The 60,587-nt window shown below is 39.7% G+C and overlaps 1 protein-coding gene across 5 annotated transcripts; it reads right to left on the bottom strand.

The window, feature by feature from the left end:
• Positions 1-316: 316 nt before the first annotated feature.
• On the bottom strand, positions 317-33,410 carry BACH1 (BTB domain and CNC homolog 1). Of its 5 annotated transcripts, none has more exons than XM_082337738.1 (6): positions 33,259-33,410; positions 21,826-21,893; positions 19,418-19,715; positions 14,238-15,629; positions 12,282-12,488; positions 317-7,103 (listed from the first exon to the last, which is right to left on the bottom strand). In XM_082337738.1, the coding sequence occupies exons 3-6, from the start codon at positions 19,655-19,657 to the stop codon at positions 6,642-6,644; spliced, it is 2,301 nt and encodes a 766-aa protein (XP_082193864.1). In that variant the 5' UTR covers positions 19,658-19,715; positions 21,826-21,893; positions 33,259-33,410; the 3' UTR covers positions 317-6,641. The 5 variants fall into 5 exon arrangements, with proteins under 5 accessions (XP_082193864.1, XP_082193867.1, XP_082193865.1 ...); XM_082337741.1 differs by lacking the exon at positions 33,259-33,410 and adding an exon at positions 32,880-32,986; XM_082337739.1 differs by lacking the exon at positions 33,259-33,410 and adding an exon at positions 32,716-32,843.
• Between the last annotated feature and the right edge of the window lie 27,177 nt (positions 33,411-60,587).

Consider the following 60,587-nt stretch of genomic DNA (forward strand, 5'->3'; position numbering starts at 1 on the left):
TAGTTTCAAGAAGAAAACAGATTGCACAGTTCAAATTCTAGAATAAGCCACTGGATACTCAGCATTTGCAGGACAAAAGCGATCCCGGCTTCTTAAAGGACGGGTGCTCAGGAGAGGTGCACAGACACATTTGCGTGCTCGCATTCTAGCTCAGTGAGCAAGACCTCCGTAAGCAGTCCTAGGTTAGACTTAGCCCAAGTTGGCTGCCCTTCTCCCCCCCCCCCCCCCCCCCCCAAATAAATTGATCTTTTTGATGAAAAAGTATCCGTTCACATCATGGGCATAAATAAAAGAAAAAGCAACAGTACATTAGAACTCTCAAAAATCAGGTTTTATTTAACAGTATGAAATAAGAGATCTGGGAATCCAAATTACACATGTAGGACCCTCACTAGCCCTTATTTTCATGGCGGGTATTGGCAACTTGGAGGAAAAAAAAGTTACAGAAATAACTTCTCATCCCAAATTCTTCAGGCATTGAGGTTCTTCTGTTCTCAAGGAGGCTCTTCATGAAATTATATACTTTTGCAGAAAGCTGAGTTTTAAGAGAGTGAAAATTGTGATAAGTTTCCATGAAAACAAAATTGGAAACCTGTTTTCCTTTTAAGAAAATAACGGAAAAGTCTTTTTTTGATGTGGAAATCCTGTAAATGACAGACTTCTGTCTTCCAGAATCTGGCACTTCCTGGTTTTGTTTCCTTTGGTGGTTTTTTGTTTTGGTTTGCTGTTTCTTTTTTTTTTTTTTTTTTTTAATTAAAAAACTGAGAGAACAAGCAAAGAAGTTCCTCGTTTAATTTGGTTCTGACTGAAATCCCAAAAGCAGATGACACTTTTCTGATGTCCTCTATAGGCATTACAAATATGTTCATTTTGACCTTCTACTTTTGGAACATCATGAAATCACTGAGAAGTCAGTTTTTCATTAGCAAAAAATTTGCAAGTTACAAGAAGTTTTAAATTACTACTAGAACCTATAAAAACTTGTGGATTGTTTTCATCTGTATCCTCATTTTTTTATACCTCTATATACATACAGAAAGCTGGAAGCTCTTCCCTGGCTGTAGCACTCAGAAAAATCTTCTCACCAGCTGACAGGGGAAAGAAACCACTGCATGCGCACAACAGTTTTATCTGATAACTGCAGTTAAAGACCATCTACAAGCAAATATTCAGCTTCCAGTTAACTTTATAAACATAACCTCCAGGCTTCCTAGAGAATATGGACCATGGAATGTGGTTTTTCTCTGCTTGACGTTGCCAGAATGAAGTATTGTATGAGCTGCCCCGCTCCTCAGTTTCCTCTCAAATGCAGAGCCACACGCAGTCGGGAAAACGATGCCACATCCATTAACTCCTATATGGATGTCACAGCTTAAAGAACACTCCAGGTACTCCATGATGTGGGCCAATCCAGCTGACCAGCATTTCTAATGAGTTCAGGGAATTTATTATTATTATTCTTTTTGTATATATATATATGTATATATATATATTTACTGCTCAGTACATTAGCTGGCAATAACATCTTTAAGTGAGGCCATAATGGCAATACATTATAGAATAAGTACACATAATATTTAGACAATATAACCCACCACCACACAGATTTATGCTCATAGTCTAGAGCTGTTTTTACCCTCCCGCAGCCACGCTAGCCCTGCTCATAGCCCAGAATGCCTGTCCATCTAATGAAGTGTTTTGGAGGCAGCAAGTCAAAACACTGTCCTAAAACTAAAATGAGATTATAGTTTATCTTGTACTTTGCAAATCCTGTTATTGGGTTATCTCACATCCCTTAAGCAAAATCTCTTTGGAATAGGGACTATTTGGACACATGCCTAAAATACCTAGCATATAAGAAAGCTTTTTTTTTTTTTTTTTAAAATATCCTTAGAAAGCTACACTGTATTCTGAATGAGCATTACTATAAATATTTTTTCTTCTACTTTTCTTCAAAACAGTGGAGAAGGGATAGAAAAGCAAAAAAATACCTTCTCTAAACTAGAAAAAAAAATTGGGTTCTATCATATGTTCCTGAAAAGTTCTACTGTGAATCTTTCCTGGCTCAGCAAGAAAATAAGCACTTTTCATTCTTTATTTTTAAACCTACAACATGGCAAAACATTTCCCAGCAAATGCCATTACCTGCACCTTCACACACCACCTTGTTCCCAACAGAAATGTTTGTTTAAACATCCTGTTCATTTCTAAAGCTTCAGTCTCTGAGGTGAACACCGCTTTCCCTGCCCCATCCCAGTTATCTAAAGGTGGGAAAAAAAGTGACTGCTAGTGTCCACAGTCTGTCAGATTAATATTTGCAATTCAAAAACCTTTAAAATAATAATAATAAAGCTTAAGTGCAGTGTATACAAATTTAAGAGGCCTGGAGAACATAATACATGCTTAAATAGGCTTTTACAATATTCATATTCGTGAAGTCTCTCTTATTCAAACCTCTGCTAACACAGCTCATTTTCCTTTCTTTTTTTCCTTTAGTTCTGTCCATAAAAATTCAACTGGCAGTAAGTCTTAATGCACCAATATTAAAATTCTCCTTTATACACGCTGGTGAATTGCAGCTGTGTGCTTTTGAGGCTTCTTCCTTTGAAGAACACAAACAAAACAAAGAAGAAATCAAGATGCAAACAATAGAATATCAAACAGGCATAAGGGTCCAGCTTGTCCAGCTTCTACTTCAGTGCCTAAAAGGGACAACATTCACTTTGCTCTGTAAAGGTCAACTATTTTGTTTACGCTCAAACCTTTGTCAGAAGTTTGTTCAAAAACTGCTTCAGTTAAAGCAGGTGCTTTTACCGTCTCTTCAGCTTTTGGAGAAATTTTGCTATTTCCCTTGAAACAAATTTCACTTAGCTCCATCATTCCCAGATGAAAACCCAGAGCTCACATAAAGGGTGCCAATTATCAGCAGTTCCTCATTTCTTACTTCCTAAAAAAGACCCAGAGGCAGAACTAATTGTACAGTACTGATTTCTGGCATATGTACCTTTTAGCTTTCATTGCCGTTGTTTCTTGCTGAATATTAAGAGGAGTTTTGAATGTATCACAGACTCTTGCATCAAGATTTTAAGTTTCCTCAAAGAGGGACCACACTAACATTCTTGTGCAAGCAAACATCTTGCTTCTTAAAGTCAAGAAATGCACAACACACTAACTAAATCCAAGTGACCACGAATTCCAAGGACAAAACTTAACAGGACCCAACAGATTTACACTTACAAAGATATTTCTTGAGAAGCTTAATAAATTTATGTATCACTACAACTTCCCCATGATAAACCTCATTCTCATGCTCTGATCTATACCATGCACGTAATCATCACCTCCAAATTTTTTCTAGACCCAACAAACCCACAATATCCCATTAATCAGCCATTTACCTCTTCTCTCCATTAAAATAAAATTTTTTTAAAAATTTAAAAATAAGTATGAAAGTTCCCCAGAAAAGAAAACTCACTCAAACAGAACAGTACACAAAAAAGTCAAATAAACTTACAGGAAATTTATTCCAACTAAGTAATATTTGCTACTGTGTGTATTATTCAGGAACTTATAAACTATATAGACTACTTTGCTACTGTTTTCAGAAGTGCTTTAGTAGTACTACATAGGTGAATAATGCACCAGTAAAGACTTTCACTGCAAAAGATTTGTACAAAAAAGAAAAGCCTTTGTAGAAAGGATAGTGGTTTTTATTGTAGTCTTAGAAAATATTGAATTATGAAAGATACAAAATCAACTGTTGCAACTATCTGTTTATTTTACAATCTGTATGCCATCATACTCTTATGGCTTTAAGATAGTCTGTCCAAAGTATTTTAAAACATGCTTTAACAAAGTATTTTACAATTTCAAAATCGAGTATTTCTTTACTGAAAAAAAACAACCAAGCTCCAAAACATTTACCTGAGAATTCTGTATCATAAAATTGTCATTCATTCTTAACTTTTGCAAGTTGATGATATAGGCTATAGAAGTCAACATGCAACTTGTAGGTCTACCATATTAAATAAATATTTTAAAAATTATTTAGATGCAGCTGGTTAGGCAAAAACCCACCCTCAAACTTCATCAAGTTCATCATATGTTTAAAAACATGACATGAATTTTATCATATGTCAATGACAGCCATGATTTCTGCACTGGAAGCCCTGCACCGTTTGCTGGGTGGAATTCAGACCCTGGCTGATGACCAGACTGCAGCAGTGGAGCACAACTCTTTGGTGGATGTTCCGGCCTCTGAACTTGGTAATCGCTGACCTTGTTTTCCAACATCCATAGCCAAGTGTGTCAGGGGTTTGGGCCACTGGATATGTTTAAGTTCCCAGCCAGTCATTCTCTACATATGTGCTCCACCCCTTTATAACAAACATTTAACCCAAGGAATTCCATTTCAGAGTATGTGTACTATTAGGACAATGCTTTAATGTCATTATCCACGTCATTTCAGAGTATCACCAGTCTTAAAAGTGATAGTATGTATGGACATTAGAGAGGTTTAGGGCTTTGTTTTATTTGTTGTTGCTTGTTGGTTTGCTTTTTAAATAAAATGGAGACTTAGGAGCAAAACACTGCCCAGGGTGGCAGCACAGGAGGGAGGCAGGATTAAATTAACCAGGCATATACAGATGCTGGCAAAAAAAAAACCAAAAAAAAAACCAAAAACAAAAAAACCAACCCAGAGACCTTCATGAGTAATACATATACAGGAACAACATATATAAATGATAGTCATTTAAAAGAATTTCAATTATCTGAAAATATATCCAAAGCAGTAGAACTCTCACGATGTCTGCCATATAGTATTTATTTCTGAATTTCAATTACTGCAAGCACTGTGATTTATACAAGCTATGCTCCATTAACATAAATTTTCCCCTTAAAAAAGTAATGATATATGATGAAAATCCAAGGATATCACTGAGATTTGAATCAACTTTCAATCCCATAGGTGAGGTAGTGTAGTCACTTGTATTACGTGCTGGTTATGAGAAGTACTGTTGAAATCTGTCAAATTTTTAATTTTTGCTTTAAATAAGTGGCTTAATAGTCTTAATATATTTATTAATGCTATGTTACCTATAAGGGGGCTGGGGGAGGGAAGGAAAAAAAAAAAAAAAAAAAAGAGCCTTGCCAAGAACAAGTTTTGTCTCACTGCAAGATAAAACTGCAAAGCAGTATTTACAATAGTCCTTTGCTTAGTTGCTGCCTACTGTACATGCACACAAAGACACAAAAAGCTAATATACATTCTGAGGTAGGAAATGAAGAATTCCACTGGCTTGTACAAGATTCTTCGTGTTTTGTAAACCAGCGAAACCAAAGTTTTCTGTGGTGAGGTTCAATACTTAGTTCTGGCGTGAGAATAACATCTAAATAACAAAGCATCATTGGTACACAATATGCATCTACTGCCATGTAAAAAATCTAAAAAATGGGGATTATTTTTAGTAGCTGAATTTCTCCTTCACAAAGTAAATAAAGGAAATCTCTCCAGCTCATTTCCTTATTATACTTTCTGTATGTTTATACTTATGACACAAGCCATTGAAAATGTATTACAGGTTTAGCCATAAAAGTATCCTGAAGACTAAAATTCTGAAATAGATCTGTACTGGTCCCAGTGATCAGAGAGCAAATACATTTGTAGATTATTTAAGGCAATTAGGCACTGCAGTTGAAGAATCTGGTGCCTGAATACCTTAAAAAAAAAAACAAATCTGTCCTTAAACTTTCACAATACTTTGATTCCAACTTACCACAAAACAGCAGTGAGCTTGAAGGTGCTAAGACAGTAAGTCACAATACAGCAATGAATTTTAACAAGCACATGGGATTCGGATGCCAGAGGATGCAATGCACACTAATCAAAGAATTGCATCAGTTTCAACCTTCTGCCTTTCCCAGTATGTTGTTATTCCTCCCACAAAATTTAGAGAAGAGAATAGTATGCTGCAGCACCTCCACTGTTCCAGTTGTCTTAACTACGTACTGGAGAGCTAAGACAAAAGCATATATTCAATAAAAGCTGGCTCTGATACAGGGATGTGAACAGCAGGAAGTAATGAGCTGTTCCAGAGTGCACTTGCCAGAATCTCCTCATATTGTCATATTATCCTAATCCATCTACAAAATAAACATTTACAGACCTATGTATGCTTCACAAGGTTTGTCTACCAGGAAAAAAGAAATCTTAAAGAGATAAGAATTCCAGGTATAGAAGTTATTGTGCATAAACACCTCTTAGGAGGCTTTTCTTGAGATGCAGAGTGGCATTAGGTACTGTGGCATAAATCAGAGTGAAGGCTGCTCTATACCTGAATGAAAGCTTCCTCACAAATAAACATCTGTGCACAGAGTTTATACCTTCCAACAACTTTCTGAACTCTCCTTGGCATCACCACACAGAAAAAGCTCCAAGGCTGACATATATGAATTACACTCCAGAACTACACAGAGGAAACCCAAAGCTTGCCAAGTAATATAACAACCATGTAATTGTCAATGTAGTTTCAAAAGATAAAGTTTCATCTTTTCTTTCACTTATTAAGTTACTTTACAATAATGCTCAATCTCGCTTTTAGTTGCAATGTTGAGAGGCTGGCAATAGGCAGAGAACAGATTTACTCATCTGTAGTGCATTTGTCAGTCATTTGCTGACAGAAGTCTGTGATACCACCGCTCTGTCCGCACTGTTCCACAAGCGAAGTTTTCTCCAATGTTCTTACAGAAACTGGATGCAGTTCTTGTACTTGATCATATGTTGCATCACACACACTTTGCACACACGGATAACAAGAACTCTGCTCATTTGTAGATGTAACACCTGAAAGACCATCTGCTAATTCTATACACGCTGGCATCGCAAGCTCACTATCAGATGGAGCTGTTCGTTCTCTCTCCGGGAATAAAAATGAAAGCGGACAATCTGAGGAAGAATATTTTGCAAGTATTTGTATTTGCTCGTGACTCAAAGCTGCTTCCTTACACACCTGCTGGCAAAGTCCAGTCAGATTCTGCTTTGTCTCACCCAGAGTTGACAAAATGTGGTTTCTTTCCTTTAGCAAGTTCTCCTTCTCATTTTGCTGCAAAAAGAAAAATAGCCTTTTAGTCTACATTTTAAAACAAAAACTATGGTTTATGTTCCTATCAAAACTAAAACAAGACTGTTAATAATCTGGTCTGCTGAAACAGAAGTAATTTGGCAATAAGAAGGTAAACAGCAACACAATCAAATGCCTATCAAAAGGACAATCGTAATCTCTCTTCAAGCATCATCAACTCAGCTATTTGAAGTAATTTTGCAGACATACAACTTTTTCAGAACTCGTGCTGGCAGCCAAAAGAGTAATTTATAGTTATTAAATAAATGAAATCTGGCTTCACTTACTATAAATGTTCCTGAAACACAAATTCTACAGACTAACACATTTAAACCATTACCACTGGGTCAACAAAACATTAAGCAGAGCAGTCTTCAGAGAGGCTTGTATTTTAAAAGTTAGATGTTGAAAACCAGACATCACATTTTCACTACTGATACTACTCTGCTAGATGAAAATAAATTCAATTCTCAAAAAGCGCCAAGTCCACTGTAGAACAAACAATGGAGTTAAGAAGAGTTTCTAAAGTAAATAGAAAGTATAGGAAAGTTAAAGAAATAAAACATGCTAAAATTGTAAACAAAGTATTTTCTCTGGAAATGCAGCAATCCGGTTTCTTTCAAAGCACTGACAAGAACACTACAAGTTAAAGAATTTAAAGTAGAGTGACAGAGGACAGTCAGATTAGTGAACTGGAGAGACAAGAACAGGGGTGCCACTAGGTAGGTAACCTACTATTGAAACAGAATATTGGCTGAATGATTGAGTTTTATTCACACAGCTAACATGCTTAAGAGAGGCAGATACCCCTCAGACATTAAATAAGACCGTCCTTGCTCTGAAGAGCTTACAATCTAGCTACACAATGCACAAGGATTCTCCAAACACAGGGCAGCAAAAGGGATGGCAGTTCACTAATGAATATCAAGTAGAAAAAAGAACCATTCATTAAAAATTGGCCTTTTTTTTTTTTGGGCCTTTACTTCAGTGTCATGAATTTTTCTGAGTCTTCTGATACAACTGTCTGAAAATGAAAGGACATCGATAACTGAGGGGTCTAATGATGGAAACAAGCAACATCTGGAATAAAGAAAAATGAGGAAACAGCAAAGGAGGACAGGAAACAAGCAAGACCACAATGAAGCAGCTGAAAGAAAAGGACAAAAAAACCCCCAAAACAAACGTGCCACACATTTTGAGTTCTATAATTAATTAACCAAAAGAAGAGGCAGAGTTTTGAAGACATACAAAGCTTTAAATAGGTTTTAAGAAATAAATTTTAATCATAGGGACTGTGTGTTATCGCTATTGCTATGTCAATTCAGTCTTAGAAAGTTTAATTATTTCAGTCCTCCTCACACCCCCTTTTGCAGGAGAAACTCATACTGCAACCTCTACAACTTCTTTTTGAAAGAATTGACTAACTTTAAGTGGCATTTTGCAAGAGAAGCAGTTGTTGCCAGTCCTTTTTGCGTAAAATGATTAGAAAGAGTGCTTTGCTAATAAACTTCTACTTGTCAGCATACTGGGAAGCAGCTGTTATCAGATCGCCTAATCTGAAATCACTTTATGTACATTTAGGGTGTATAGAGGCACTCAGCTGTGTATTATGGACTGATGAAGTTATCTGTACTGCTGTTTAACACAAACTTCAACATTCAGAAATTGTTATTCCAGTGTAAGTTCCCCGCTCCCATCTGAAGCTGTTGACAGATTAATACATTTAAATATTATTATTTTATTTTAGCAGCATTATACTAATACTGCAAAGTAATGCCAGCTAGTTTTGAGGTCATAGTAATCATCAAACTGAGAGGTCTTTTAATTCTTCTGGTGAAGAATCTATTTAGTTCACACACTTCTCCCTGCTATAGTATATACAACAAGATCTCAATTACATTTCTTGGATCACAGTTTATAGTATGTCACTCACTGACACATCCTCCTCCTGAGCTACAGAATCTTCAGGGAAGTAGGGTTTCTTGAGGCCAGTTGTCCTTTACTCTGCTCCCCCTCACAAGTACCCTCAGTTTAAAGCTTTGAAGTAAGAAAGTACAAGGAATGTGTATATACACAGGTGCTCTGAAAGAGCTGTTTCTAACAGGCTAACATCTCCTTGAATGGCTTACATGTACTCTCAAATATGGAACATTAGTGAACAACAAGAACACACAGGCTCACCTGAAAGATCAATAAGCAAAGACTATATGGGCATCAAAAATGACATTATCAGTACAGAAGATCAAGAGAAATGACTAAACTTATTCTCCCAGATAACAGTTAGATTCAATACCAAACAGCATTTTTCTTCAATATAAGTAGAGCTTAATGGAAGTCTTCCAATATTACAGAATCACTTGGGTGGGGAGATACCTCAGGCAGTCTGTAGTCCAACCTCCTGCTCAAAACAAAGTCAGCTCTGGGTGAGATCAGGTTGCTCATAGCTTTGCTCAGTCATGTCACGAAAACCTCCAAGGACAGAGCATGCACAACCTCTCTGGGTAACTTGCTCCATTGCCTGCCTGTCCCCACTGGAAAAAAGTGTTTCTTTATATCCAGTTGAAACATCCCATTTTAGTTTATGACGACGTCTCTTGTTCTCCTGCTGTGAAGTACTACTCCCTGGGAAGCCAAAGATCTTCCACTCCCAATGGTTACGTGATCTTGAGGACTTCCCCACAGATATGGGCAGGTGGGTATCAGGTCTCCCCACAGCCATCTCATCTCCAAGCAGAAGCCCTGTTTCTTCTGCCTCTCATCACAGGAGAAGTACTCCAGGCCTGACCATCCCAGTGGCCTGCTCCTAACCTTGCTCCAGTTTGTCAATGTACTTCTGGCACTAGGAGGGGTCAAAACTGGGCAAAAGATTCAGTCTTACATGTGCTAAGTATAGGAGTACAATCACTGCCCTCAAACCACTGGCTGTGTTCCTGTTAATACAGCCCAGGACCCTGATGGCCTTTTTTTCAGCCTGGACGTGCTGCTGACCCATGCTCAGCTTTCTGTCTGCCCAGACCCCCAAGGTCCTTTTCAGCAAAGCTACTCCCCAGCCAGTCGGTCTGCAGCCTCTTCTCATGCAGGGGGTTAGTCTGTCCCAGATATAGGACTTTCCCAAGAAACACACCACAAATCTTTTAATCTGAGAGAACAAAAACCTGATAAGCAGCAACGAATAGAAATTAATACAAGACAACATGCTGCACATACTGGAAGCCAGGATGAGGACTTTAACCAAACAATATTTCCTAACAGGCTATAGTAGAGAGTATTATCTACTAGTCAAGAGTTTTCAAAGTGTAGCTACACCATATTACCCTCTCTCAAAGCCACATTACAGAGGATACCATGAGAAGATCAATGACTAACAAGTCTGAGAAACAACCAATCCAGAGAAGGAGGAACGAGGCAGGAGTCATCATACATGAAGCAACCTGGATGTACCACACAATGCCCTTCACAGATGTCTCTTTTCTTCCACCCATCTGGAAATTATGCCTAGACGGATCTTAAAGTTTCTGTATTCGTGCACAACTTACACAAGTTTGATGGTGCATAACATCAGTGGCTGTCAGACATGCTCAACAGCTCCAAACACGGACTTTTCAGCAAGTTCTGAAGACGCTTACTTGCACAGTTGGAAAAAATAAGCGACTGGAACATGTTTGTGCCTAGAGCGTGATTCATAACTCAGACCTCACCACACAGTTCTCAACACTCATTGTCTAGACCTTTACACAGTGGTATCTGCCAAAGAGCAGACATTCAGTCTGTTCTAGCACAAGGCCACAGAAGAAAGGATATTACACTATGACTATCAGTTACTTAGCCAACTGCAGGTCTAATCTTGCAGCTGAATCTCTAATTTTCCCCCCACCAAGTGTTGCACAACATTGACAAAGTTACATAACAAACAGAAATGACAATATGACAACAAAAACAGGCAGAAAGTTCTGAACTGTCAGAAATGCAACTTCTCTCTTTAGTCAGACTAATACAACTGTTATTAACATGATCACCTGATTTCCCTTCCTCCCAGAGTGTCTTCTTCATTCAGCACACTGAATGACTTGCTCTGTCAACTCACCAGGGCCGTATGGCACTGCAGGCCTTCCTTCAAAATCTGTCTCCTTTGTTGCAGAAGTGCATATAGTGAAGATGATGGACCGCTTCAGGAAAATAAGTTGCTAGCCCACGGCACTTTGCTCTAATTTTATTTTCCTTTTCACTCTCAAGTCATAAGGAGAAGGGTGCAAGATGACTGCACATGTTCCTAGCTAATGCAGATATGAAATTCATGTACCTAAACACAAAGTCTAAAACGCTCCATAAAAAAGAATTAAAAGTACAGTAACCCTGAACGACTGAACTATTTAGTGCACATGGTACGATCAACTATGAAACTGAGATGAGAGGGTCAGAAACAGAGACCAGAAAAAAGCCACTCACACTTATTTCCTTGCCAGCAGAACTTCAGATTATACACACTTCTTTTAAGTTACATATTTATCTTTTTACTGACTTTTAAGAAGGAGAAATTATATTAACAGATGGTTGCAGAGAAATCTGGATGCATTAATTCCTCAGCCACAATCCTGACACAACTGCTAAAAAGGCAAGCAGCTTCCTGAGTTCTGCTGTATCTTCCGCCTTTCTGCAAGGGTCTCATTTTTAAGATTCAAGACTCAGGAAACAGTTCACCAGCCCATGTTGATATGTTACAAGAACAATACTTACATAACTAACAATTGCATAACTGTAAAGTTGATCATGAGCAATACCACGAGCTGAAGAACAAAAGCACAAAGAAAGAAAGGAGAAAGAGGTAGAAAAAAAAAAGTAAGAGTGGGATGATGGTTTGGGAGCCATTCTGTAAAGTTAAGCTCAATCCTGATGGGCTTCAGAAACACCATTCACCAAAAATTATGCTGTGATGCACTTTTACTTGAATGGAAACAAGTCCACAGAAGGAAAAAAGCATGTACTTTAGAGTAAAGCACAGAAAACCTAGAACTGCTATCGAGAAGTCATCTAAGACTGGTAAGTTTTCTAAGCTTGAGTGGAAAAAGTAGAAAGCCACCTCACTCTCAAACTACTGCCAGATGTCCAGTCAAGATGTTTAGAGAAAGACTCAAGTCAACAGTAATGAATATTTATACATACCAGTTTTTCAATTTCAGATTCAAGATTTTGTATGCAGTCAAGTTTTCTCTTACGACATCGCTGTGCTGCAATTCTATTTTTACTTCGTCTTCGGATATCATGAATACAGTCCAATTGTTCAGGAGTTAATTTGTGCATTTTCAGAAATGATTGGAAGTCATTTCTGGAAAGTGAGATAATCCTTTGTGCATTAAATGGCAGTTTTACCTAAAATGTAAGACACAGTTGTAAATCAAAGGTGAAACTGATATACACAAACACCAACAGGCCAATTCAAGTTTTTATTTTAAGCATTCTTTACCACAAAACTCGTCTTTCTTCCTAAATCTCAAAGACAAGAGCGAGCTAATGTAGCCATCAGGTGAGGTGGATAAAACCCAGGGGTTTCAACTACATGAGTTCAAGCACAGGCGAAATAACTGAGTACTTTGCATATTTACACTAGATGCTCAAAAGCATATTCAGAGTAGGATGAAATCTGTGTGTGCAGCAAATAATTATGTGATACACTCTAGGAAAATAAGTTATGGTTAGGTGGTGCTCAAAACAGGTGTCAAGAATCACTAATACAGTCTAAAGTTTTCCCTATGCTGCTATTAAGATTGTATCCTGCATACATTTTTATACCTATAGTTTTCTGCAGGAAAACTTCATCTGAAACAGGCATTTACTTAAAATAGAGAAGTTACAATATTTGTCTTGTAATTCTTAATGCTGGAGGAGAGAACCAAGCTCTTGCTACTGTCTGTACACCTGAGCTACAGAAGCAGGAGCATCCGAAACATACATAGATCACAAAGTCCCAATTAATACTGAAAAAAATCTTTACCTTTACAAAATAATTGCCACATTGTATGAAGTATCCAACTAAAGACACTTTGCTTTAATCCTTACATTTGAGTATATTAAGTAGCAGAATATGTTACCTTGCTGCGGTCAAAGATAGGAATTTAGTTTACAAAGCAAACAGAAAAACCCTTTCTGTGTTTGGCTACCACTGGTGACAAACAGGCAAAAAAAAGGACAGAGTACTGCCCTCAGCAATGATGCCATCTACTTCTTTGTCATGTAAAGATGAGGAATGTATTTAGCCAATTCTGGCCTTTTGTTTGGCCTGCCAATTTTCTGCATTGATGGTCGCTTTAGCTTACTTTAAGTCTCAGAAAGGCTCTGCATCTTGAAAAGAAAAATAACTAGTGCTTTAAAAACAACTGAATTTTCATGACATTAAATGACCCATCATACAGAGCGTCACACTGCAATTCTATGAACTGTGACAGAAATCCTTCTAGGTATATAGTAAAATCTTTTGAGATTAGACTTCTTATTTATGGCATCTGCCTAAAACACTACCAAAGCAATGACATAAAGGGAAGAAGCGCCAAATAATTTCTGCAGTTGGGAGGAACAAGCATAACCTCAGTTTTAGAGAAGGCGATACTATTCAAGCAGTCTTAAATACACAGCTACTGAAGCCAGCTTGAAAACTTAATTTTCATTTCACAATAAATCTGGAGTATCCTTTCTCTCCCACCTTCTCCCCACAACTCAAGAATAAAACCAAAGAAAAAAGTTCTATAAAACAAAGATTCCAAGAAGTTTGGAGTTTTCTTAAGTTTAACTGAAGTAGACAAAAAAAAAAATTCTAAAAAAAAGAACCCCCATGCCTTGGTTTAAGACTCACAACCTTTTCTGATAAAGTTGTTCCAGAAAAATATCTGAAGAGATCTAATACCTAAGCATCTACCACTTCAATATCCTACCAAAAAAAATACTTTGTAAGTCTCCCTGAATTAACAGTGATTTTCCATAGAAACCTTTGAATGGTTATTTGAAGTTTCATTTCCCAGATTTTTAAAACATCAACCACCCCCCAGCCCCAAGAAACTCAGAATTAGGTTTTTGAATAGGGCCTTAAGAGATAGGAAAGCAAAGGATACACCAGGATGTTCTTACCTCACATTCTTGTTCTCTTGCTGAACAGGATTCACTGTCTCCCTCGGTGTCAGTTTCTGAATCCTCTCCCAAACTTATCACGTAATTATAGGGACACTGTTCTTGTTGCTGTCCCTGAACATAATCTCCACTGCTTATTTCAGAGCTGTTGGAACATCCTTCAGTACTAAGGTTGCTTATAAAGGGGCAGTTGACAGAATTCAGTGTTGTAAAAGTTCGTTGAGAGCAAGGTTCAGGGCTTTCACTGATCCTGATACCCAGCCACGGACACTCTGACTTTTTCCCCGAATATACTGGCTCCAAGCACTCTTTTGGAACTGCAGGTGGTAAATGTATTTGACAGGCTTCTGTGCTGTAAATATCACTCCAGAACCCCTTTGCTAGATGTTCTGCTACCTCTCTCTCCACACTGCTTCGATCACCAGCTGACGTAACGTTAGTGGCTTCCCTAGTGCACAAATCGACCTTTGAGGGTGCATCATCTGGATTTTCAATTTTGTCATTCTCAACTCCAGTACCTGATACAGTTTTTTCAGCTAAGACTGTATTGTTTTGCATACTACTGAAATTCAAGTTACCATATTGCTCACAAGTATGTAAAAAAGACACAGAATTGAGTCCATGAGGTGCAGCAGAGTTTTGGGGGAAAGCAGCAAGATCCATTTTCTCCACAGGACACGGCACATTCTGAGTCACAGAATCTCTCTTTGACACTTCCTTTTTCTCAATGCCTTCCTCCCCTTCTTCCATTTTTACCTGAGTCTCTTCACATTTTGAGACCAGCTGCATAGGTACACACTCCTGAGCTTTTTGTATGCCATCATTATCAGATATTTCCTTCTCAAGGAAAGTCACAATTGGTGGCACCTGAATGTCTTTAATACTGGAACTGGACTCTGAAGTATGAACTTTGTCATTTCCAAAAGCTTTCTGGAATTTCCTATACTTTGGGCACTGAGAAGATAAGTTGGAAACACTACCCCTTTCTGAATGTACAGGATCACATGTTTGATTGGCATTATCTTGAAGAGCAGGCGATGATTTAGCATTTTCCTCATCTTTACAGAGCTTTGTGTCAGGAGTTTGAAGATATTCCTTCTCTAAAAGTTCTTCTGCTTCATCATCTATTTCTAGATCTCCATCATCCACATTGCCAATTTTAGGGTTTGTCTTCCGACAACGCTGTGTACAACACTTCTTCCTAGGACATTCCTGCTGATCCGATTTAAAGTCCAAAAATTTGAATTTAAGAAACTGAAAGCAAGATTCTTCGATGTTGTGTACACCCAAAAATTCAGCACATTTGCAAACTTCAGACACATTGTCTTTATTTAAAATAAGTTTAGCTGTGTATGCAAAGTGAAGCAAAGGACTGAATCCTTTAAGTGTTACCTATTAAAAAAAATAAAAAGAAAGAAAAAAATGTATGGCCAATATGGGTTTAAATAGAGAAACACACAGAACCCAAATTTCCCTGTGAAGAAACGAAGCCAGCAGGACAGAATACAAGACAAAAGCAGATTTGTTCCACAGAGAAAACCTGGCCACGCTCATTCTGAAACAAATCTTCTGATACAATTTTATCCTGTACATTTTGTGCTGATTATCTTCTTCACTGTGATCAATCTCTTAATAAAATGTTCTGACAATACAGTAGTGACAAGTGAAAAATATTGCTGTACACTGAAAACCATTAACTGCATTCCAACATTACAAAGAGACCTTTCAAACCCAAGTTGTACATTAATTACTCTAGAATAAGATCAAAATGGTGCTGGTATTTAGTTGTTCCTTTAAAGAGCAATTACTGTTATTTGCTCAGTCTTATGCATCATTGATATAAAAAGGTTTGAAAAAATGGAATTTGACTACATGATTATTTATTACTACAGCCACCTAACTCCTTTCTTCCTCCCACAGATGAAAAGAATTGTACCAAAAAAACTGTACACTAAACCCAATTATTCTCAGTTTGAAGCCTCTTCGGAGTAGGCAGTTTTAATTGAATATTTCAATCATTACCATCTCAGGTTTTGCCACAGAACAGTTGCCTAACAGGGAATCCAGAGATAAACAAAAACTGTATCATTACAAACTGAACAAGATCATCTTCTACGCATGAAAAAGCTACTAAGGAATCAGGCAGAAAGCCGTAAACAGATCACTGTATTACAAATTACATGACACTTCCTTTAGCCTTTCCCTGCAAGTGAAGGATAAAGCTGTATGTCCACCATTACTACGCAAACTCAAGCTCACATTCTGCTCCCCTCCTTTATTGAAATGAACAGGACTTTATACTCAGTAAAGTGCTATATTAATGCATTAACTATACTGAATTCTTCTGCCAGCAAGATAATTAACTATACATGCAATTTAATTTAGGAGTCAGTTGAGGGTTTCTTTTGTTTGTTTTTTTAGTGGTTGTTTGGTATTTTTTCTTAAAAGAACATAAACAACACATGAAAGGAAGTTGAAGAGATCTGCACAGAGGCAGTTCAGTGAAATTGTCCGTAAACTCTTATGACCCATCTAACGAATTCCTAAAATAGCATTTGAAATATGCTCTGGGGAGAAGACTATTGATTATGACATCACATTAATTTATCCTTAATTATGTGGGGAAGGGGAGTGTAAAAGATAGTTTATCCATAAGCTGGCAAGAAGTCTTCAACTTAGTATAGTCAATAAATTATTAAAGTGGGTTTACAAACAAGTGACATTCATACATGAAACTGAACAAAACAAATACAATGGTATTTCAGAACTGTACATTCTTTCTCTGTACGGTAGAAACACTTATTGCTAAAAACTGGAAGGATCGAGAGGGGGGAAAAAAACACTCTGTACTCCTTTCACTTTCTCTTACACATTTCTAGCTGGCTATCCTCAAACAAGATAAAACACTAGAAAGACTCTTGGTCTGACTGACCTAGAAAAGCAACTCTTGCAGTAGCCATTTATTTAATTTTTATTTGGGCTGGAAGTCTAACTCAGAGTAAAAACATTGGTAGAAAACAACACAGAACCTACACCAAGATGTCAATAGTTAGTCTTTATAATATAATATATATGAAGTATATACCAAAAATATTTTGGTATCTCAGATTGTGGACTGGTGTCTTTCATTTTAAACTTCAAATACTTTGGATGATTAAAAAGGTTAAGAAAAATTTTAAAAAAATCACATGTCAAACCATGTGATCAGTGTATGCCTCTCTCCTAAATATGCAGCTTCATAAACTGACTCATTTCAAAATATTTAGCAGTTCCCAGAAGAGAAGTTCAAGTTGCTGAGTCTTAAAACGCTTTTACCAAGTAAGTGATCAGATCAAACGATTAAAAGATGAGATTCACTGTTAGTATTTTTTGCTTGTTGCTTCAGCAGATTCAGTTCTTATATCAGTAATACTAAATTACATTAAGAGTACTCTTAAGTCTACATTGTAGTAAATATCAGGATTATTATGCTCCTCCATTTTCTTTACAAACTCTGGTCCCTTCTAACTCAGGTTTATTTCATGGGTTCATTGGAACACTGTTGCTTTGCATCAGAGACTATGTTTCCCCTCTCCAACTTTGATGTATTCTTCCAATATCCCATTTTTTCCATCATCCCAAAGCATCTCTCTCCAACATCAGAAGTTTTACACGTCTCTAATTTCCCTCTTTTATTCCAAACCATGGCTTTGTGTCCCCCAGCATCCTACTTCCCTTCCACATCAGCTCCCATCATTACTTTTGTTTTAATCTGAGATACGCTGAGGCTATCAACATAGGAAGCTACTAGGAAAAAAAGTATAAGAAGAAATGAACACACAGACACAGTAAGAAGGTTGAGTAAGAGTGACATAGTGGTATTATGCTGTAATGTAATTTTTTAACAAATTCATTGATCAATCGATAATAGCAAAGACCACTGAAGCTCTTTAAAGAGACCACTTAATCCCTTTTAGTTTTCTGTTTTCTATAAAATCAGAAAGGTTCTGGTAACAGAGAATCCTTGTGCTTATCTCAGCATGTTACAAAGCCAGTGAGGTAGCTACTATATTGAAGTACACGCTTTCTGAATACATCATCTCTGCATTAACACTCAACTCATTCTTGAGCATGAACAAGTTTATAATGTAATCTCCAATGTCACTATAAATATTCATTGATGCACACCTTTCCTCCAACTTCAATGATTCTAGTTGAGTTGCCAACAATTTTCATGTTATTTCCTACCCCCAAAGCTGATTACCATGAACTACCTCCCAGAAAGCCATTGGTTATTTAACAACCAACTCTTCAGATTACTGCTACCGTTGGGCACAATCAGAGAGCTTGGAGGCTCTTCACTTTTCATCTACAAGCACAGCATTTCATATAAAAATCCAGTCACTTGCTTGCCTTATTCCTCTTATAACTTAATTAAATACCAGCTGGAATCTTTGAATGTCTTGGACGCTCCAGATATATAATAATAAATTTTCTTTCCTATGGATGTCACATTCTGGCTCATTCCCACTGAATGCCTTGAAATTCAATCTGATTTAAGAATATGTATTTTAGAGGTAAAAGAAGAAAGCAATTGCAATACATTTTCTCAGTCTTAAAAAGTAATAAAACACAGCAGGAAAAAAAATCAAGCTGCTAATGATCAGTGTGTAAAAAGGACGGGGAACTGAGCAGAAGAAAATTGTTAACTGTAAGCAGTAAGCAAGGAATATAAGCATGGTTGTATTACTCAAACATATGAAACCAAATCTTAATGACACTGATTTAAAGGTATTAGCATTTTAAGCTTTAATTTGTTTATTTATTACTCCCAAAGTATTATCTTTTCATATAGGAGGATTAGTTCTACAATACCTCTTTACCGTTTAAGGCCTGGTTTTTGACAAACTTACATGCTTTGGATCAGGCACACAATTTTAAAATATATACTTAATTGAAAAGATCTCCCCTATAAATTCCCCAAGAAAGCATTCACTTATCTTCAGTCTGTGACATACACTCTGATCTGTTTAGCCTTTACCTCAACCAACGGCAGCTTTACAACTTAGAAATTCCTTCCCCTCAGTTCTTAACTCTCTTACCTTAACTTCTCAGTTAAGCACCAGCCTACTGTAAAACAGAATTGAACAAAACAGATTAGAAGCACTGGCAGGTAAAATACAGAAGGGAGTGACACTCACCTCTTCCGGTAAAGTGATGATAAGATCAGCATCCACCTGGCCCACAATTCTTGAAAGGAAGTAACTGCTGCAAGCTGCAAGCACAGCTTTGTGAGCCCGAAATCGCTGATCTTCCACTAAAATAGTAACATCACAAAGAATATCTTGCTTTCTCTGATCGTCAAGACTGAGAAGTACATTGGTACTGTGTACTGAAGACTCATATGCAAAAACCACACTATTCTTCTCACTTAGAGACATTCTGTATCACAAATGGTAGTGTAAGTCTCAGTGGAAAGCATGCTTCTATTCTTCAAATCTGGAGGAAGAAAAAACGAGTTGTACACGTGAAAGTCATATCCAACAGCAACTTACTGATACTAAAACAGAACAAGCAAACTGTTAAACATGCATTGCCTGATCTAATTCTTTTTAAGACTAATATTAATACTCAGTATTTCATACATGTTAATACATAAATACAGGCTTATGAGCATTTGAAGTACCCAGACCTTAATATGTACATCTTAAAACACTGCTTTAGTAGTTTCATAGACCAAAAAAGGGAACAATTTTTCATGTGACTTCAGTGATAAAGAACAGATTCTTCCTCAGCAAGTGATTAGGAGTCATAACTTTACCATTACACTGAAAAATTATTTAACCTATTTTTAGTTATCAGTATATTCTGACTTCAACACTATGAAAATGTAAAGAGAAACAAGAAAACAGATGCATTAAGCCAAAATTCACCAAAATACTATGTAAGCTACTTCTGCTTACTGATTCACCCAGTACAGACTAAAATATTTGTGTTCTATCTTCTTTCAAAAGTAGTTTGCCTGCTAAACCAATCAGGCATTGGTAAAATACTCTCATTTTCTCTCTAGTAGGTTGATGTTTTGTTTTCAAAGCAGATTAGTTCTCCTATTTTCTACCTGCCTTAATTCTCTAATGCAGCCTTCCCCCCCCCCCCGCCGCTCATCACTATTTGAATTGTCATGCTTATTAAAAATTTGCTTTCCTATTTGATCACTATGATTCAGATCACCTGGCAATGGAATCCCTTTTGTGACAGAGCATCAAAGTTCTGAAATAACAGTATTTATTGGATAATAAACAACAATAAAAGTTATGATATTTAAAACCTTGAAATAAACTTATATGTAACTGTCCTGAAGCTATTCCTCAACTCCTAGTATTTGGGGAAAAAAAAAAAAAAAAAAAAAAAAAAGCTAAGAAGAAGTCAGCCCTCCTAGAGAGTGCAAAGTTAAACAGTATTTCCAAGTCAGATCTTTACACTGTATTTCTAAAATCCTATCTTCTTTAGATGGAGCCTTTCTTCCAGTTAAAAAAAAAAAAAAAAAAAAAAGAAAAAGAAAAAAGCCTAATAAGAAGTGTCCTTGCATCTAAGGCTCAAGGAAGAAACCATGTAACCAGATTTGGAACTGTCCTGCAAGGAAAATATGATATTACTGGGAAAAGTGTTACCTTAACAAACCGAGCATTTAGATTACACTGGACTATTCTACCCAAGAGTTACTGTAACTGAACACAGTTGCTGAGACACACTTCAGCTGACACAGGACTACCCAATCATTATATTGCTCAATACAGGTTGTTATGGTATGCCAGCTCCCAACAACAATAAAACTGTAGCCAATGCAAATCTTCAGTTTTCAAATATGGCAAACTTTCACAACACGGGGAGGGAGGAGGGCATGGCCATTTTTAAACACAGTGGGGGAAAAAAACAAAAAAAACCAGCTATACTCCTGGTTACTCACTACTCAAGCTATTTTCATGGCATACAGGCATTCTTAGTGATCTTTTGAACAGAAAGAGAGAAGAAAAAAATTCACATTTCCAGTGGCAGTAGTAGCACAGTACCAGTCTGGACTCCGGTAAAGTGCTGAGCATCAATCAGGATTACCTGTCCTTCCCACTCCCTCATGGAACTCTGTACACTCAACTTCCCTGTCAACTTTACCAACAAAATGTACAGGTCATAACTTGGCAAAAACAAAGAAAGTAAGTCTGTTTTGGGGCATCTGCTTAAACAGACAAGATTTTGTTTTGTGAAAATAAAAGTTTGGGGGGGGGGGGGGGGTAGTTACACAAATCAGAGTTTTCCCACTAAGCAATAGCTATACCATGTGCTGTTAACCCTAAAGGGCTTATTTTTGGAAGTAAAACCACCAGTTTAAACGTTTTCATATACCTAATGACAAGACTAAAGAGATTTGTTTACTTACGAAATATTTAATTTCCAATCAGTTAAGAACTGATTAAATTAAATTAAATTTCCAATCAGTTAATAGCTGTCAAAGTTATTCATTAAATTCTATTCTTATAATAGCTTATGAGAAGTAAGCAGTGCAATATAAATCATGTATTCCTAAATTGTTCACTCTATATCCTCAACTTACCATATTCTTCGTATATTACAGCATACGCAGTTTAACAAAGAATGACTCCATATTTGTTACCAGAAGCTCTAAAAAAAAAAAAAAAAATCATCATAAAGGAACAGGGGACAAAATGGAAGACTAAATCCAGGGTGGTGGGGAGCGCAGGGAAGTATTAAAGATAAGGACATATTTTGGGGTGAACACCGAGGCAAAACTCATGAGGGAGACTATAGTTATAGACAGGCCTTTAAAGGTCCTTTTTTCTTTCTTCTTTTGAAGTCCCAAGTTCTCCCAACCCTCAGATAGACAACCCATGTATCATATATGCTGCTCGTTGGTTTTCCCTTATACACTAATCAGTTCCAATACCCAATTCAGCTCATTACGCTTTCATACCATGGAAGGCTAAAAGGAACAGTAGTGTGTATATATCTGTGTGTGTATAAAAAAATATATATAAAATACATATATATGCGCAGAGAACACTCAACCCTCCTTTTCACTTCATCTCCACAAGGCACCCAACATGCTTTCAAAACAGCGTGCAGCCTACTTGAAGCCCTGACAGTGAGCTTCCAATGTTGTTGCTGCCAAAAAAAATTAGGTTTCAACACTGAAACACTACCTTCTGTTTCTTGAGAAGTGAAAATAAATATTCAATCTGACAGAATGTTGTACTTCCTAATGTGAAGATTTCATCAGCCAAGTTACATCCCCACTATTTTTAAACAGGATGCAAGTTTTTTTGAGGTATCCAAAATATAAAATGCAGCATTTCATTAAGCATTTCAAAATTTAAAAGAACCTTTAGAAAAAAAAACAACCAACCAACCAAACAAAACCCCACCACACATACCACACTCAAACACTAAATTTCTCTCAGTCTTCTTTGTAAATCTAATTACTGCCATACATGATAAAGAGAGAAATCAAAAGGACAAGAAGCAGAAGACTGAAAATGCTGGTGAAAACAAAAAGCATCAAACAGGAAAGGGAAAACGTAACCACTGTAAAAAGCTGTGACACTTTAGAGAAGTACTAACAGAGGTCACACTTGTGAATGTCTTAATTCTGTTTTCCAGTTGTGTAATAAAGGCATGGTACCACATTTATGATAGTATTTGTCATGACAGCCAACGAGATTTTCCACGGCGGCATGTAAGTACAAAATACACTTGTCCATAAGTAGATTTGTTATATACATATCCACAACAACAAGACTTACTGTCATACCAAAGAGAAAAAGAACATCTCTTCTGTAAATTGTTTAATTTTCTTATACTTTAATATTCTCCTGGAGCACTCAGAAATTCTTAAAATTAATTTCATTTATGGATGGACAAAGAGGGGAAAAAGTGTGAAGCGGAGAAAACAATTCAGTGGTGCTTTCTGAAGAAGCTTTATAACTTACAAGCTCATGCTGCAACTGTCCTACAAGAACAGACCCTTCTAGGCTGTCTTCCTCCCAGTGCAGGTGTCCATTTTACATAATTTTCTACAGATATTATCTATCAGATTTTTCCTCTCCTCTCAGACAGTTCAAATGAAAGCAGCAACAAGTTACTAAAAAGAAGGAAAACGGACACTACAAACAATGATAACACAAGTTAATTTTTCTTGGAAACCAGACTAAAACTCTTATTCTACCATGCTATTTTTACTTCAAAATTAACACTTATGTAAGAAAAACTAAAAGCAGCCATAGATAACTTGTGAAAGTATTCCAGAAGTTAGCAGATGACTGTATATTTAAATCACTGTTCACTAAGTCAGTGTCAACAACCAGCCATGTGACCGAATGCAAAAGATGCTAAGAAACAAAAACACGCAAGAATATTCTTTAATATATGTGATACAGCAGTTGCCATCAAAAATAAGAAGAGTCCAAAAAGATCTTCCAAAACTTAAAATAGTCCTTACAATGCAGGTTGAAAGGATTAAAGAAGAAACAACATGAAAACTCACTAACTACAAATCCCCAGTTAGTGGAAGAAAACTAGTACTGTCAGTACAAGAGCATTCCTCAAATTCCTCTCACCTGAAATTCTGTGCACCTAATAACCTCATAGTCTTGGGGAGGGGCGGGGGGGAAGGAGAGAATGTATATAAACACACATGCTAGTATCAAAACTACAGAAAGGAACACTTGCAGCTGAATGAATCAAGTTCTGCTTTGAAAACACAACAAAGCATGCTACTATGAAGTTTCCATTCTTTGTCGGACAGTGATTTTGAGATAAAAAAATGTTTTGCATAAGGGCAAAAATATTTTCTCCTAAATACTGGCTATAAAACTTCGTTCTGCTTTATCAAAGTGAAGCAACTCCAATTTTTTTTTCTCTCTACTAGCATATGATTCAACAGGAAAACTATGCCTAACAGGTACCTGTAAAATTACCACATCTTCAGTAAATGTAGATACCTCTACTTTTAATTCACTAGATACATACATATTTATTTTCAAAGAACATATAAAATATGTATTATATTAATGAAAATTAGCACTGCAACAACATTTACAAAAGGAATATACATTTGTTTAAGTACACAGCGTAGAGATCAGAGCAAGATGCCTATCGAAACTCATTGGCAAATACAGGTTTCATCCAAGACTCATTTTTGTGATGCATTTAAAGTTATTCATTAGCTTATATTATTAACATGGAGGTAATTGCAAAGTATAGTAAGTGTAAGTACTTTAAAATTAGACTGCGGGTTTGCTCATCTGATTGCTTACAATTGGTAGTAATTACTGCTCTTTAACTCCTAGCTGACTGCAGAATAAAAGAAGTTAGTTAAATGATACTCTACTTTCTTCCCCCACGATCTCTGCTTTAAAGAGTCACTTGGTGCAGGTCTTTAGATAAACCATAAAGTCTCCCCATTTGATACTTAAAAAAAAAAGTATATATTCCAAAGATGATAATCATTACGGCTGAGACTGGGTAAAGCTATAAGGAATTGTTGTTGCTAAGTTACAGAAGGAAAATAGTAATAGATAATATTACCTTGGAATAGATAACATAAGAGTAGGTACATATTACCAGGATAAAACTCATAATAGTGTGATGTATTTCTCATCCACACACATATGTATTTGGCACAAGGTACATTAACTTTCACACTCAGCAGCACCACCACAACGTGTAAAAGTCTGCACTCAATATCCTGTGGTCAACAAGAAAAGTGTTATGTGAGAGGTGAAGGAAGCTTTGAAGCATCAAGTTGTCACTGAAGGTGACAAAAGCATGCACAGAAAACAGCTTACCTCCATATATTTACGGTAGGGCAAAAGAACTGCTTGATAAACGTTTAAGTGTGTCTCTGAAAATTCAGACAATTACACAGTCCTGGAAAGAGTTTTGTATTGCCTTTCACAAGAAAGGTATATATACTTTTGAATAATACGTGTAAATATAGAAATAATGTATTATATAAATAATACATAAATTTTTACATAAAATATATATGCATATATATTAAAATAATAATAATAAAACCAGTAAATGCCTTTTACAATAGGTCTTCCTAGCAAACCACTCCTAAAAGTTAGGATTTGACACAGTACCACTTTCTCAAGTATTTAATGCTGATGAGTTATTTTCCCCATTATGCAAAGGACAGCAAAACACACAGTGTATGTTTACTGACATAGAACGCTCAATATGAGCATTTGCCTTTTTTTTGTGTTGTTGAGCCCAAACTTCACAATTTACCATAATGATTAAGTCCTTTGTGGTTGCAAAAAGCTGGTAAAAAACAGAAGTCCCATTCAAAGGAGAAAGTTATAAGGCTAACCAGAGGCAACAGCAATAATATGCAGATGTTAAGCCAACATTCAAAACCATAGAACAATAAAGCAACTATACTACCCATCAGCTCACTGCAAATATTAACATCAGCAGCAATTATCCCAAATCATTGCCACTTATCCAGATGCCAACTGGACAACTACCAAAGAATTCCAGCTTTTCTGTAGGCAATTTCTAAAATGAACACTCTGTCCAAAATATTTTATTAATAACAAATGCCAAACATACAGGATCATAAAAATCAACCAAACTGATTAAATAAACAAAACATACTATTATTCAATGCAGTGAATTAATAGTAAGAACTTCTTTAGACTTTAAATGAAGATTTAAACAGAGTATCTTGCATTTTGCATCAATGTTAGAAACCCCCTCAAAATGCCATATAGTTGTCGTGGTTTAACCCCAGACGGCAACTAAGCACCACGCAGCCGCTCGCTTACTCCCCCCTGGGTGGGATGGGGGAGAGAATTGGAAGGGTAAAAGGGAGAAAACTCGTGGGTTGAGATAAGAACAGTTTAATAACTGAAGTAAAATAAATTAGAACAGTTAAATAGGCAAAGCAAAAGCCGTGCATGCAAACAAAGCAAAACCAAGGAATTCATTCCCTGCTTCCCATGGGCAGGCAGGTGTTCAGCCATCCCCAGGAAAGCAGGGCTCCATCACGCGTAACGGTTACTTGGGAAGACAAACGCCATCACGCCCAATGTCCCCCCTTCCTTCTTCTTCCCCCAGCTTATACACTGAGCATGACGCCATACGGTATGGAATAGCCCTTGGGCCAGTCTGGGTCAGCCCCCCCCCGGCTGTGCCCCCTCCCAGCTTCTTGTGCCCCCGGCAGAGCAGGGGAAGCTGAAAAGACCGCGACCGGTGTGAGCGCCACTTAGCACCTATTTAGCAACAGCTGAGCACGACTTAGCAAGAACCAAAGCATCAGTGTATCATCGACATTGTTCTCATCCTAAACCCAAAACACAGCCCCATACCGGCTACCAAGACGAAAATTAACTCTATCTCAGCTGAAACCAGGACAACAGTTTACAACTAAGCTTTTCAGTAACTTGGAAAAACAGCCAGGTAACACCAATTCTATATGCTTACAGCTGGTTTATGTATACTTGCACTATTCTTTCTGAACAAAGACGACAAAAAGAACAGCTGGAAGTGTCTCTGCCTGCCTATGACAGCTGCCAGGAACTTTACCACAGAATAACTTAGAACAACAATGAGACAGCTAACACAGCGGTAAATTCAGTGTCCTTTAGTTTATACTCAAACACCACAAAAACTGAAAAGGGCGAGATTTCAACATAAAAAGGGGTATGCTTTACAGCTAGAGTGTCTGGAACGTCAGACCAGCTGACACTGGAAGATCCACTGGTGGCAGCAGAAGAAAATTCACAACTTGAAAGAATGAATGAGTCACAGAAATGAGCTCCATAGGCTCTAAGACTCCTTAAGGCAAACAGCCAAAGAATACTAAAATGGCCCTTAAAACTGAGATACAAGTTTCAGAGTGCAAATCACTGCCATTTCTGCTTCTATTTACATTACGACACACCTATGATTTGTGTACATGTTTACCAAAATACTTTTTGAACATTCCGAGTTTGAATGTTTCAAGTGTCCTTAAAATATACTAAATCAGAGCACAGAAATCCATGGAAATCAATAATGGTCATGCCTTTACTACTTAGAAGGCTTGCACTTTCAGGAAAGACATAGCTGATTTGTCAAACTTACAATCTAAACTCTTCGGGATAAATCTAAGGACCTGGGAAAAGAAAATCCAGCATCTAATGGTCACCAAGATACAACGGGAACCTACAGGCATTTGGATTCAATCGAGTCTAGCATCCAAACCTAATGATTGTCTGTGAAAGACTCAGTGTCAAATAAAACACATGTACATTGTTACCATCACCTGCAATACACTTAATAGCAAGTGGGGCAATAAACCAGAATAAATTGACCTGTGGTTCTTCTCTCTTAAGCTCTACTAAGATAGCAATGGTACTAGCAAGAGCCAAGCAAAAATATATGAGCTACGGGAGTTACATCGTATCAAGTCAGTGCTTTCTTTTAAAGAGCAACAGCCTCTTACCTATTTTCCATCAGTCAATAAATCCATTTCAGATATTCCTAAAAAGAAGACCTAACCTTTTATTCCTAGACTCAGGTACCAATTATGTGGCTTTACCATCACAATCAACTCAGCCTATACGTATGGGGATTTTTTTCTGACCTTCAGCTACCATAAATTTCCTGTAAATGATCCAGCCCAAAAGTTACCCAATTTACTAAAAAAGTAAACAAAACCCGGCTCCTTAGTCTTTACTTACTTACTGAACAACCATCCGCTAATACCACACTGGATATGAATTCTCTGTACTAATCACAGTAACTCTCACTTGTACACAGGTAAAGCTCTTGAAATAAGAGAAAGCACAGAGTGAAGCTCCCCTTCAGTAGCTGCAGAACCCAGATGGGACACCTTTGCTGTCGCTGCTATTGGAGCTGCTTGAACTTGGACATCCAGATGCAATTGCAGTTGTGATTACCATCATGATTAAACTAGCAAGATTATTTTATCACCTAGCAGACAAAGGTCTGCTCAGCTATCACCATGCCTGTAACATATCTGTACTCGTAGAGCACTTTAAATTCCTGAACAGTTGAAAAAAAGCCATTGTAGACCCCCAAAAAATAGCTTGGAAAAAAACAAACTCTGGGTGCTATTCCTGACCCCTACACTGATCTACTGAGTAACTTTCAGCAGGTCACTTATCTCCCTCAGTTCAACTTAGGGTGGACATTTACATTTACTTTATCCTATTTAAAACAAACAAACAAACAAATCTGCCATCCACAGATGTCAAGTACAAGGGGAAAACTATCATTTACTACTGCTAAAACAAGACAGTTTGGATAAGAGACAGTTTATTCAAAATACACTGCAAGGGCTTTTTTCTCAAGTTTTATATCTATGTCCTTGCCCCCAGCTACCTCTCCTTTTAAGGAAATAAAGTTATGTTACAGATGAATGCCTACAGCAGTTAATAGCTGCTGATTCATGTTATGCTGACAAGGAATGAACAAGCATTTTAGTGTTCATGTTTATTGCTTCTCCATCTTTAGTTCAAAAAGACTTTAAAAGAAAAAAGTGACTTAAAACAGGCAAAAAGTAAGCTTTGCTTCATAAGAACAATGCTTTATCATCTAAAAAAAAGTATGTCTCATTTTTGGATGATTAGCATATTCATAATTAAAATTCTAAATTGTATTATTTATTAGTCTAAACACCTGGATGATGTTCTTCACAGCTTAATTACATAAATGAGCTTTTTAAAAATTACTAGGTTGTATTTCTGCAACGTAATTCTTACCACAGCATTTCGACTGCTGTCAAGTCACAAGTGAGAATTAAAAAGAATCACGGGAAGTCTGGCAAGTTTTAAGTCTGCACTGGGAGTCTTAATTTGTTTTCCAGATTTTAAGCCTGAATATTCACTCTTTTAATATTTGCAAGCTACATGAGAATTCGGCAGGGGGAGGATTGACACTGTGTAATCATTGAAATCTTCCACGGAGCAGAGCTTTGAAGAATTTCCCTCAGAAGATGACATAAAGCAGTCCATACCAAAGCCAGAAAAAAACATTACTACTTTGCAGTTTAACATTATTTTACACAACACTAATTGTTTACTTTTTGGATCAGGGATAAAAATCATATTGTGGGATTTGGTTTGTTTCAGTGCTAAAAAATGAAATGGGACTGAAGGGATTTCAAAGACTCCTTTGCAGCAAAATCTCACCACTTATAATCCTTCAATTCTGCTGGTATTTAAACAGAGTTACTCTGGGAAGATAACAACAATTGCACAGACTTCCTAAAGGCATGGATAACCTAAAGAAAAAAAATAAAAATCAAAACACCCAATGACAAAAAAAACACCACAAACACAACACCCCAAAAATACCAGTAGAAATTGTGGGGTTTTTTGGGGGTTTTTGGTTTTGTTTTTTTTTTAAATAAGAACGAGGTTAGATAATAAAATATTCGCTTATGATAAGGGGTAAACTGACATAATGTAAAGCATGCACAACTAACATCTACTGTCAACTCTTGCCTTTACTTAAAGGACAAATACCTTTGCATTTACAGCTACATATTCTACTCCTTGCCACAATTAAACAAAGCACATGAATTATTTTAATGACTGTCAGAATCCATTCGCAAGTATGTATGTCAAAATATTTATAATGAATACTAAATTAACCATCTCTGGTTCTAATGTATCTTACTCTAACTTAGAAGGACACAAGAACCTGAAAGAGCCGAGAAGCAAATATATTGGCAAGTCAAAGAAAATACTTTTTGGAAATTATCTTCATAATCTTGTTTCTGGTATTAGCTTTTTAAGTCCGATTTGTTTCCACAACTGTTCTTCACAGTATGTGAAACTGAAAGAAAATTCTACGGATATTTTAGACATAAATCAGAACGAACTTCAGAAGCATTTCTATGAAAACAGAAAGGCATCGGTTCATCAGAATTGGCAATATTTATACAATAAGGAAAAAAAAGATGCAGAAGACCAGACTTCAAGTGATAATTCTAGTAAAGACCTCCACCAAAGCACAAAAAACTGTGTTTCAGTTTTCCCATCAGGAAACTGTAGATCATTTCCTCTCTGATATATGATGTTAAAAGACACGGCCTTACCAGCTGAGATGTAAGTAAGTGTTTTTCAGACAGAAAATACTGACCTTAAAAGAAGTGTAAACAGGGATAGCAAACGCTACCTATTTACTTATCAAAGTATTAGTCAATGGGCCAATACTGGAATCCAAACAAACACCTGCAAACATTATCTTGACAGTTCAAATGAAGTCATTCACAAACAAATTATCTCGACATTATTCTGAAGACTAACTGAATATTCTTTAAGATGCAGGCTCTCATTTAAAGGCATTTTGACTGACTGATACCCTAGGCTACCTCTTCCGCTCTCCAATGTATGGCTAATGATTAAACTGAATTTATTTGTATTTCACCAATGCTTCTAAAGTCAATCTGCCCTTCATAGCGCACTTCCCCCTCCTTTCTAAAGCTTCAGTAGCTGACCAGTCAGTTGAGCCTTACTCTGACCTGCTAACTCACATTTATACAAAATACTAGGGTTTCACTTTGTATTACTTAACAAGAACAAAACTTCCCTCCAGCCTGAAAAAGACCTTAACTGAAAAATACAGCATACTGCTGGAGATGGAGTTACTTTTGTGATACAGCCTATGATTTGTTATAGCAAAGTGAGCCTTTCTATTACTTTTGTTTCCCCTCCACACCACTAACCTGTGAACTGGAGGTGGTGGGTAGCGAAAGCTGCAGGTGGGTCCTCATACATTATCCGCAGTGTTGTCATACTAGGCTGAATTCATACAACTTAGCGGTTGTTTCAGCAGTTATTTTTTGCCCACTTAAGGTTTTGTTCCTAGCCACATTTGCATCAACTAACACGGTACCTATGGTTTAACTAAGGATTGCATATAAACAGGACTTATGCCATAAATACCACAAAGGGTTTTTTCTACCCCTAAAACCTTCCCCATGAAACTTTTGGTGGTCGAATTCTAAGGGACAACTAAAATACCAGCACTCAGACACAAACATGAATCCTTTGACGGACCTACCACTCCTGCCCCTCACCCCAGCATGCCCAGTGCAGGGAAAAAGACATCTCTACAATTAAAAGGAATTCCATGAACAATCTGTATAATCACCTCATCTTATAAAACTGGGAAGGTGATGGCGAGGGGGTGTTGTCGGAATGACATGACAAGGAGACTTGTTGAGCTGTTTCCCTAAAACATAGGGCAAAGTTATCTGGGACTCACACAACTCACGTATAAAATCATCTCTATTCTACGCCCAATGAGAGTGCCACCTAATCCAAATGATCAGGTAAAGAGTATGTTTTTTAATACTAGACAATTTGTATATTAACACAAAATTATTACTGCTTCTTAGCATAAGGATTTTAGAATCTATTAAAAGCAAATAAATACTTAGCACACCAAGATCTTCCACATCTTGGGAAGCAAACTTCCCAAACATCCCACTTACTGTGCTTCACAAGATGGACATGGACAACAAAAGTAGGTTGTTTTTAGACTAAATTAAACTGGAAAATGTACTCTGAAAGTATATCTAAAGTCAAAATACTAAGGGATTCAGTAGTTAGCTTGAAGGAAGCCCTTCTGAAAAGCATAGTGTGGATATTCTGTTTCTAGCAACAACTGTTTCTCTGCAAATCTGCCATTTTTGGGCCTCACTGCTTGCTAACATACACACAGATTTACTCCCATGTGTTAGGGCATCCAAGAGTAATTATGCCATTTAAGTCACCTTTAGAGTTAAACTCATAAACCACAAAATAAAATTTGGAATGTCTTAGTTGCTTTAATTTGGACTCACCATGTTTGACAGTAATATACTCTTTCCTTTTCTCTTCAATTTGGCACAATATGTGAGATTAAAGAACCAACTCTCTTAGTAGAGTACTCAGAGTGCTGTGTAACCTTAATTTACAGTTTTTCTGGATTGCAATTATTCCATTACTGCAGTCACATATGTTTTTCCCACACTGAAAGTGCCTTCCTGAAGCGCCTCAGATTAACATCTGTCAAAAGTTACTGCATGATGAAACTGTATATACAGTTATCTTCACTCTACCTTTACTGCTAGAACATTTGCTTTTTCCTTTTTTAGTTCAACAAACATTTAGAGGACCCAGATGCATATGAATTTGGGATTACTGTTATATTGCCATACTAAAATGGAGAATGTAAATATAATTCGACAGAAAAGCAGGTGACGATTCTTTTATAATTACTACATTTTCAGCATGCCCCCAAGCATGCCAAGTATCTCGCGGTACAGAACAAGACAGACAGGATTTGGATCTCGTTGTTTACAGTCTAAAATAAACCTTCCCCAGCTCCCACAGAGGGTAACAAACACTAAACACACCAGCTGCACGTTTCACCCAGGCAAAGCGGGGTTACCGCCGGATTTCCAGCAGGGCTCAGCTACCTCTTTCGCACAGGGCCAGGGACCGCGGCGTGGGAGAGTCACGCCTGTGTCACCGGAGCGCACAGGCACCCGCGAAACCCGGGGACGAGACGGTGAGTAACGACAGACTGCCCAGCACCGCGGCGGCGCTGGGGACAGGCCCCGGGGGAAGCGGGGGGCAATACCTGCGGCACGGCACCGAGGAGGGGGAGCCGCCCGCCGCCCGGACCCCAGCGCTGACAGGGGGCCTCCGCCCCCGCCCTGCGCCGGCCTGGCGCCCCCGCGGGACCCGCCGCCCTCGCAGTCCTCGCCCGGGGTCCGACAGCGCCCGCCCCCGCCGCGGCGGGACGGGCCACTACACGGCCGCAGAGCGGGGGGGGAGGAAGGGGCCGGCTGACTCACACCGCCCCTGCGGACGCGCCTCAGCCCCCTCCACACCCCCCCCCCGCCCGAATGGTGCTGCCCCCACCCCACCGCAGCCTCTTCAGCCCAACGGGCACCGGACGGGCGGGCGCGCGCGCCCTCTCGCTCGCTGCCGACGGCGGCCGGTTCGGCCTGGCTCACCTCAACGCCTGCCTCCTGCCGCCGCTCGCCCGCGGGCCGGAGGGAAGGGCAGCGCCGCCGCCACCGCCTCGCCCCCTTCCTCCTGCCGCTCCCCCGGGCTCGGCTGCTCCTGGCACAGGCTGCGGCCCGACTGCGGCGCGAGCGGTCAGGTGACTCCCAACAACATTACCCGCCCGCCGCCCCTGCCCCCCCGCCCCCTTCCCCTCGCGCACACACCCCGCCCGCTGATTGGACGCGGCGCTCCCCGCCGACGCGCAGCCGCCCACACCGCTGCGCAGTGCGCGTGCGCGCCGCCGCCGGCGCCGCTCCCCGGGGCAGCGCTGGGCCCTGCCGCCCGCCTCCGGCACCGCCGGCAGCCTCCCCGCCCGCCGGGGCGGCTGGCTGGGGCGCGGGGCGGCCCCTTCGCCGCCTCTCTGAGGGGAAGGGGCTCCGCGGGCGGGAAGCCGTAGGTGCCCCCCGAGGGCAGCCGCTGCTGGCCCCGCAGCCAGGCGGTCGTCGCCTCGTGTGGTGTCGGAGGGGGGGACGTGACAGGGCGGACGGGCTTCTTGTGTTTTGCTGGTGTAAAACTCTTACTCTTTAGAAATGCAGTGCGAGGCCTGTGCTGGGAAGTGCCACCGATTGACAGGCTTGACCAGTAACGTGATTAGCGACACTTTTGTGGCAGGAAATGTTAAACTAGCGTTTTGTAAAGCTACCATCGCAAGGGAGCTTTTGCTGGTAGAACTCGGTGACTTGCTGAGCTTATGTGGTGTGGTCTGAGATGCTTTCTGGGAGCTCAGGCTGTGTTGATGTGAGGGTGACTTGCTGGAAGCGTCCTGCTGACAGACCTCGTCCTTGTCTGGGTCTGATTTGTCAGCCAGCTATCGAGCTCCGTGCTGCGCTATGTAAGAGGAGATAAGATGTCAAGTAAGGCAAAAAAATACTGCGGAGCGAGTTGTGGTGAAGAGATAGCCTTCAGCTAGCAACAGACACACCAGTGCTAGAACTGAAGATGGGGTGGTGTTACTGTTGAGCTAGTATCCCTATTGAAAGGCAGACGAGGGTGTCCAGTGCTATGTCTATATAGCTTGCATACTGTTTTCAGGTCCCAACAAGTATTTCTGTGTGATGCCATCTACGTGTACAAATTCAGTCTCAGATAGCTAAGAGGATGGCTTAGAAACCGCTGCTGTGTGTTACCCCATCCAGGACCAGAGAATTTTCAGTTCTTCTAGGCTCTGGCAGGTAATTAGTCTCTCCGAAGCAACTCAGAGTAGCAGTAAGGTCTTTCCCTCTGCTAAAAATAGCCAGAGGGCAGCTTGTTCTCCCCAGTATCATCTTGAAGGCAATGCAAAGGGAAACTGATTGAAAGATGGAAAAAACCATCTCCTCTTCTGTATATTAAAAGGGAAAATATTCTCTGTTGGCCAGATCAGAGGCAGGTAACTTCCATGTACCTGTTTATTCAAGGACAGCACTGAAGGCAGCCTCTTTCCAGAAGCTGCATATCCTGAATAAAACATTAATGATGGCAAAAGATGCACTGCCAAGAATACTAATGGGAATTTCATTGTTATGAAATTTTAAGAAGGTTTAACAATTTTGTTTACGTTTGAATTATAAAATAAAGCAGGTAAGAAACATACAATCTGTCTTGCACTGTATTTAAGTGTCACGTAACTTTCTCGAGCTGTTTTTACAGTAGACAAAACTACTGAACTAAACAAACTAAACTTCATTTTAGCCTCCCTGAGAATTTTTGGAGAAGGTATGAGCAAGATCTTACTGGTGGTATTTAGGTGATAGATAGGTGTGTTTAGAAGGGGGGGGAGTTGCCCTTGTGTTTGTGTGTAATGACTGACCTTGCATAATTCAAAAACAGATGAAACCATGGGGAAAAATGCTTATGTTTGAAAAGCATGGAGTGTCATTCTTAAAACCATACTTTTATATATTACTTTACTCCTACATGTATTAATACTTTTTTCTACGGAGTTACTTCCATTACAATGGTAATGCTAATGAAGTTCTTCTTTTATTTACTTTCAGTGGCAAGCCAGTTAGAAATTACACAGGTAGGAGGTCTGAGGGATCTAGAACTGATTCCACCCCCGCCCAGTGAACCAAACAGTTTCATTTTCACAGCAAACTAGAAAGGAACTTTTCAATAGCTTTCTTCAAAAGTCATTATACCAGATTAAAACTGATAACAGACAGGAAATCCCTGCTGCTTTATTGATTTGTTTGCTAGCTGAAAAGAGGGTTCTGAATGGGATTTTTTTTTTTAAGCGGGGAGTGGCTGCATTTCACAGACAGGTTTCACTTTTCTTTGGATCATTTCTAAGTCCTTTAGTCTTAGTTTTGCAAGGTGCATTTTTTTAGTATTTCTTTGTCTCCATTTCTTTAATCGGACATCTTCATTAGCACCCAAAATAAAAATGACAACCCAAAGAACTGTAAAAGCAGATGTGCAACCATACCCCAAGTAGCAGTTCCAGATTCCTTACTCAAGGCTTCCCGGTTGCCCCAGGCTCAGAATTCATAGTACTTACTTTGAAAGTTGTGCACGCAGATGGAAAAGTCTGAGAAATAAAAGCTGTGTTTTCCTCCAAAGGCAACATTCAAGATAGATAGATGTTAACCCCTTGTATAGATTTGCACCAGGGGAAAGTCAAGTCTGTCTTTGTTACACCTGCTGTAGGCCTGGCACATAAACTGTAGCCACCTTCCAAAGCAACACACCTTTCATTTTACTTTTACATGTGCCTGGATTCTTAGAGTCTTTATTGTGGGCTAATACAGCTGAGTAACCGTTGTCTTTTGTAACTGACAATCATACAAAATAAATAAAAGCAACATCAATAACGTAAACAATCTACTGTGTTGGCAGTACCTGAGATTAGTCAAGCAATGCTTTCTCTGAAAGGCCTGCAGCAAACGGGATGATATGCCCGTATGATCATCCATGCTAACAGCCGGGATGAAAATGTTGCACCTACGCCACGCTGGAGCTAATGAAGTAAAGGAAGTATCAAATCAAAAGAGGTGCTGAAGGAGTATGAAGAACAACAGCGGTGTAAAGGATGGGACCAGGCAAGGAATGGAAGATTCAAAAATAATTGCTGAATTAAGAGGGAATCTGGATGTTCAGTGACTAACTTAGAAACGCATACACTTGTGGTCTTTGCTTGTTCATTTTACACGCTGATCATCTTGTGAACGTTCTCTGAAGGAGGTATGATGCCTTTGAGGTGAGAAGAATGCCCCACCAGGAGGAAGGATAGCCTCTCCATGCCCCTTTTTTCCTTGGGAATCCTCTGACAAATCTGTTCACGTGTGTTTCTGCTAAAGGAACAAGTTCTATCCAGTACTTTGTAAATCAAAATAAGCCCTCTGACAGTTCTCTTCATATGTAACACAACTGTTATTCCTATGTTTATACAACTCCCATATTTTAATTAAGCAAGAAATTATTGGTGGCCTCAATTTGCTAAATACAGCTATATTATAAAATGAGCATCTGAGATGTTTTTAATCTCACATTCAGCAAAATCGCACATCGTGGAGGGAGGGTGTGGTTCTCTCTGCCATTCATATGAAGAGTGTATTGAACAAAACTCTGAGGCTTTCAGTTTTGACAGAGGCTAATACAGATTTTCCTTCAACGACTGTTCAATAACTGCCTTTCGCCTCGTTAAGAAGGCAACATTTAATTATTTTTAGTTATTAGTTGGTCAATATATTCCCCCGTACAACCAGAGTTTCATTACAAAATTACATAAGCAATTGGTTGGCAAATAAATTTAAGGACAGCTATTTGATAATGGTATCCGAATAGTACCTTTTTGCTTGAGATTCGGGTACTACCAGTTCTTAATGTATTCTGAATCTAAGTTTCTACAGTTGCTCTTTATGTTTTCTGTGACTTGTAGTTCTCATGTTCTTACACATGTTGGTAATTCCCAATCCGCTAGTACTCAGATATGAAGAAAGCAGCTTTAAGACAACTTTTAGATGGTAAAAATTGCGTTGCAGAAATGCAGGATGTTCTCAATGTTTAAGCATAAGCAGAAAACTTAAAATACCTACACCTAGATGAAGAGGTTTTGGGGTTTTTTTCCTGGTCTTACACTTAATATTTTTGTGGGGAAGAGAGGGGAACAGAAAAGAGAAGAAATAAAACAAAACAAAAAGAAATAAATCAAAAGAAAAGGACCTCTTACTTTGGGTACCAAATCTTAGACTGCTCCCACCAAGAAGGGATCTTCGTCTCTTGTTTTCTGTCCTAGGGATGATGCAATGCTGACTTCCCACACAATAGGGAATGAAATTGTGGCGTAATAGCTTCTTCTCACTCATAGTTGGACTGAAGAACCAAGTAAGTACTTTCCTCATTGAAATTAGACACAACTGGAGAGAGGAAAAGTAAAAAACTAGTCCATTTTTTCCTAAAAAGGAGAAGTAAAACCAGCAAAAAGGAGATCTGGGAGCTAAGCTGAAAAACAAGGAAGTACGTCTTCCTGCAGATGAATAATGAATGTTTTAAAGATAAAACAATATAAAAAACTGAGATGATAAATGCTCACAGAATTAGTGAGCGTGATAACAAATAATAACAATATAATTAGAAGAAAACAAAGAAAAATGTCCCTTTTTTTTGCAATAGATTTTTTTTTTCTGATACATTGACAACACTAATGGGATTTTAATTCCCATGATATCAAATGCTGTTTTTTTCCCTAAGCAGCCTGGCTATACCTGTCTCTTTACTAGTGTTTTTTACTGCTTCTGGCACACCAGATGCACCAGATGCACCTAGCACTAGTTTGTGGCTCAATTTCACTGAGCCCTGGCTAACCTATGGATGGGTAAAGGCCCAGATAGATGAAAGCGGTCTTATCTCTGGAGGTTAGTTGTGTTGACTACAGGGCACAGCCTAAAATAAGGAACATTTAGGCCATCTTTAATACTGTGTGTGATCTTTTCTGCCCTTGCCCTCTCTTCCTATGCTGAAGCTGGTTTCATACCATAGAAACTTGGCTAATAAATTCTCCAGAAGTAAATTGCAACATATCCCAACGCTAAAGGTGAGATTCATCTCACCTATCTTTATCCATCTAAAATTTAACTGTCTAGTCTAAGCTACTTATCTAGGCTTCTGTGCAGTCAATGGAACTAGATAGGCATCTCCACGGGGTAATTCTTCCCTTCCTATGGTAGGTGTCTGAGACAGGTGTGATGAAACTCCTTTTGGGGATGCCTGCCTCACACCTTTGTCTGTGGCGGGAAGGTGGATAACTGGGCTAGGCTAGAGGCATAGCTCTCAGAGGACTACGCATTAATTGAACCTGTGCCCCCATACTTCTGCAGGATGCTGGGATCAGTATCCTCTAGAGCAAGTGTTGTGGAGTCATTGAGAAAAATAGGTGCTAAAAGACCCATCTTCCTTTCATCATGAAATGTCCAGTCTTTTTCTGGCTGAGCGGGATGCTTACCTCAGTGTCAGAAGAGGGTTTCTGTCTTTGGTGCCTTACCTACACTGTACCGGACTGATTAGACATACATAACGAATCCAGCATTTCTGGTCGTAAGCCAAACAAGTGTACAGATCACTGCAGTAAATCAGGTGTAATAGACATGCTGCTGTCCTAGACACCTACCAGGTTTACACACAGAGATTCAATGCACTGCATAAATGAAGTATGTCCAATGCTTTCCTGGCAGCACTGGCCCTGGTGTTGTAAGCAGTAAATTACATTCATGCATGTGCAGCGATTCCAGTATTTCCCAGGAGCCGCAGATTTTCTGTGCGTACGTACAGCAGCTGTGTTGCACATCTGCAAGATATGCATGCGGTGATAGCAGATGGAGTGGGAAAAGATCCCAACTGGGACTGGTCTGGTCTCTCTGGAACAACTAATTGAGCTCGTGGCCTGCTGGTGTACTCCTGCGCTTGTCGACACCACGAGCTGTGTCAGGAGTCACCTGGTGGAAACTACAACCCTGGCTTCATAGGGCAGAGGCTGAAGCCCCCGTTGTACGCACATCCACATCAAATATGAATTCTGTAGGCGTCATATAGAAGACTAGTCCATTTACACTCCAGTAAGTGAAAACCAAACCACTCCCTCCTGTGAACTTGCAAACACAAAAGCTGTTTTTTAATCTACACTTAGATAACATTTTCTAACTGTAACTCGAGCTATCAAGGAGCTACTATGGTATGTGAAATATCTAAGTGACTGAAACCTCAGGGCTATGTCAATATGTACAAGCTGAAAATCTGACTCTTATTTTAAAATGGTTTTTGAAGTCTTTAAATACATTCTTTTGGGATTTATTTCCATACTGTCTTTTGCTCTATGTGTGTGGCACTGTTCTAATTCTTAGGAACACACATGCTTATTTTTCATGGTTTCTTGCTTACAAAAAAGTCTTTTGTTCATTCTGGGAAAGCATACTGTTAATCACAGGAAAATATTTTTAAATTCCCTGTTTATAAAAAAAGAGAAAAAATGCTTTTCATCTAGAAGTAAATCCTATTCTAGTAAACTGTCTTTTAAAATGCAATTTTAAAAGTGATTATCTTAAATCTAAAGCTAATTTGGTCCAAATTCTCATCAAAGCTTCTTAAAATGAAAATTGGCTTCTCAGTTGAAACTGATTGGTTTTTTTTCAGATATTATTTTTAAAAACAGCAACCTTTAATTAAACAGTAATATTTCAATGGGAAAAAAACAGACTTTTTTTTTTTCTTGGAAAGAATGAGATTTTTGTTTTGATTCTGTGAGAAGGGTTATAAACCGTGTGTAAACAATGGCAAAAAGGTGGGAAACAGATTTAAAACTGTCTAGCTGTGGAAAATAAGAGGTCTGCTTAGACAAGCTGAGGGAAAGGTATGAAAAGACCAAAGAATAAGAACTGCAGCAGGACAGCTAAAAAAGCCCCATCTGGGTACTTAGCTTGAAAGAGGAAAACAATTGATTTATTCATGAAAAATTTGCTTTCCTGGAAACCTGGAGTAAAACTGGTAATGGCTGTAATTTTGTCAGACAGCAATGCCTGATGTGAGGGATCTGGGAAAAGACCAGAAATACTCAAGAGGTGAGGTGAAATTACTGCAGCCAGACTGTCCAGACCAGGCATTATCACACAGTGGCTCTTTTGAAGCCTGGGAGGAAACCTCAGACTATGTGGGAAAGCCAGTGTATGTCATCCGGGGCTCGATGAGTGTTTTAGTCTCAAGTAATGCTGCAGGATCGCAGCTGTGGGGCCTTTAGATGAATTAGCTCCCTGCAGCAGAAAAACCACTAAGCATGAAACCAGCAGAAGCTTAGCTTTCAGCCAGATGCAGATCTGCAAGCAGATTCATGGAAGCACCGAGGTTTTGGGAAGATGGAGGGAGAGCTGGTGAAACACTTCATGCTTGGGGGGCTGAGGATGTGCATTCCCAGGACCACAAACTAAATGCATAGCAGCCCCCCACCGTTTCCGTATGCCCTTCCCCTATGAAAGGGTCATGCTGGGGAAGAAAGTCATCTCTTCAGAAAACAGCCTTTGCGGTACTAGGGAAAGAAGAGCCCATCTGTTTTCTTTAATTTATAATCTAGTCTATTGACAGTCTCCTGAATGAGCAACTTGGGATGGCCCCTCTGCACGCCCTTAGTTTAGGGTAGGAGCTGGTAGTGCATTATTTCCATGTGTGTCTGGTTTGGGGCTCTTCTTTCACTCTAAACTGCTCTAACTGAGGAGTCTGCTCGTTACTGCTACATTATCAGGGCTATCTGGAGTACTGGTTTGTTGCTCTGTTAGTAAAATGCAAAGCCTCCACTCCCCCAGATGAAAACCCAGGAACGTTCATTATATCCATGGAAGGAGGTACCCTGAGTCTTCTTAAATGACAAAAGTATTTGTGGGTGAGACCCTTGAAAGCAGGAAAGAAGTGGCTTCTCTCTCACACACATGCAGATTCATAAATCTCTGCAATACTTGAAATCTTGAAACTTTGGACCGATTCCCTAAGAACTGTAGTCATACCCCTGAGAGGATAAGGATGTTGAGTCATAGTGAAGAAAGGAAAGAAAAGCTGAATGTTTTTTCTATTACAATCATCACAGAGGTCAGACACAACCAAGACAGACAGATGAACAACAAAAACACTGGTTAAATGATTCAAAAGGCTAGGTTTTCTGGCATTAGACAGAAGCATTTCAAGCACTCTGAAAGAAAATATGGAAATGAATTGTCATTCCAGTATATCTAAGTGTATTTGCCTTTTGAGTCTAATGCCCAAAGAAGGATTAATTTTAAAATGTTTTGGTAGAAAGCTTCTGAAGGACTTTTACACTTAGGCTGTCTGAAGGCTATTGTAAATATACCAGGACCAGAACAGTGAACAATGAAATTGCATTTGCTTTTGCAGATGTCTGACAGTGGCATAAAGAAGAGACAACATATGATTTTTTGCAGCATGGTATAACATAATTATTTTTTAAAGTACCTAATTAAGCTACTCTTTTGTTTAAATAAGTTCTTCTTTACGATCACCCAGCTTGCTTTTGCTACACAGGGTGATTGCAAAAGCAAATGATGTATTTGAAGACCTGGCTAAGATCAGAAAGCATACCAAAATTAGGAAAGAATACCATACACTCAAATGCTTGGCTAGGTTTTAATTTCACAGCATAAGGTTCTTATTGTAACCTACTACGTTTGTATTGATCACACAATGACTTGCTGGGAAGGCAGTTTGACTGTTCGACATATTAATGCTACTGTTACAGCTTTCTGAAAAGGGGATTTATTTTTCTGAGGTTGTACATTTTCCTATTTGTCATAACAGGAAAAATTGATTCAGTGCCTGCTTCTGTTTAGAGCTGCACGTTAAATGCCCCACAACAGAAGCTGTTCGGTTTCTGGGACTCATTATCGAGTTGGAGCCTCAATTGAGAAACCGGAGTGATTACTGGTTTGTTTGTCACTGCGGTGATCCAGCAAGGGGAGGGAGCCAGTCTTCACCCATCTGCTCTGTCTATCTGAATTTCCTCCTGTTCTCAAGCGACTGGCCAGTCAGCTCATCGTGCGCTTGGGTGTGACTGCAAGCCGTGATGAGTCACGGTTTAAGTGCACAACTCATACCGAAAGGAAAATGAGGCCAATTTAAACTCTACTTTTGATTTTATCTCTTGGTTCTGTGAAAGTCACAAAGAGCCCAAAACTGCTACACACAGCAAAAGGTAGCCCAGTGCAAATAAGACACAGAATGAGGTATCACCATCAACATGCAAAAAGAGAGAGAAATATACCTGCAATTCTTTGTACTGGGTCTGACTGGGATGGAGTCTTTTTCTCAAAAACAGAGCATTAGAGGATGCACAAACCAGTGGTCGTCTCTTGTCAGAGGATGAAAGTTGCTGAAAACAGCAAGCTGACAGTTGGAAAGCGCACTTGCAAATCTGGAACTTGTTATAGACATGATGGAACTGATTATGTAGTGTTCCTGATAACTTGGTTCTTTCTTAATTTTTTGTCTTGATGAGGTATTGCCTAGGACACAATAGTCGGACAGTTTCCTACTGTTCTTTCTTTTCCTCTCCCTTCTTTGGACAGCTGATGATCCACACCTGGGGAGATTGGTTCTGCCAGCACTGGAGGAGACTCGCAACCTTTTTTAGAAACCTTTTGGAGTTGGGTTTCTCACAGTGCAAGGCAGGAACTTCTTGAAACCACTTTCAAAGTTTATCTCAGGAACATACTGCTTTTTTTCCCTTTTCCCTTCACAGAACCACAGATTGGTTGAGGTTGGAAAGCACCTCTGGGGGTCATCTGATCCAATCCCCCTGCTCAAGCAGGGCCACCCAGAGCCAGTTGCCCAGGACCATGTCCAGATGGCTTTTTGATATCTCCAAGGACAGAGACTCCACAACCTCCCTGGGCAACCTGTGCCAGTGGTCAGTCACCCTCACAGTGAAAAAGTGTTTGTTGATGTTCAGATGGAGCCTCCTGTATTCCAGTTTGTGCCCATTGCCTGTCACTGGATACCACTGAAAAGAGCCTGTCTCTGTTTTCTTCATACCCTCCCTTCAGATATTTGTACCCATTGACGAGATCCCCCCTCAGCCTTCCCTTAAGGGGGATGAAGTACTAAAGGAGGACTGAAATAGGCCAAGTTGCCTAGTCAGGGACTAAGCTAACATATCTACTCAGCAAAAACCTCTGGTGCTGTTCTTGCTACTGTCGAATGATTACAACACTTTTTGAGACTTGCTTTTTCTCAGGCAAACATGTAAATGTTGCACGTCATGACAGTGCAGGTCTTGGGTGTTTGTTGGAGCCTAGATGCTGTTCCAACCAGAGCTTACCTAGCCTGGGAGCTTTTCAAAACACTCTGCAAAAACATGTGAAAAAGTCAGTGAAGACTTATTTAGACATCCTGGACCATGCAGCAGCCTACTGTTACCTTATGCCTTGTGCCAGATTCAATATCCAAACTGGACAAACGTATCTTAGGCTTGAGTGTAATCATGAAAAGCAGCCTGTGAGTATGTTGGTGATAGTTCCTACTGCATATTTTATATCTTTCCTGAAATGAGCCCCTATCTCTTGTTTGCAGAGCTCACATAGGGTCTTCAGTCCCCAGAAGAGACCAGTTGGGTTACATGTTGGCTGCTTTACCTCTCAACAAACATTCAGAGGGGTTAGAAAGAGGAGGGAAGGTGGAAGGAGGGAAGGGCTGCCGCTCTACCAGAAGGGTGGGAGACAATCAAATTCCTGCGGGTACTTCTTTGCACACACACTTATTTTCTGATAAGGAGAATTGCAAACATGACCTTGAATTCTCTGTAAGGTGTTTTCAGATTGTTTAATTTAGGAGATTAATTTTCTTATATTATTTCATATGCCACTATGATCTCTTTTCTCCTGGACAAAATCCTCATCTTTTTGTCTCTCTAGCAAATTCTGGCTATATTGACTCAAAGACTATCTATCTGAGTACATAACAGGTTGTTCTAGGACTTTGTGCAAGGCTGTTGTCTATGGTATGGTGTACTCCATAGGAGGTCAAGACCCTACAGCCTTTCTAAGGGATGTGACCGTTTATAGGATCTCTGGAGCAATATCTTCTCTTACCTGCTTTTGCCAAGTGTGCTGCTACTATTGGGGCTTCAAGAGGGAGCACTCGGCAGAGCAGTCTCCTGTGGACTAACCTCTCAGAACACCCAGGGTCAGTTTAGGGTTTGTGAGTTGCTCACAGGAGCGATGTTCTCCGGGGTATGTTGTACCTGTGCATGTTACCTACTTCTCCTCATGTCCTCCACCTAAGAACGGGTTGGAAAATTTGGGATTCTGGGGTTCAGGTGGAGTTTTGCAAGTCACGGTCAACCTGTTTACATCTCTATGTGCAGCCACGGCAGAGCACAGTCATATTTGGTCCTGATAAGATATAAACCTTCAGCTCTGAGTGCTCATTTGCATGCCTTCCCGCCGTGTGAAAGCAAGTTACTACCTAAGTAAATGCAAATGCCTTGTACTTTATGACAAATGCTGTAAATCAGAAATTGTGGTAATTATCTCACATGAACTTCCTCTAAGGAACAACAAAATACCAATGTTCTAGTTAAACGCTTATGAATCACTACCCGGTAAAAAATGAAACAACCTGTCACATTTCACATACGGGCTCAGAAAATGGGGAGAACATACTGAACTGAGGCAGCTAGTGACTGTGTTATACAGGGGTTATTACATGACACCATGAGATATGTCATTGTACTGCACATTCCTTTCAGGCAGAGAAACATAGCAGAAACTGCACAGCTGACACTGTGCTAGGAGAAGAAATCTTAAAATGATAGCTTAAGTAAAAAAAAATGCTTTTTTTTTTTTTTTGCACGCAGGGAGTAGAACAGAATTTAGATATCTTTCTCTATGAACTTAATAAATACATGCAGAAATTGCATGTAGATGCACAGGAGTGACTATTGCCTTATTAATAGATTGTAAGGCGTGGGTAAGAACGAACAATCCAAGGATGTTTTTAACAATGTTTCTGGAACACAGCAATAAATGAAACAGAAGCATTCAGGAACACAAATGAGCTGCCACTCCAGCTGGGAACGTAGGCTTTGGCATTGGCATTTATAGCCTACATAAGTAATGTTTATACAAAATTACACAACTCTAGGTTTGTGTGCTAAATACTCCAAAGAGAGAGTAAAATGGAATATAGTATACACTGAGTCCCTCGTCTGCTAAGACATTTAACAGAGTACATGTCAATAAGCAGAGGAGTAGTCCCACTAAGATCTGAATGGGCAAGCTTTTAAAAATCTATTCAAAACATACCCTGTTCTGTTGCATGTCAGGAAATATCAGAGATTTTTTTTCTCCATCATTTTGATTTGTGTTATTTTAATACTGCTTGGCAGTTTCATTGGTGGCACAATATGATTTAGAAGGCTGAAATGATGTAGCAGAATGGGAGGGAAACTTCCAAACAGCGATCTGACAAAACAAGAAACAGCAGATGTTTTGTATAAGAAAATATGTTTTGAGAAAATGGTGTTGTGTAATAATCAATAGTAACCAATGTTACTGTCTTTGGAAAATTACTTTTTCCCCCAACTGGTCCCTATATGAGGCTTCTAAACCCGTCTGTCAAAGTTTATTCAGATCAGCTAAAATGTAAGCTATATATAAATAGAACACCGTTTGAGGTTCTACCAGTTCTGTCTCCAATTGTGCAATTCTTGTCACTTTGACTGAGAGAGCTCATGTGTCAGCACAATCATGTTTATTTGGATTAGTGGCTGTTCTTCTACCAACAAGAAACTTATAACTGCTTTTATGTTGTTGGCAGTTGTATTTGTAGGGGTGTGATGACTAAGCTTCACATGTTTCTATTAATACAAAGTTGGCTGTCATTGATATCAATATTTGCTGTTGCATAAAGCAAGAAATACTTTAGATAACCACTTAAAAATCGGTAGAAACTTCTCAAATGCACATTGCAGTATAGATTTAGTTTTAGAAGTTCTCGGTTGTACAGTGCCAAGGAAGCCTCATTTCTGTCAGGACATGAACAGCTTGCTTGTTTTCTCGTTATTTGCCAATTGCAGTGGAAATGATGCAGCACAAAAAAATGCTGACTGAAGAGTCAGTTGTATTTTCTAGGTACTTTCTGGTTTTGAAATAACACTATAGATTATCACAAGTGGTGCAGTTGTTTGAATTCAACTTGTGCCAAGTTTTTACGCTGCTAATGCTGGTAAGAATAAAGAAATCTACCTTAGAAGCGTCTTCTTAAGTCATATCTTGTTATTTTCAATATTAAATTTAAAATGACATTTAAATTAAATGTCTCACTTATCTTTTATTTGTCATGACATTCCTTAAATGACATGGTATCTTAACAGTTATGTAAAGAATAATATTGTGCATTGTAGAGGAGCCATTGCTGCTGCAGATAGCTATGATTTACTGGAACACGGGAACAACCAGAAGGATGTGAGTTAACGTGCAAGGTGATACAACTCCACCGGTACTATAAATCAGTATACCCCGATGAACAATAATAAAGATGATGAGCCTCTCACTCAAGAAAGACAGCATTTTCACCAAATGAGGCCTGTGATGGGGCTCCCCGACAAGCAAAGCACGACCCTACAGGCCCTTAGTCGTGTTCTGAAACCAAGTGTCCCTGCAGAGAGCTGAGCAGACTCATACCCTGGGAATTTTCCAGCGGTTTGCACAGGCCAGCCTTGAGGGGCTCTGCTGTGCTCAGTGTCTGTCCTTGGAAAGGTCACTGTATTACCTGGGGTCTATGCACCCCTCTGCACTTCTACCCGAAGTTTAGGTAGGGCATCTAGCTTATGCTTAAAGAATTAGCAAAGACTTTAAAAAAAGCTTGCACTGAAAAATTAAAGAACCACAATTTATTTGCAAGCATTACTCTTCAGTGTTTCTCCTGGGGAGCTGAAAGATGTAAAGTATTAACCAGAGAAAAAAGGGAGGGAGGCAATTTCACATATCAAATAGCTATTGTGTTTTAAATATACTGCATTTGGTATAACAGTTAAAACAGCAGTTGTGAGCTGGTGATAGAGTAGCACAACTGCAAATACTGGACTGTGGGAGGAGTTTGGAAATATACCTAGGTATATCTAGTATATAAATATACCTAGTTATCTAAAACTGAGGTCCACTTACATCCAAAATGTTGAACCAAGCAATATGTTCCCTACTTCGCCTCCTGAACATGGCTCAGTTTACTCCATCCTTCCCTCTTTGACCTGAGCATCCTCTCAGTGCCTCTGGTTGTGCTTCTCAGTGTGCACAGGCCAGCTGCGGCCTGAGAAAGTCGGTGCCTCATCCCCGCTTAAATGCTCTGCTTGAATATCGGGGTGAGTGACATTTCCAGTGTCCGCAGTCTGCGAGCACAGCACATCCAACGGGCACAGGCAAGGCCAGGCCTCCTGCAAAATGCAGCACATATTGCTTTCTGACTGGGGCACCTAGCTGGAAACAGAAAGTACTCAGCCCCTTACCTCAGGGCTGCAAATTATATCAAAAAATAGATGCATAAAATTTAGCTGGGGAGTGCCAGTACCCAAATGTTAGGGCCCCATTTCTTGTTTGCTCTCCCCCCGCTCACAGATTTTGCAAAATTTGCTGCTCAAGGACCCACTTGCAACACGAGAGGATTGGCATTCGTCCTCCGCATGTGTGCTTTGACCTATTTCACCTATGTTCTGGTGATGGGGACACTGTCCTGGAAGCTGACAAGGCTTTCCAGTTTTTTCCTCTGAGCGCTTTTGGAATGACTTTGGTAGAAATTACTAAAAAGTCACAGATAACAAAACTGCCATCACCAGTTTTCATTAGTTCTTCTCATCTCCTTCTGTTCATTAGTTCTCAAGACATTAGCCTGTTTCTGTTGATCAAACAGCTACTCTCCTGAACACATCACAAGGATTTTATTTTAATCCATGTGCATTATTTTAAGCTTGTAATTGATGGGTTATAAAAATAGGCAGTAGGCCATTAAAAATGTGAAAATTAGCTTGGATTAAACTGAGCTTGTTCAGATGCTGTCAGGGTTTCAAACAGCAAAATACAACATATTGCCAGCTATGCTAGCTAACTTCCAGATCCAAGATGTACTAGATTCATTGGCTAGATGGCCACTATAGCTGATTAAGTATTACTGGGATACATATAATAAAAATGAAGCGTCATCCAAAGAAAAAATATGCTATTTCGGTAAATAATGCCCTGGAAAATCCTTACAGTGAAAGCATAAAATTTAACTACTGATGGAATGAAGTAGAATTAGTTAACCAAAAACTCCGCTGGAAAACAAATTAGAAGTGCTGAGAAAAGTTGTATTGTTGCCTGTTGAATTTAAAGTCATCCTGCTTATAGAAACTGTAGAAGTACAAAATATGTTTGCATTATCGGACAAAGGCAGGAAACAAACTTCTGTGAAAATGGGTTCCAGGTAGGAAAGCTGCCTCCAGACTATCAGGGCCAAAGCAGACATACTAGAGATAGAGTCCTATCCCTACCCTACAGGTGGTGAAAGAGAAATAAGCTTATGCTGGGGAGAAAAGTTGTTGCTGTTGGCTTTAAAAAAAAAAAAAAAAAAAAAAAAAAAAGAAGGGGCTCAAAAAAAAAGAAGGGGCTCAAAAGAGCACTGAGGAAAAATAAATCAACTGGTTGGTAAGAGACTGGAAAGCAGAATAACTACAAAACAAGTAGTTTATTGCTAGAGACTCTTACAATTAGGGAAAACTGCCCATGAAGAAGGTTAATTGACTGTTAATAAGAGTTATTATGTTGCTACCAGTAAATTCCCTTTTTTAATAAAGTTTTGATGTGGGTATTAAATTAATTTTCCTACAGAGAGGGAGAAACTCTTGTAAAACAGCCATCTGACAGCAGGCTGGAGCAGTTATAACAAAAAACACAATGAAATGGTTCAATTCACAAAAGGAAATGAGAAACAAAAGTTCTAGCAGAAAGAACAGGTAACAGAAATGTTCAGACCAGAAGCTGTTTATAAAGAGCATTAAAATTAAACATTTCCCCCTTATCAAAATGGATTGCTGGTGCATACCACTGATACATGGATAAATTGCACACAGATTTTCCAGAAGCAATTAGGCAGAAAGAAGGACAATATTGGAGCTGACTTCACAGAATGCATAGCCCAGCTTTGAACAAAATTAGTATCAAGATCCAGGAAGGAATCACCTGCAATAGCAACTGAAAAAACCAGCAACCCAGATCAGCTTGTCAGCTGATCACACAGACATACCATAAGGATTTCAAGTTCCCTTTCATGGGTTCTCAGTTCATACCCATGCCATACCCACCTTTGCGTGATGGGCAGAATAGGTTTTTGATGTGTATTTGGTTTCTGAGAGGGGTTTTTCAAACGAAGACAGAACAATTTGGTGCCGATGCTACTCAGAATCTGAGTTTTAGGTACTTTTTATGTCCACATAGCATGACTCAGAGTGCCAGGACTCTCATTCTTAACAGCATTCCCAGAAGGCTAATACTTAAGTGCTGAGAGTCAAGTTTTAAGTGAATGAATGGCTCGTTTATACAAATACAAGATGCGGTAAGTAAGAGGCCCATGGAGACCCAGCTGCTGGGTGACTGGATCCCAAGGTCCTTATACAGTCAGTGGAAAAGTGAAAGACCTCTATAGGAGGCACTTCCAGTCTGAAAAAACGCCTGCTCCCTGCTGTTGACTCTGTTCCCAGAACAGCATCAGCCTCAGATAACACTCAATCTGAACTGATCATGTCTTTTTTGAACTGGGGCACTTTCTGTGTTGTCCAAGTCCTTGTCCGATGTTAGAGGAGATCTTCATACGGTCTAAATTTTCAAAGGTGAAGTCTGGCTTTCTGTGATGTGTTAATTTTGGTTTATTTAAAAAATCTGATATTCAGAAAGCCCAATTACCCAGTCCCTGATAATGAAGCCTCGAGAGACTACTGCATGCTGCTTACCCAAACACTACTTAGTTTTGAAAACTTGCCTTAGATTATATAGTGAGCAATCTAAGAACACTGTGCACTACTGTTCTTCTAACCTCGTCCTTTAGCTGGCATTGACTCTTGTAACTAAAATAGTATTTATAAATGTATTTAATAAATAATTAAATGGGTCTGGAAGTTATTTATTTATTTTTAAATAAAAGTTCAGTAATGCTTCAGTAAGGCTGAGACTAGCTGAAGATGATGTGTTTCATAAATCCTCTGCTTGCTTCAGACAGATATTAAGTAATTTCTACTCTTGAAATAGGAAAGTGTGTCATCAGACAAAAAGCCCCAAATGCTTAAGATCATACTGAAATAGTAATTTTGTTTGTTCAGCTGTACGTATCATATAGGTCTGAGCTCACTGCCTATCTATCTTATAAAGGCACTCTACAGTAAGTTGCTTATCTTTTGTAAGCATATGTTTTAATTCTCCTGATTAGATAAAAAAGAAGAAAAAAGAAAGGAAAAACGAGGAAAGGAAAAAAAGAAGAAAGGAAAGGGGAGGGGGAAGGGGAAGGGGAAGGGGAAGGGGAAGGGAAGGGGAAGGGGAAGGGAAGGGAAGGGGAAGGGGAAGGGGAAGGGAAGGGGAAGGGAAGGGAAGGGAAGGGAAGGGAAGGGAAGGGAAGGGAAGGGAAGGGAAGGGAAGGGAAGGGAAGGGAAGGGAAGGGAAGGGAAGGGAAGGGAAGGGAAGGGAAAGGAAGGGAAGGGAAGGGAAGGGAAGGGAAGGGAAGGGAAGGGAAGGGAAGGGAAGGGAAGGGAAGGGAAGGGAAGGGAAGGGAAGGGAAGGGAAAGCTTTGGTTTTGATTAGTAGTGATTAGTGGTGATAAAGCAAATCAGAAAAGTAGCAATGGGTTTTAGCCAAATTTAAAGGCAAAGTCTTCTTCCTTCCTGGGTCCAGGTGTTTAATCATTTTGTATTTGAACATGACATCTCCCTCCTTCACAATTTACAACGACCAAAGGAAGGATATTAACAGCATGGGAAAAGATTGCGAGATGAAATCACAAGCAAAATTGTCTATGGTCCTATATGCCTGTCTGAATTATGCATTTGCGGGGAAGAGCAATCTGTGTGCTGAACAATAACAACAGCATTGATGCTCTTAGGTTATGGCGTGAGTTCAGCTAGGAAATACTTTATCTTTAAGTCTCTACTTACAACATGCAAACTGAAAATTTCATATGCTTGTTACACATCCAAATTTGAGCAGGCATTCATGTGGAGGGCAGAGAACATACCTTTAACCCAAGCACTCCTCCTCTGCCCCATTCCTACATAGAATCATAGAATCATAGAATCATAGAATCATAGAATTGTTTAGGTTGGAAAAGACCCTTAAGATCATCGAGTCCAACCGTTAACCCAGCACTGCCAAGTCCACCACTAAACCACGTCCCTAAGCACCACATCTACCCGTCTTTTAAATACCTCCAGGGATGGGGACTCAACCACTTCCCTGGGCAGCCTGGTCCAATGCCTGACTGCCCTTTTGGTGAAGAAGTTTTTCCTAATATCCAACCTAAACTTCCCCTGGTGCAGCTTGAGGCCATTTCCTCTTGTCCTATCGCTTGTTACTAGGGAGAACAGACCGACCCCCACCTCGCTACAACCTCCTTTCAGGTAGTCGTAGAGAGCAGTAAGGTCTCTCCCCTCAGCCTCCTCTTCTCCAGGTTAAACAACCCCAGTTCCCTCAGCCGCTCCTCATAAGACTTGTGCTCTAGACCCTTCACCAGCTTCGTTGCCCTTCTTTGGACACGCTCCAGCACCTCGATGTCCTTCTTGTAGTGGGGGGCCCAAAACTGAACACAGCACTCGAGGTGCGGCCTCACCAGTGCCGAGTACAAGGGCACTATCACCTCCCTGGTCCTGCTGGCCACACTATTCCTGATACAAGCCAGGATGCTATTGGCCTTCCTGGGCACACTGCTGGCTCTTGTTCAGGTGGCTGTCAAGCAACACCCCCAGGTCCTTTTCAGCCAGGCAGCTCTCCAGCCACTCTTCCCCAAGCCTGTAGCATTGCATGGGGTTGTTATGACCCAAGTGCAGGACCCAGCACTGAGCCTTGTTGAACCTCATACAGTTGGCCCCAGCCCATCGATCCAGCCTGTCCAGGTCCCTCTGCAGGGCCTTCCTATCCTCCAGCAGATCGACACTTCCACCCAACTTGGTGTTGTCTGCAGACTTACTGAGGGTGCACTCAATCCCCTCATCCAGATCATCAATGAAGATGTTGAACAGGACCGGGCCCAATCCTGAGCCCTGAGGAACACCACTTGTGACCGGCCGCCAACTGGATTTGACTCCATTCACCACAACTCTTTGGGCTCGGCCATCCAGCCAGTTTTTTAACCAGCAAAGCGTATGCCTGCCGAAGCCCTGAGCAGCCAGTTTCTCCAGGATAGTGCTGTGGGAGATGGTGGGAGATGGTGTCAAAGGCTTTACTAAAGTCCAGGTAGCCAACATCCACAGCCTTTCCCTTGTTCACTAAGCGGGTCACCTTGTCATAGAAGGAGATCAGGTTAGTCAAGCAGGACCTGCCTTTCATAAGCCCATGCTGACTGGGCCTGATCCCCTGGTTGTCCCGCATGTGCCATGTGATGGCACTCAGGATGATCTGCTCTATAACCTTTCCTGGCACCAAGATCAGATTGACAGGCCTGTAGTTCTCTGGATCCTCCTTCCGGCTGTTCTTGTAGATGGGCATCACATTTGCTAACTTCCAGTCAACTGGGACCTCCCTGGTTAGCCAGGACTGCTGATAAATGATTGAAAGTGGCTTGGTGAGCACTTCTGCCGGCTCCCTCAGTACCCTTGGGTGGATCCGATCAGGCCCCATAGACTTGTGTGTGTCTAAGTGGTGTAGCAGGTTGCTGACCCCCCATATTCCCTTGGAATATGGGGGCTTCATTCTGCTCCCTGTCCCTGACTTCCAGCTCAGGGGGCTGGGTACCCCAAGGATGACTGGTCTGACTATTAAAGACTGAGGCAAAGAAGGCATTAAGTACTTCAGCCTGTTCCTCATCCTTTGTCACTGTGTTTCCCCCCACATCCAATAAAGGATGGAGATTCTCCTTAGCCCTCCTTTTGTTGCTGATGTACTTATAGTAACATTTTTTATTGTCTTTTATGGCAGTAGCCAGATTAAGTTCCAGTTGGGCTTTGGCCCTTCTAATTTTCTCCCTGCATAAGCTCATGACATCCTTGTAGTCCTCCTGAGTTGTCTGACCCTTCTTCCAAAGGTCATAAACTCTCCTTTTTTTCCTGAGTTCCAGCCAAAGCTCTCTGTTCAGCCAGGTCAGTCTTCTTCCCCACTGGCTCATCTTTTGGCCCATGGGGGTGGTCTACTCCTGCATGTTTAAGATTTCCTTCTTGAAGAACGTCCAGCCTCCTGGACTCCTTTGCCCTTCAGGTCTGCCTCCCAAGGGACATCAAAAGCAGAGGGGAGTTTCTCTGAGAAAAGGGTGTCGCAACCACAACTCTGAGAAACATTTTATTTCTCTATCTCATCTTTGAAGCAGCTGAGATTTCCTCTTACTGGAAGAACAGGGAGGGGTATGTGAAGGGAGAGGAAAGGAGGAGTGGGACCTATCTGACAGAGACACCCATGGCATTTTTGTCCTAGTTTGGTATTTCTGATCAATTTTTCCAAAGACAAGAAAAGCAATAAGAGTACTTCTAAAATTCTTTAACAGTATTATGCTGTTACTCTTCTAGTTAAGAGCCATTTCTAGACATGTTTTATAAATATTTCTAGACACATTTTGTAAATATTTGACATTTCTTCTGTGTTTGCTTGCTTTTTTTTTTAGACTCGTATATTTCCATATAATGACCCTACAGAGCCACTTCATAAGGGTTGGCATGGCTGCAGTTGTGCGAGTGGAAACAAATGTGCTTACCAGGAATGACAAAAGAGAATGTTTTCTTCATTACTTTGATACCTTATGCCAGCATCTGGCTCATTCGGCAGCTGCAACTGGACCTAGACCCGGCTCAAAGCGGTGGAGCAAGATGCCCGAGTTTCGTACGCACCTCACAGCGTGAAGGTCCTCCCCGCTATGAGGTGCTGTGAGGACCTGTTTAGCTTGTTGACAGACAGCTCAACAGAAAGGTCCCGATGCAGCGTGGTGTTTAAACACTCCAAGCACGTAATTAAATTCCAGTGAACTTTCAACAGTTGAGTTTGAAGCTGAGGTGCTGGTCTCTCTGGCCTTGATCCAGCAAAATACTTCAGTCCATGAATAAAACTTTACCACTGTGAATAGTCCTATTGGCAAATCAGTGGGAACTACTCATCGCTTAAAGTTAGGTATGTGTACAAGAGATTTGTTTGATGTGGCCACAGTGCCCCACAGTAAGTGCTGTGTTGAACCAGGGCCTCAATCCAGTTTACCATGTGGTGCCTTCCTGGCATTGCTGATTACCTACCAGGAAGCCTTGCTCACTTATATGTGGACACCCTCATTTCAGAAGCAATGTTAAGCATTTTTAATGCCACTTTCTCATAATAAAAATTCAGTGAAGATTCCCTTTTGGACAATAATGTAGTGGTAGATTACATCAGAGCACCCTGGCAGTCAACCTGTGAATTAACAGTCTCTTGAATAGAAATTACAGGATTAGGGGAATCTCATAAACATCTGAAAATACTGCACGTACAGTCATACTTAGGAGATACACAGCTATCAAACTGCTAGTAAAAATATTTTCCACTGCCTTTGGTAAAATCCTGCTTATGTTTTCTTTCATCTTCATGCCTCACCTTTAAATACAGTGCAACTAGAATTTTGTCTCTTGCCATGTTTCAGCCAAGTGACAAAACATAAACCTCTTTTTGTTAATTAAAGGGGAATTCTGAAACAGCTAAAGCAGAAAAGCAAACTTAGTAGCATGTTTTTTCTGCTCTTTTTCCTTCCAAAATGTTCTAGGAACCCAAATTTTCCAAAACCATGGTTGTTCAAAAAAACTGTGGGGTATGCAAGAGCCACCAAATTCATTGCTGGTAAAAAAAATTGTAATATTCCAGCACAACCACTTTGTGTCGTTGAAACTCGAACTGTGGCTGGACCATTGCCCATGCATTAGGGCAGTCTTCCAAAGTCTAACACTTCCCGTGTTCAGATTACTTAACCTAAATACAAAGAGAGGAATAGGAAGATAACACTGGTGTTTTCTTTTATAAAAACCTAACTCATGAATACTAGGCTGTATGAGATTTAAGGGATATTAAAATTTGCCAGCAAAAAAGAGATACATTAGTCAGCCATTCTGTACTGTGTTATTCAAAGCATATTTGATTCTTAGGGTTTGTACCATTAAATAAATGCTTTTTACATAGTGTCTGCAATCAGTTAGTACTGTCTAGCATTTTGAAAAAGTAAAGCCATATAGGCCAGATTTCCAGGCACATAAATCCAACTGAACTCAACAGAAGTACTTTGGACAAATAAAGATATTAATATATAATTTGTAAGTATTATGAAGTCTTTCGGCTTCTCTAGGATGCCAGAACTCATTTAACTTGGGTGCTCATGTTAGCTGTTGTCCAGTGTGTTGCTGAAAGCTACACCTTTGTGGAAGTATCTCTAGTGTCTTAAAAATATTGGGTATCACTCCTTTGGTAGTTTTAGATGTGATCAGATGGTAATAAATTAGTATACTGTCCTCTACCTAGACAACAGAAAGAATTAGTAGCTATAAACACTTAAATAAACAAAACTCCGCTTGGATAAACATAACTCTATACCCAAAACATTTACTGAGGTATCTCTATTTGCTTCGTAGTAATAGTGGTAGATGTCACATTACCCACCAGAGGGAGCTCATACAGTCAAATGTAAGGGCATCTTACACAGACGTAAACTAATGATGAGAGTTATTTAAAGAGTTATAAATAGATTTAAGCACATTTTTAGCAGTTAGTGCATAGCTGAATGCAATTTATATTAGCTGGGAACTGTTGTGGTTTTTTTTCCTTGAAAGAATACTCCTTTTTTGCAATTCTTTCAAAAACAAGTGTTCACATTCTTCTTGGCACAGATAACTTCATAAGGAGGTACTATTTCATATGTGAGTAGTGGGCTTTTTTTCTGATTAGACACACAAGCAGAGAGTGAACTCTAACCTTTAGAACAGTATTTATATGAGTATGTTTGAATGTGCTTCTGTCTGCCATGAATATTAACACTTGCCTTGTATTTTTTTATGCTGACATCTAATCAGTAAACCTATGTACTGACGTACTTGCAGAACATGAATATAAAAGTGTCTGGCCACAAGACAGTCAAGGTTTTTAGCAGGTAATGTTTTTAAATGATGTATTTGCTTCTGACTACTCTGAAAAATTCAGAGTGGTTGACTTCTTTCACCTATCATCCAAGCACAGCAGAAAAATGTGACAGGCAAGAATCAAAGGAACAAGCTGAGGAGAGCACTGCGATGAAATGGCTGTGGAGAAAGCCTGTAGGCAAAGGCAAATCTGGGCTGTGCACTGAGATGTGTCATACACTTGTAGGAAAGTCACAAGACAGAGGTGGAAGTTTTTTGATCACAGAACACCACATCACTATCCCTTCATGTGGGTAACTGGGGATCTAGTTAATAAAAGCACCAAATTCTACTTGTGCAATGAAAGCAGCAAAAGCCCATTAGTGGGGATGCATTTATTTCAGCACAAAAGTGCTCTAGCTTCAGAGTAGTTTTTACTATACATAGGCTATTTATCAAGGCTGTAATTTATTTATCTTTAATGCAAATACAACAGCCAGAAGGGTATTGGGGTTGATGATCCTTATGGGTCCCTTCCAACTTGAGATATTCCATGATTCTATGATTAGCAGAATAGAGTCATATACTGATACTGGTTATTCCTCTTTCTATAGAAGAACCATCTGCAATGCTGGAAGCACCTTTATCACAATATAGCTCTGTTGATATTAGACAAAAACATAACCTTAGATGAAGTAAATGTTCCAATATAAAATGTTTGTGTAGACTAGGCTTGGAAAAGCCTTGGGAAACATCCAAACAAAAGCTTCTTAATTGGGAGCTAAGGACAACAGCCTATCCATCCCACTGGTGCAAGCCATAAGAAGCAAGAAAGCAAGCAGTTAAGGCACACAGCACGCTCACCAGTTCCTCTTCCTCGCTGTAACTACTTCCTTTCCGTCACTTACAGTTCTCCTATCGCTTTACTCATTCTGAGCACCCAAGGCACAGGCTGGTGTCTGGCCGCACATTTGTTACATCAGCACACACATCCTCATTTCATTTCCCTAATTTCTGTATTAAAATTTAATACAAAATTCAGACAAATAACTAAACCCGCAGACCACCTGCTCTCATATCTTCCTAAACAGTTCAGAGAAAGAAAGCGTGTCTCACAGTCAGCACCTGCACGTTGGCAGAGTGCCTTGCTGCTGTATACCAGCACCGAATCACAAAACTTTGTACGATTGTAACGTTTGGAAACCACCCCAAGCACACGGTGATCATCAGACCACGTCATGAGATCACCAGTCAACTGGCTCTGAGCTCTAGAGTGATGCTGCTTACTAAGTGGGGGGTACAGATGCATGGGTTGTGGGTGGGGGTGGGGGGGGATTGAAGCAACTGAGGTTTAGAAGGGGGAACTGATGATTGGCATGTTGAAAAACTGACTCATATGCTAAATCTTGTGCTTTCTACAGTTTAAACCACCGGACTGTGCAGTCTAGAAAGCCCGGCTTGAGGTTAACAGTAATTTGTGAATGATTGTCATCTTTCATTCATATGGGTATGAGTAACTCATGACATTCCTTGTTAAAGAGCACTGAAGAACCTAGAGGTGACTGGCACAGTCCCAAGCAAGGTAGATTTTTTCATTCTTATAAAATAATCGACTTCTTTGAATTTAAAATGTCAGCTGCACAGTTTTGGTGTGCATCTGAAGGACCATCTCAATAACTCCCAGTTCAACACTGCAAAACCAAGAGACTCAGTGGAGGAGAGGGTAAGGTCAAGGCTTCCCATCCAACTCTGCCTTGCTTCTCTCCCTCCCTCCGTAACGTGCACTGTGGGACAGTCGTGCAGTCACAATATCTGGTCTTGTCTCAGAGAAGCCCAGCAGGATGGACAACGGGGCCCAGCTTTTCAGTACGTGTTCAGTAATAGCCCTGCCCTTCATTGCCGCACACCTTCCAGGCCTGTCATGAAAACAGTTAATAGTTTCATCCAGGGTTTTCCAAGGATGTTCATCACCATATTATCCATGCATATACATGCCAGGACACTCTAACAGGAGGGAGAAGACCCTCAGGGCTGTGGGTGTGCACGTACGTCTGTGGAAGTATGTGCATAGGAAAGGAAAGTCATGCCAGCACCCAGGTTTTGTCGATTCTCCTCACATTCCTGCTGGCCAGGGCCAGCGCTCCTCCTGCTACCTCACTGCCTGGACCACCTTCCTTTCCCTGCGATCCTCTTCTTCGGTCACTGCACATTTTGCACCCTCCACGAGAAGAGAGGCAAGGCTCCTCCAGACAAGAGTCTCCCCTGCTCCTCAAGACATTTCTGTCTTGTGTGGTGAAGGAGCAAAGGATTTTATGTAGGAAGAAACACCAGCTGCCTCCATGACTAAGACTGCGACTAGCTGGTTTCTGCAAGGTGGTTTGTGACTGGAGTTCGAGCAGCAAACGGACACGTGCCAGAGCTCCCCAACCACATAGCCCAAAGGAAGGCTGAGAACACTTCTGCGTCGTAGCCTTGCGTACTTGTACCTGCTATGAACAGTGTGTGACACCCACAAAGGCCTAGATGGCCGTAAAGCCTCTGGGGAGAGGCGACACACTTCCAAAGATCGGTAATTCACATAACCAGCCAGAATAAAGATAATCCTGGAAAGGGAAACATTAAAAAAAAAGCCGCCAAACCCAAACCTGCAGGTCCTTATCTTCCAGACTTTTCAAATGTAAAATCGCCCTAGCCTCCATCTGTTTCAAGACTACATGAGTCATATCCTTGCTAACTGGAATGCTTAAATTGAGCTTGTTCAGCATTTGTTACGATGGAAGGAAGTTAGTTGGTAATAATAGGAAATGGAAAGCACAGGTCCTGCTTTTTTAAACCCATGTACTTCACTAATTGTTTTCTTCAGTGGTCTGAAGGAAATGCATTTGTCATCGTAGTGGCATGCTTACTTTTGCTAACCTGAATAACCTGGATAATAGCATGAAACACACTTCATCTGTGTAACAGACTGTATGTACGTAGCTGTGGGCATTCAGCAGCTTCTGTTGTCACCCAAGCCTTTCACATGCCTTTCCTTGCCTCCTGACCACTGGGGAATTGTGAGCAAGAGCCTCAGACTGCGCTCTTGTTTTGCTGAATGCAACTGCAGTTGGCACAGGCTGTAGTCAGAAGTTAGAAAAAGTTGAACGTTTTATTGGCAGTTGAACTCAAAAGCTGAAACTGGCGTCTAAGTTCTTGGGTGAAATACGATGCAAAAACATCTTTGAAATGATTGTATAAAACACTTCTGTACAGTGCTATACTTACAATGGACCTAGCTAGCAAAACAATTTAAGGGCCTTCCTTAAATAACAGAAGGACACAAATCATATTATCTATTTGGAAAATACAACATAAATATGACAAACAAATATTTTCTTAAAAGACTTAATTTCAGCTATTGAGTCAGCAGAGCAACACAGTTCAAAGCAATATCTAGAGAAAAATTCAGCATGTCAAAATTGGAGATTTATTGAATATGAAAATGTTTATCATTATTATGCTCTTGATAAAAAAATCAAGAGATGAATGATAGATACAGCAGTTACCTCTCAGAAGGCTGTTCTAGCCATTTTTACTCTTTGCAACATTTGCATGATTTTCTGGGTTATGTTGAGTTTTCTGCATTTTAATTTCACTTGCCTATGAATATTTTTGGAAGATTCCATTTATCTACTCTCCTGTCTTTGAATCCCATTTTGCTGCTATTTTTTCTTTAAAAATTTGTGTTCATGAGATGATACTTTAATTTTTCTTCCTTGGTACTTCTATTTCAGTTTTACTCGTTTGGATTGTGATGCAATTTCTCTGAGTCACGATTCTCAGGCACATGAGCATCCATGCTGGCAGGCAAATATATTGATACAAAGCAGTTATTTTTTACTCTCACCGTAACTAAAAGTAGGAGGAAAATTTGATTGCAGATAGCCACAGTCCAGATTAAATACAGATCTCTGACTTCAATTAGTTTGGGATGTTTTAAGAGTTCCATATTTAGCCAGGCTGGTAGCTGGACCACACCACAAATTTGGT

Source organism: Platalea leucorodia (assembly GCF_965183815.1).
Source record: "Platalea leucorodia genome assembly, chromosome: 2".
Lineage (NCBI taxonomy): Eukaryota > Metazoa > Chordata > Aves > Pelecaniformes > Threskiornithidae > Platalea > Platalea leucorodia.

What these genes read in the sequence shown, in the direction of transcription:
- BACH1 (XM_082337738.1), bottom strand. Translation starts at nt 19,657, where the DNA reads ATGTCTCTAAGTGAGAAGAATAGTGTGGTTTTTGCATATGAGTCTTCA. An exon ending in TCATCACTTTACCGGAAGAG is followed by an intron (nt 15,630 to 19,417) that starts GTGAGTGTCACT and finishes TTTTTTTAATAG; the next exon opens with GTAACACTTAAAGGATTCAG. An exon ending in AATCTGAAATTGAAAAACTG is followed by an intron (nt 7,104 to 12,281) that starts GTATGTATAAAT and finishes TTCTTTTTGCAG; the next exon opens with CAAAATGAGAAGGAGAACTT.